Here is a 72,089-nt window from a genome sequence, read left to right on the forward strand (position 1 = left end):
CAAAAATAGCCTACAGTACTGTTTAGGATACTCTCCTTGCAAGGTGGCACTGTGCATTTGAAATCCTTGGATTCAGAAGACAAACTACCCTGAATCCTGCACATTAAAGAATGAGTGTTTTAACCCAAATGTACAAATCAACATATGGATTGCTGTGTGGAACCCAAAACAGTGAATATGGCAGGCAAGATTTTTGAATGCCTAAACCGTTCTGGCACAATGACTTATGTCCCTTGTTCCCATTACAGGTACCAGTTTCTCTGACATACATTGTATAATGATTTTTACATTTCTTACGATTTTACTTGAGTAATGATTTTTACATTTCCTAACTAATTTCATGTACAGTCAAGGGGCATTATATACTTGGAAGCACCTGGCATAGAGAAAGCTTCACTGATGTTACTCAATACACTTGAATGCCCAGGAGAAAGATCCCTGCCTACCTTCTCCCAACGTATATGTACATATGTGTATGCAGAAATTCATGCAGTTATTTTTAATATTTAAAAAAAAGAGTTAATTTATCCCTGAAATAAATTGGGAAAATGTTAAAAATTACTGATTTTTTTTTTTTTAAATCTCCTCTGGAGATATGCCAGATGCCTTTTCACCATAAGGTGAAATGTTGAACATTTAAATTCCTTGCCAAAGTCCATGGAGGTTACTAAAATATCAAACCCTAAATGGCTTAGGAAACCCGTGAAGCATTATCCAGCTCATATTATTAGAAAGATTTTGCTACGTAACCTTGGAATAATTAAAGCTTGCCAGTAGATCAGACTAGTAGTCATACAGCAAACCATACAGGTTGATATCAGTTAATTGAACCACAATTCAAGGAAAATTTAAATGGTTGACCTTTATCAGGTAGTCATAAAAAAAAAAGCAACTATACACCACCCACAAAACCTTTCTTTTTAAATCTCAGACACTATTCAGCCCATTATAATTATCCTAACTTATAAGCAGTAAAATGTTTAGTGGGACAAGTAAGGGAAGCAGAATGTATGAGAGAAATTATGCAGTTAATGGGAAATTGCTCAAGATGTAATTTACTAAATACTGTTGCAGATTCCTTGTGTCAGGTTGCAATAAAAGGAAGATCTTCCTAAATTAATTTATACTGGTTAATTAACCCCTAGATAATAACCAACTATACTTTTATGCAACCTTTTATGCAATATTTTAAGCTGGACACTTGACATTAGACACCTAAAATCTCATAGCACCGGCCGCTGTACAGATCCTTACTTAGCCTGAGCATGGACTTAAGTGACTGAAAGCAGGCAGCTACATCTGACTATTGATCTGTCACAATACTATTGTGTTGGTTCAACAATTCATATCTTTTGTCACTTCGTTCTGATCAGCCTTTGTATATCTGAGACATTTGCTAAAAATGTATTTCCCAAAAAAATGAAAATAGGTATGAAAAATGAAAACTGTGGATTGTTCTAAACACTAGCTCAGTGTACAGAGGAGTACAGTAGGTAGTTAGTCATTTGAGTGGCACATATTTACTTGAGAGTGCTGGACACTCTTCAATAATGCATACCACCTCAAGCTAGGAAAGTGTGACTACCTAAAGGCAGGCATGCAAATGTTGCTGTATAAGCCTTTTCTTTCATTCTCCAGTCCTTTATTTGCAGTGGAGAGGGGGCCAGAGGAGGAAGGAGGGAAAGAAATTATAAGAAAAGACTTGGTGCACTACATTTGCTGTCTGGGCTTGCTCCTGCTGCTTACCTTTAAAGAGGTCTTACATGGCTGTTACTCTAAGAATAAATACATAAAAATAAATTAAAAAAAAATATTTGAAAAGAATTTGCTTTGTGAAAAGCCTTCACAGATTTTCATAACTAACTACAGGAAAGCAAACGGAGAAAAAGTCACACTTGCACCCCAGATTCAAAGAGAATCCAAACCAAGCTGTACTTAATAGCTGAAAAGGTTAGCTTTCCTTTTTTGGGGAATCCTTTTTCCTGTTCATTATCATTCCAAAGTATGAAAAAGAAAAACTCTGATAAAAATATTTTTTTTAAAACCTGCCAGTAGTTGCCTGTATCTGTGCATTTTTAATACTAAAAGCCTACAAGATACAAACTGGAGCAACTCACTGAAGATAGCAGGGCTGCTGACTTGATTTACAGTTTTTTCACATTGTTCCTTTGCTATATGGCACTTCCAGGAAAGGCAGTACCATGCCAGGAAAGCTCAATCAGGCCCTGACATTACACCACCACTCTTGGAGGAACTGGGCACACCAAGCAATGACACTGTGCTGCAGCAAGTCGGCAGTTTTAGCAAATGGCCACTGACCAGTTTAACCTAGGACCAATACATTAGCTTTCACCTATGAATTCCAAAGCTCTTTAGAAAGAGTTATCATCTTTAACTTAAACTTGGATAAAAGACTTCTAATTATATGCAGCCTTCCCAATGCAGCGAAGTCAACGCCAGAAGAAGGATCAGAGCTGGGGTCCTCCAAATGCATTCTTGATGGGACTTAACCGGCAGGCTGAACAGTAGCTTTTAGTTAAAAAAATTATAAAACTGCATTTTGACACCTAGATATCTCACTGAAGGGAAGAATTTCATCCTATGAATTGGTGTTTCCCCAATACTTCATGGACATTTCAGATTAATGTATGAAAGTATTACATGAAGGGGAAGGCTGGCCCTTTATTTTAGTTGTTGGCAGTTCTCTTTAATTTATTGAGTCTACTTCTACTCTTTTGGGAGTAGAGAAAGACACACAAGTGATAGGTGGAGCCAGTTCATGCTTTGGGACTGTGACAGACAGAGAAATCTGTACAATTTCAGAAAAGCACCCAGTAGGCACGGTGTGAAAGCCACCCTGTTTTCTGCCACTGCACACCTCCTGTGGGCTGCAGGGGGAAGGCATCACGTTGCAAGCATCACTTTGTGCTTTTCAAGGCCAAGGATAGAGCCATCTTCTTGCACTAAGTGCAAAAAATGTTGCTGCTCTTGGGCAACTTTTAACTTCCTCATTGCTCTTCAAGGTACTGGCAGGAGTCAGACCAGCATATTCAGAAGGAAAGTCCATCTTTCTTTACTTTGTGCTTTCACAGACTGTTACAATTTACTAAGTGCTCCCCAGAGGTCAACTTGTGTAGCAACACTGCGCGTTATGCAGTAACTACCATTGCAGTAATTACTCTAGTACCGGAGACAATTACACCTGAAACACTTCCTTTGATTTTATAGTACAGAACACTGTCCTCCGCAATGCCTCCAACTTTACAGTATAAAGAACTAGAATGACTCACTGTCCTACTTCAGATTCAAGAGAAGGTAGACTTTCACCTTGCTGTTAAGAAAAAAAGAAAAGAAAAGAAAAAAACATAAAAAAAAAAAAAGCTTTCAGGCATCTTCTGTTCCAGCTGTAAAGCTGTGGCAGGCAAAGTAAATTGAGCATTCTTGGCAGGTAGCTTCTTCCTAATGTTTATGGGTCATGTTGTCAGACATGAACAACAGGGTCAGCCAGCTTCTTTTCTACAATAAGTGGCATACATTCTTACTTGTAGACATCTAAGTGATTTTGTGTTCTGGTCACCTTATCCCTGTTTTTGGCTTCCAAGTAAAATTTTAAATGAACTTTCAAATTCTATTTTAAATTATCTTCAATCAAATAGGTGTGTCATATATCTAGATGTAAAAGATATTTTGTTTTATTTCTTTCTCCTTTAGGTACTGTGCTGATCATTCAGGTTTTCTTAGCATTACTTTGTAAGAATACAGACCAGCCACCACTGACCATATTTACCTCTGGTGAGTATCGGTGAAAACAATTAAATACAAACGCCTTCTGTAGATGTCAGTTTCCAAACACTGAAGGAGCCTGTACAGAGATGTGAACTCAAAGTCCTAGTTTTTTGTCAGAATCTAAATCGTTTCTCCAGCTACTTAGAGAATGCTGATCTGAAACTACAGAATCAGACTAGTACCAGGCACCACTTGAATTCAGGGTGAAACTTTAATTGAGTCAAAATCTCTCTTTGCACCAAGAGGCAAAGTTTAAACAGATAAGTGTTTCTATCAAAACCTTACCAAAATGTTCCTGAGGTAAATAAATAAATAAATAAATTTTTTAAAAATCTAAGAGAGAAAGAAGGCAGAATTCCTTGACTTCAACATCAGAAGAAGAATTTTCCCGAAACTTTCCTCTGTTGGTAAAGCTTGATATCATGGATTTAAAGAGAAAAAAAAAAAAAAGAGCATTCTCAGAAAACATTATTTTCCATCAGAATTTCTTTTGATTTTTCATAGATTTCTATAGCCCTATTCCATCTTATGATTTTTCATCCCATTAAGTGATCGTATCAGTACAGATTAATGTTATTTTATTTCTCTTGAACTTTTATTTGTGGAAGAATGGAGGAAACTATGGAAACTTTATGAAGGTATTGGTTGCCTAAGCATAGGCACCTAGGGCCTAAGTGACACCATAGGATATCCTGACTAGTCTTTAGTTGCACTCTCAAACAGGTGTACAATCACTCTAAGTTCTGTTGGGCATCTGCCAACTGCATGTCAACACCTGGGATAGTCTAGGTCTAAAACCTAATAACAGCAGTAGACACCTTTAACACAGGCAGTTGAATTGCTCCTCTATTTCAGAGCAGTGTTAAAGGTCCAGCTAGCACCAGCAAAGCATGGCTTAGAGATGTTACTTTCATAACCTCTGTACGTAGAGTGCAATGACAGCAACAAGGATGAAGTTCAAATGCCTTCTGGTTCTCCTTTTAAAATACACCTCACATAGTGAGAAAAAAAAAAAAACCACTTCACTGCCATTCAAGCTATGTCCCAGAATTAGACAATTATCTTGGACAGGCATCTTTTAACTCTTACAAATGCTATAAAAATTAAACTGTTGTAATCTTCTGCAGTGGCAGCAAAAATCTGCTGTCCCTCATGAATAGGCTCATGCTGAAATCCTCAGTTTACAACATCTTCTGAACAGCCCAGAAAGTTGGCTTTAACTGGTATGCATTCAATTTTCAGAGTAATTGTGACATTTTATTTGTGTGACTACAGAGAAAAATATAAATATTTCAACAGAGGGATAGAGCCAGTTTCCATTTAGATCAATGGAAATTCTCACATTCTTCTTCTGAAATTATATCAAGATTTTAATAAATAAAATTTTATTTTGCTTAAATAAAATGTGGAAAGGCACTATTCCACAGAAGGTAAAAATAGACTTCTTTGAAATGCCTGTATCTGCAGGTTCCTTCCATTTCTAATAGATGCATTAGCATCACATTTCAATTTTGTACTTAATGTCAAAATATGATATTAAAAAACCCCAACTCTAGTTTCTCATTATGCTGAGCTGTACTTGCATAATTATTCTTCAGGCTTCACTTAATTATATGCCCCACCATGTGCTACTTTTCAACATCCTAAGTGGTACCACCTTACTGCTAGGAATATTGAACAATGAAAGGCAACACTCTTTTGTTTGGTTACACAGCATGCTGTGTCTGAATTTAGTCTCCTCTCTCAGATCCCCCCTCCTGGCTTCTGAATTATATCTTTTACAAGTGTTTCAAAGAAGGGCACTTACAGTCATGCTTGCTCTACAATGTCAGGATTGGTGTGTGGCTTTTCGTATTTCCTGTATCCCAGAATTTCCCCCATTAGTCAGAATGAAATTTAAAAAAAAAATAATAATAATGAAAGACAAAAATAAAAAGACTAGAAAAAGCAAAAGAAACTACAGCGATTCAGAAGTTTTATTTCAGGTCATTTTTTTTTCTTGCCCTATTGAGATCACAAGCTAGTAATTAAGATGAGGAAAGAAGCATTGGAAAAACTGCTTATCTATGAATAGTATTTCTTAGACACCTAACACTGTGTTACTCTAAAAGAACAGGGATACTTAAGAATAAGCAAAAAAAAAAATCAGGCAGTAACTAAAAAGATACTGTTGATTTTGCTCCAATTCAATTGGATCAGAGTTCTGATCAAGCCTTGTATATCCTGAAAGTTTTTTCTAGTCCAAAAACATGAGACGTCTTGACCTCAGAAGTGTCAAACATTGGCAGATTGACTAACCAAATCAGAAATGTTATTTTTATATAAGAATGTTTGGTTTTTTTTTTCCTGAGAATAAAAGAATTGTTTGATTCTGAGAATCACATTGGCAATGTCCAAGTGACTGAGACAGATGGGATTTTTGTATGGTCAACACTATTCTTTATCAAATAGAGAAGCTGTGAATCCTAGGATACTGGAGTTAAATAAAAGACTCCCATTGATTTAAATCAGCTTTGTGTCAAGCTGAAAATGATGATATTCTAGGAGAGTACACAAGACAGGAAGTTATTTTAATACTTTAGCCCTATAAAATTTCCCTTTTTTTTTATTTTATGGCTTATTTTGTATGACAATATTCCAAATTATATTCCTAAAACAAAACTTCACCAAAAAAAACCAAAACCAAACAAACAAAAACAAAAACAACAAAAAAAAACCCCAAACCAAAAAAGCCTGTGCTCAAATTAAATGTTACTGATAAATCATCCTGAAAACCACAGCAACCTATCAATCATTTCCAATCAACAAATCCTAACATTTAATCACAGGCATATTCACACTTCAACATGGATCCACTTCTGTCTTTAAGCTTCTAATTAATAATTGTGTTGTCAAAATGCAGAATCATGAATAGTCCTTAAAACTTTTCCTGTACAAAAGATGATTAATATTTGTACTTAGCCAATCAAAAGGTTATTTATTTGTTAAAGAATATGTTCCTTTAAAGTAGGTTCTAAAACCAAACTTGCAGAGGTTTTGCCGTTTTAAATCCCATTTTGAATACTGTAGAAATTGAATACTTGGTAAATAATTACTGAAAAAGACACTTCCCTCTCAGTTGTGGAGTGCTGTTCTGTGGATGTTACCTAGTATGATGGATTTATTGTACCCTGGTGGGTTCTATGGGGCAAATTTTGTCGTCCTTACTCACACATCATTCCAAGGATATGATTTCCTTCACAGAATGAGGATGCATGCAAAAGCAGTGGAACCTCTTCTTACTGATTCACTGGATGAGGAAGACTTAATAAAATGTAAAAAAGTATTGAGGAAAAAAATCAGATTGTTTCTAAGGTGAATATTTCAAAGCTTAGACAGTTTATTTTTAACAAAGCTCAGATGAAAACTATGCTCTGATGAGCTTCTGCCTGCCAGCTAGCTTTGTAACAAAAATTTTCCCAGTTTGCAATCATCTTTGAAGCTTCCAGTCGCCCTTGGCTTCTTGGTCCTGCTTTGTGAAGATCGCCTCATGGTTGTCGATCTTACTTGAAAGCTGCTATCTCAGAGGCAGGAGAATGCAGTAAAATAATGCCCAAAGATAAATGCTGACCATCTTGTTTTTTCTCTCCCAAGGAAAGAATTCCTTTCACAGGCTGAAACTGCTATGGTGGTTATTTCACTGAACTGCATAAAAGTTAGAGCAAAATAAATATCTGTAGTTAAAACTACGAAAGTGGATTTATTTACTGAACAAAAGTATGCAAATAGCTGAAACTATCCCAGTGTTTTTCAACATCTCCTCTATGAAGCTTCCCAATGTGTTGAAAGAGCATTACAGTAGGCATTTTGCATTGTCACTGGCTTACCTCAAAGGGATATGAAATACCCATTGTTGACAAAAACAGTCTGCTCTATTTTAAGATTCTTATATTTGCTCTCATCAGCAGCATAATGAAATATTATAGTTTTATGAAATCAGGGAGGTCTCCTTTTTCAAGCTAGGTGTACTTTACTGCATGTTTTTGTGAAGTATGCTTTTCTTTGGGGTTTTTTGTTTGTTTTGAATTTTTTTTTTTAAAGACATAAAGATATTTGGGGAATAGCTGAAAGGAAATGAATTCTGCAGGTGAAAAGTTTTTTTAAGTGCCTCAGGCTTTTCTGGATGTATAACCACAAAGAGTGTCCAGTGATCTTGTCCTAGTTGATCACAGACAGACAGTGATCAAATGGAACTTTTCACAGTTTGGCTTGTTGGTGAGTTGTGCCGACTCCCAGTTCCTCAGCTTGCTGGGAAAAGCTGAAAACAACTGTCCCTATCCTCAGCTGTTTCTCACTGTCTTCTACCATAAAGAACTGTCCACAAGAGGGCTAGAAATAGCATAGATTAAAACCACAAACAAAAAATCCATTTAAAACTTAATATAGACACCAATGTGTCATAACTGGATTTTTATATTGACTGGGATTTTTCTAAAATGCAACTGCTATGGTGGGTAGAAATTCATATGCATGTAAGACAGTTAAACTTGTACAACTTCTGCACATTCATAAGACTTAAACGACAAACAGATATTACAAGTTAACAAAAATGACCACAGAGCAGTGGTGTTTATAAAGACTTGTTTGAATAGTAGATTTTGTTTCAAAAACAAACGAAGAGATAACACCTACCATGCAACAACAGAAGAAGTATTTTCAAGTGCTAAATAAGGGACTTGACCTGCAAGAAAACAATTTTTCCCTAAGGCTACTCTGTACCTTCAGGATTTCTTGTAAAACTTCAAAATAAAAAAAAAGAAAAACTGCATACCACCTCTTCTTCTGTCTTTGCTATTTCAGTGTGCAGTTGCCCCCAGTATGCCTGTGCCAGTGAAGGCAAGGGAAAAAAAAGAGAAACTAAAGTGAAAAAGATACATTCTCTAGGAAGTATTCCTTTGTTACTCTGTTAAGAAAATTAAGTCTACTTTTTGGCACTATGAAAATATGTTTTTTTTCTTTCATCAAACTGACAGATCTTAAGGAATCAAGTAAATTTGGGGGGCTTCCTCCACAAATAAAAAAAGTATTAACGCCTTCATGGAGAGAATGTGATTGGCCTTAACATGGTTCAAAGAAAGGAATGAAGTCTTTTATGTGACCAACCTGATATAGCTGTCTCCAGCCCTCTCCACTTTTTTTTTTTTAACCTGGTGAGCATGTCCCTCACTGACTGCATACTGAATACCATGGACAAAAGAGTCTGGACACTGTCCTGTTCTCCAGTGTGCCTTCCAAGAAACCCCCTCAACTATTACTGTATTTGGGACCAACACCCTCAGAGATGCAAAGATGCTAAAAAAGGGGAAATCAAACTGAAATTTCAGTGAGGCTTGAATTTAGAAAAGCTGTAGTCAATATCCGTAGTTCAGACAGTATAAAATCCTACAAAAGAATTTCTGCTTTTTTATTGTTGTTTTGTTTTGCTATAAAGCTCTGACTATATGATCCTAAGGAACTCAAGTTTTTCAAAACTCACTTAATTGAGAAATATGAATTTATCATACTGTGAAGATATTTCTACACCATTCTGGGTATGAATCAACTTGGGTTAAAAAAAAAAAAAAGGACAAAAGATAGGAGAAGATTCATAAGAAAACTGATTCCACATCAAGGCTTTCTGCACAGAATGTTAAGCTTCACGTATTTTCTATAAAGCCAGGGCACAGAGTGTGCTTAAAACAGGAGTTTTTTGCCTTTTTTTTTTTTTTAGTTTTTCTGTAGTAAAAACAAAGAGAAAACCAGGAAAAAAAGCATTTGGACTGATGCCCAAAGTCCCATTTTAAGGTTCTGTGAGTTTTTCTCCCAGCTACCTAATGGGAGAGAGAGACAATGGTAGAGAGCAAGCTATTGAATGTTCACTGTACGTAAAAAGCTGTACTGAAAGAGCATTGTTAAAGTTGCAAAATCAAGTACTCAAGAGACAGCAAAGCAAGAATTAACCTTGCCTCCCTTCATGTTCAACATCATGTAGCCTTTAAATACACCATGACGTTTGTTTTTTTTTTTTTCTAGAGCCTCCCCCTACCTTATTCAGAGTGCTTGAAGAATGGAGTTCAAGTAATGAACAGGTCTTTGATATTTTGGTCATTTTTATTGTTCAGTATGTGTCCCTAGGCCTCACTCATGCACACCACTCAAACCCTGAGCTGAAGACAGAATTGTTCATTTCCTTACAGGCTTCCTTGTGGTGCTCATCATATAAAGCTCTGAGCTTCATGAAGGTGAACTTATCTTAACAAAACCTCTCTGAAATGACAGGATAATATATTCCACGTTACAGATAGGCAGCAGAGGCACACAGGTAACAGTCAATGCTGAGCTACACATGACCCAGGTCATGGGTTTTTTGGTAACTTTTTGTAATAATTTGCACCTTAAAGCACATAATCCATTTGTTTTTATTGCATCTGTGACTGCTCAGTGTTTCTTCATCTCAGCCCTCAGGATCTTGAGGTGGGCATTCACGAATGAGAAGCACACCCTTACTGATCATCTGTGAAATATCTGATGTTAGGGACTGCAGCATTGCTGAGGAACTCTGCAAGTCAGAGATGGACTCTGCTTCTCCAGACTAGAACTTAGCTATCCTGAGAAGAAAGCATCCTTTCTCTTCCAATACTTGTAAGAAATAAGGCAGAAGTATCTCGTACAACTGAATCCTTCTTATCTGAGCAGGAAGTCATTCTTAGGCTGGGACAATCTTGTCTACTGAATGAAGTATGAGCCCAGGTTAAAAATATGAAGAATTCACCTGAAGTAGAGCTTTCTCATAATTGCATACAAATGAAAGAAATTAATTAAAATAATGGACAGACTTCATTATGACATTTTCTAACTTTCAACTCCTTCGTTGGTGCTTCAACTCCTTCTCACATCTTTCTTTTCTCTTGCCTTTCTCCTGTTTCTCCAGATTCTAATTACAGGGGGTTTTGCACAGCTAGTCCCTTTGCACGTCTGTTCACTCTGTCAAGATTCTGTATATGCACTTAGTCAGCATTCAAGGCTGTGAGGAGTTCAGGCATGATGAACAAAAACAGGCTTCTAAGGGATGTGAGCTGTTACTGAATATATGCAACCCATATTTTTTCAGACCTTTGAACATGGCCAAATGTGCAGGAATTTTCACAAGAGTCACAAAAGTACAATGTCCAAACACAAATAAGAACTCTATAAAATATCATGTTCCTGACCCAAAGAGTAAGAGTGTGGAGGGTATTTCAAGTAAAAGATCTTAAAAGTAAAACAGTACCTATTTCTAACTTTTATTATAATCCTCTCCTTTTCCACTGTTAGTTTCATAGATAGTTGATATACACATGAATAAAAGTGGGGAAAAACCCCAAACCTAACAACAATCACCACATCAAACCCTGAAAAAAATAGCTAATACAGAAACATCACAGCCAATACAGAAACATCACAGCCCAAATGCTTGTTTTTACAAGATTACATGCTTACAAACTATGGGCGTGGAGTATATGGCTTGTGTTTATGCAGAACAGTAATAAGAACAAACAATCCCACTGAAGTAACAAAAAGCATTATTTGGCAAGTATTCTTGAGACTGATAAGTATCCCAAATACTGCTAGTTTTGCAGGGTCATACCTTTATGGTCTGTTGTGATTAAGGTTATGGTGTTAATTTTGTTGTGAAATAGCTATCAGTTGCATTACCATTTCTGGGAACCCATAAGATTTGTACACAGATATGGGAAATTACTGTCCCAGATGTACCTAAAATATGGATTTGTTTTACTTTTCTCTGTTCTTCAAAGATTACAAATTCTCTGAAAGTAGCCAAGAGTCTTACTGGTCTGGATATTGGTACTTCTGTGCATGTGTTATCTCCTTAAACTGAATAAACATGTAATTGTGTAAGAAGACCCACTAATATTCTCAGGTTTGAAAGTTAACCCTCCACAAGTTTTTGAAGAATTATTACCAAAATACTTACTATTGTGTTATGCTGCTACTATCTCTGCTAAACTTACAAGTTTAGAAACATTGAAAAGGGATTGATTGGTTGCTTGGTTGCATTTTTTTCCCATTACAAATCAAGCCTGTTCATGGACTTTCTATATATTTTAACTACTTCTAGCAAAGATACAACAATATCATTGCAAAGACGCAACAGTGATATGCTGGAAGAGGCTCATAGGAGCACTTGGGTTAACAAAGCCAAACAGCAGTCCTCAGTGAAGAAAACTAATCTCCTTTTTAACTTTTATAAATCAGAAGTTTCATCAGAAAAATTCAAAATTTCCCTTGAAATAGTAAACAAATCTTTGAAATAACAGTAAGGATTTTTAAAAAGCTGAAAATACCAAACAATCAAACAAAATAATAGCAAACAAAATATTAACAAGTAACTTTTTCTTTTTTTTTTTTTTCATTTCTAATCGAGGTTTTTTTTTGATAGAAACACTCATTCATGGTCTCATGTAGAGAAATAAGTCATCAGCTGACCAGATTCCTGCAGGGCAAGGTAGCCCATACCAGTGCATGACTTTGTGGGACCAAAGCACTCCAACCTTATTGCTGACAGGCAGCATAATAGCTTTCATTTCTAACCTTTACTGAGCTTGGAAACACAAAATCCATAGCCACTTTTTGCCTTAATAGTTAAAACAGATGCATAGACCTGGGGTCTGTAAGCTGGGCAGAGTGGTGAACGTGTTTGGCTGTTTATGGTTTTGAAGGAGGACCTGATCTGGAACATGTACTGAAGTGGTAATAAGATAGAAGATGAAGTATACAATTCAGCTCCAAGGCAGCATACATGGATCTTCCATTTTTACATTTCTTTGATGTGTTTGAAAAGTTTTTCCCCTGTGCATGGACAGTCTGGCTATGACCTGGAAGAGTGTCCAGTGATGACTCATCTCTTAGAAGCATTGAAAGGGGGAAAAAAGGGCAGTAAAAAGCTCACATAAACCATATCTTTCATGCCATAAAGCACAACAGATACTTCTCACACAAGTTAGGCTACATGAAAACTCTTTCTACAGCACCCAAGGTAGAGATTTCACACAAGGTAACTAGACACATTCACTGCCCAGATTCTTACAGCATGGTTGATTGTGGACAAGACATATCCATCAGGGTGAAATTTAATATGATAGCATGAGGTGTATTGTATCTTTTTTTCTGCTTGCATTATTTGACAGAATCATATGGCTTGTTGCAGCACATGAATAAATTAAAAATAATAAACATGTAACCAAATTTTAGGATTCTTTCACTTAAATACATTTTCTAACAAATACATCCTCTGTTTTGATATTTTAATAACCATATGTATTATTTTGTACCTCCCTTTGAGAGTAATTTAAGATTTCATTAGTTCCGTTGACTAGGTATTTCAGAGAATAACTCTTGTTTCTAAATTACAAATGTACAAAATTAAATTTACCTATGTTTTGAACTGCTATAGGCACAAAAAAAAAAAAAGAGAGAAAAAAAAGTGATCTATTTTTGTTTTCTGCCTTCCTTCTAAACCAGGTGATGCTGCTTGGATTCTTTTTCCTCCTGTCTAATTTACATTTAACTTGTCTGCTGATAATATGTCCCTAATTTGTAATTGCAACTGATTACTGATGATATACATGGGTTTGAAGTGAATCCTGTAATCAGCCTTCATTTTCAGGAGTGATTTAGGATTTTGGCTGCCCATCTGAAAAGGATCTGATTTATTTTACAGAAATTATCGAAACATTCACTATCTGAACATGTAAAGACCCCTATAGTGAGTGTCTAATCTCTGAATCATTCATAGTCCTTGGCTGCTTCAGATAGTTTAGGTCCACCACCTTTAAAGACTTGTGCTTTTTCTGGGTTTTTTTTTTTTTGCAGGTTTTCTTTGATTTTGAATATATCCATTATGACCTCCTTTGAAGTAATTAAAGTTCCATGGTAATAGAAAATCTTTCAGGCAACACAGTTGTTTTCCTATTGAGGGGATCATTTTAATAATTTAAATTATATTTGATTTATTGTAGTCATTTTTTTTTACTCAGAATTTTTGCTATGCTTAAGATATAATATCAGTGGAATAGACCATTACCATGGGGAAATGCCTCCTTTAGTTTAATAAATAATGATGGGAACTCATGTAATTATAACACCGAAAAATGCTAAAATGTAGACAAAAGGATTGTTCTCCAGTCAGATAACATTAGTTCTGTGAAAGAGATATCTGCAGCTATGTCAGATGTCTTGTATGCATGTAATAATTTGGGTGGTGCAGCAAGTAAGGTGAAAGTTGCATCTTGTACCACTGTGGAACTGCTGCACTGCCATTGCTGGGAATGACAGAACCTGTCCAGTTCTTCATCCAACAGAAAAACATATTGTGCATGTGAACAAAATTCTCTTTAATGTGGTTTACATCTTTTTTTAGTCTGTTATTAGTGGTTAAGTTCAGCTATTTGGTAGTCTGAAAGATTATCAGGCGTTCCTTTCAGGTTCTCTTTAGTCTTTGTCTCAGCCCTGTGAAGGTATTTGGTGTTTGCTTAGTGCAACAAGCACTTTCTAGATGGCTTCTTACTAAAAGCAGCACCATCATTTTAGTCAGAGAACTTCCCTCAGTGCAGATGTTTTTCAGGGTGTTTGAACACCTAATACAGCCAAGGTTACTCTCTTGTCTAAACGTTAATGTACACAGGCAGAAAACAGAGAAGAGAAAAGGAAACATTCACTGCAGGAGAAAGCATTCTTTAATATGCTGTAAACATCTTCTCTAGATATATATATATATATATTACTGTGAGTAATCTGTAGGATATCAAAATCCATTTTTATCTAGCTAAATATTTCTTTCCATAGAAATCTATATAAGTATGTGTATCCTAAGCACACTCTAAGAATCATCTTATTTATCTGCCTTTGAAGACAAAATAAACAACATTTTAATGTAAGATGCTAGAAGCATAGTTATTTGGAGCAGGCAATAGCGAGTGCAATAGGATTACTGAGTAACTATTTTCCTCTCAGAGCCTGTAAGAGGGAGAGAAAAAGAAGAAAACAGAAACAGCTTAACTCACCCAAAATCAAACTACTGCATTGCCCTCTTAGCCACTGAGTGTTTTGGGATGTAAACCAAAGATTACATCAGTACAATAAAGGCTCCCTGCCCTCCCTATAATCACAAGCTGTACACTATAAAAAAAAAAAAAAAGAAAAAAAAAGAGAAAAAAAAAAGCACAGCTTTACGCCAGCATCAGACCCAGTAGAAGTCAGAACAGGTAGGGAGGTGTAGAGAGCAGGGAGAGAGAGGGAAGGGTTAAAAGCATTATCGCAGCCATTAGAGGGAAAAGTTGAAGCAATACAAGCACGGTAGACTTCTCTCTCCGCCCCCCCCCCCTTTCTTTCCCCCACTCTCCCAAGCTGGATCAGTGTGTAGGGAGGGCAGTCATCACGCCATCCTGAACAGCAAGAGCTGACGTTGGACGAAGCTACCAGGTAGCTGAAAAAAGGCACAGAAGGCAGCTGATACACACTTTTCCACTTCTTTTTTTTTTTTTTTTTTTTTTTTAAGTCTTAATCTGGACTTCAAGCAACACAGTGCCTGAGACAGCTCATCTGAACCACACTGTATTGCAATACTCGCTCTTCCCAAAGAAAAAGACTCCACTGAGTAGCAGAATGCTGCCAGTGTCGCAGCTAGGGCTACAATACAGAGCCTTTTTGTAACATTTTAAAATCTCTTTCTGTTCATATATTTAGAGATACATACATACACTCATATATTAATTCTTCCTTTTTTGAGGGCACTTTTGGCTTTTGTTACCCTGATGTGACTTCTTCTTCGTCTTGGAATGATGGGGATCTTTCTAGCTTATGTTGGATTCATTTTCTTTTCAGTTATGTATATTCAACAAGGACTTTCTACCCAAGGTAAGATCACTTATTGTCAAATACGTGTGTGTGTTTTTCTGTGCTAAAACAGACTAAGAATAGGATTGGGGGGCTGGGGGGTGGCAGGGGGGAGAAGAGAATAAAAATAAGGAAAACAACCATAATGGATACGAGATGAGGACATCAAGCATCAAGTTTATATTTAGCTTAAAAACTGTCTGTAAATAGGAACAGAAGTGAGAAGTTCCCCAAAGTGGGAATAAAACAGGCTTCCTTTACTTGATTGCAAAGAGGGAAATAACAGGCACCTTGCACAAGAGTAAAGGGGTGTTGGTAAATGGCCATACATGTGTTCGGATGGTGCATGTTTGTACATATGCATGTACACATTCAATAAACACCTACCCGTGCACGCATAATTATCGTATTCACATCAAGCACCAGATGGCTAAATCTACTGTCTCCCTTAAAATATTTCAGTATCCTTTCGTGCTGCGTCCCCTTTCCTCTCCCATCATCCTGCAATCCTCGGAGTCAGACCTTCATTTCGATTCTGTGACTATGTGTATTTCTGCCCTCTCCCTCCCCCTCCAAAAAAAAAAAAAAAAGAAAAAAGGGGAGAAAAAGACAAAATCGACTTATTTTAAGACCTCCTCCTCCTACCCCCGTCGCCTTCCTCCCTCCTCGCCGAAAGGCGCGCCTTGCATTTCAAGCAGCCCCGGCGCTGCGGGAACCGGTCGCTTGGGACCGAGAGGCTGCGGCGACGCTGTCAGCACCACGGACAGCTCCCGCGGGGCCGCCCCGCGCTGACCCCCGCCCCCCGCCCACCGCCCCCTTCCCTCCGCCCGCCGCCCCCCGCTGGCTCTGCCGGGCTGCGCTTGGCGGTGCGGTGGGGGCGAACGCTGGTGGTTTCCCCCCCGCCCCGCGTCCCCGCACCGCTCACACGCTCTGGCCGGGAGGGGAGGGAGCAACAACAACAAAAAAAAAACCCCCAAAAAAACCAAAACAAACTTACAATCCCCGAATACACAAAATGCGCAGTCCTTCGCTGGGTTTAACTCGGCGACTGGCAATCGCTGACTGGTTGGGGGCGGGGGAGGCAGAAAAAGGGACACCGTGAAACAGAAAGCAAGTAGCTTTGCTAAGTATCTGTTGCCAAGCACAAATGCAAGGGGAAAAAAAGAGGTAACACTGACTGAGTGCATTGCCAAATTATCCCACCAATTTCAGGTTAGCTAGGAAGCCTGGATAAAGAGAAAGAGGGGAGGAGACAATGAGCAATATTTCCTTTGCATCATAACACGCTCTAGTCAGTCCGTAACAATGCATAACAGACAGCAACATTGCAAGGTGTTTCCAAATTTTCCCTTTCTTGAAACACAGGTTTTATTCATTACACTGTTTGTCTGTAGTCCCCCTCACTTGACTGTCATGTTTCACTATGTTGCACAATTTTAAAGTGAGTTATAGGAGAGGATGAGAAGGAAGTCAAGACTGAGACTTAAAGAAATACTGGTGCCCTGGACTGTGTCCATCAGGATTAGTTTTTAAACCTAGCAGTGGTACGCTGAAATGGGCAGATCCTGTTTGTTAAAGGACTGAGATACAAAGGTGAAGGTTAGTTCTAGAAAGTGTCTACCAGGACTGAGACACAGAAGATTTATTGCTTCTTGATCTGATCATGCAAGCAGATGTTCTCATAAAGACTTACTAACTCAGGGAAAGCCTCTGAAATGGGCATTTTGATGGGTGGCGGTAACCCCACCTCAGAAGAACCCCTATTCCAATAGCCGCTCCAGTCGACTGTGGAAAATTTAACAATTCACACGTCTCCAGCTCAGCCCTACAAAATACAATAAATCACTCTGGTTTTTTGTTTGTTTGGTTTTTTTTTCTCTTCCAAATTGATCTTGCACAAAATCCCTCAGTGAGTCTGATGAAATACTGCATTCAGCCCAAGAGTATTTGGACCTAATTACATGAAACTTTGCTAGCCCATGGGAGCAAGCAAGGGGGGGATCTCTCGCATTTCCTGTGATGAGAGCTTAGAATGTAAAGGTGGATTTGTGCGTAAGGGAGGAAAGGCACACCTGGGTGTGAGAAAAACCAGGGGAAATAATCTGTGGGGAAACTGTAAAATCAGAAGAGAGGAGGAATGAGAAAAGAAAGAAGAGAAATTAATTAAAAAGGAAAAAAAAAAGAGAAAGACAGAAGAGAAAAGGCAACAGAAAAGGTAACAGGAGACCCCAACATGTTATCCATTTGTTTTGCAGCAAAATTCACTGAGTTTCCCCGAAATGTCACGGCCACTGAAGGGCAGAACGTGGAGATGTCTTGCGCTTTCCAAAGTGGCTCCACTTCGGTGTACCTTGAAATCCAGTGGTGGTTTCTGCGGGCAGCTGAGGACCAAGAGGCTGCAGCTGAAGTGACAGGCACTCAGGTACTGATCCTTGGCCATGGGGTCCCCAAACCACCTGGGAATGCCACAGGAGAAGTGGAGAGGAAGGAAGCGAAGGAGAGAAGACGTTGGGGAGAAGAAGGGAACAGAGGGAGGTTTTGGATCTCCCCAGGGGCTTAATTTTGATTATGAAATAACAGCACAGAAACCTGCAGAGAAAAATGCCCACCTCAAGGGATGGTGGCCTTGGTGCCTGTCACTCTCAGCATGCAGCTAGGGATGTTCACAAAACCACAGGGATTTCTGATGTCTAATTTTTTCTTTCTTTTCTTTTTTTTTTTTCTCTCGCTCATTTTCGCTTTGGAATGCAGCTGTTCAGAGACTGCTCCTTGTGGGAATTTTTTACTTCCCAAATGGCAAGATCTACACGTGCCCTCCAATTTACAGCTGGTACAGCCAAGCTGGCAGACCTAACTCTGCATGCAGCTGCCACAGGAGGGCACACATTTGGGAGAGCGGAGGAGACCAGGGGGAACCAATGTCCCAAAGAAGCAAAAAAAAAAAAAAAATCTCATACAGCAGCGCAATTTCAGCCTTTGAAATTGCGGGACAGCGGGGGCCGTGTCCGCTCACAGTGCCACCCAGGGACGCTCCTCGCCTCCTCCGCTGCCGGTCCCGGCGTTCAGCCGCTCCGAAAAGAGGCCCACGCGAGTCGAGGTGGTGGCGGGGGGCGGGGCTGGCGGGCGGCGGGTCCGTAGGGCAATGTCCCTCTGCCGCGCTGGGGGGGTGCCGGCTCCCCGTGCCCGCTCTCCCCGGCGCGGCCCGCAGGTGGCAGGCGCGGGGCGCGGCTCCACGGGCTCCGCGGAGGGGAGCGGAGCGGGGGCGGGGGGCGGGGGCCGGCGACCCGCGGCGTGGCTCGGCGGCCCACGGCGTGGCTGCTTTCCCTGCAGGTGGAGTTCTTGCCCGAGCGGGACCTGGACAGCGACGGGACCAAGATCAGCGTAAGTGGCTCCGCAGGGCGCAGGCCGCCCACCCCGGCCCGGCCGCTCCCCCCACCCCCTGGCCGGAGCCCACCCACCCCGGGCCCTGCCTGCGGCCGTCTGGCAGCGGGCACCGCGGGGTGCGGCGAGGCCGTGCCCCTCGCCCGGCATCCCCTCCCCGGCCGCACCGCAAGCTGAAGCGGCTGCACTGTTAAAAGGTCTCCCGCAGCTCCCTCCTCGCCGGCCCTAGGACATCCCTCTCCCGGGGACACCCAGGGCATGAAGGCATCGGCAAGCCCAGCCCAGGCGGTAGATCTTCGGTGGACTCTGTTTCCTTCCTGTGAAGCAGGCAGCCCTGTGCCCATCCTTGTACCTCTTGTTTACCCTGGGCGACTGCTGACCCTACCTCAGTGCTACAAAGCTGATTTTAAAGCTGAAATTCAGCCGTGAAGCTGCACTTGCCTTCAGTGGGTTGTGCAACTATTTAAATTAGTGCTTTTCCCCGCTCATGTTCACTGGCAGAAAAAAAAAAGCTCAGAAAGTCTTTGGACAAGACTTACTCCCTGTTGGGAGTAATCTCTGCGCTTGGCCAGTGAGACTCTTTCTTAGGACAGTGGGTTCTGACTCAGAGTCTGCCATTTGGAGACTAAACCAGAATGTAGTCTCAACAAAATTATGAGCAACATTGCTTCAGCCCTTGTCCTGGGAAAGGATGCCTTCCTCAGCAGGCTCATATCCTGACTCAGGCACAGGCACAGCCACAGCCCCTGACCTCAGAAGAGTACACACCCTCCTTCCTCAGCAACCCAATAAATGTATGGTGATGGGGTCATGGTGTGGTGCTCACTGCAGCGGAAAGGCTGAGATACTTAGCAGATACTACAGCGTAAATATCCCTTACGAGCCCAAAGGAGTATTTCCCTTGCTCAAACACAATCCGTTCGGAAGCGCCTTTTAACTGCAGCCAAGGCTGTCAGTACCAGCAAAGATAGAAGTGAATAATTTGTGTTAAAATCTTTACTCTGGAGCTCTTTGATGCTTACAAATAACTAACCAAGTAATTACATCAGGCCAAAGTGCAGCAAGGTATAGCTGAAGGGTATTTATAAATGAGAATTCAGGTACGTTATATTCAAAACAATACATGTTCCAGCCATACTTACATTTCCTATGATGCTTCTCATCATATGCTATAAACGATTTGTGTCATGGACCATATCTTCAGTTACATTTCTAGACTATCTTACAAAGGACACCCACATGTGGTCTTTGAATATTATTCCACTAGACAAAGTGCTAGCAGCCAATTTATTCCTTATCAATACTGGCTCATTCAAAATCCCCATAGTAATCCATAAGATCTGTGACACAGTATAAGCTGTAAAGCTTGTCTCATCTTTGAAGTTTAAAATCTCTTTCTCTCATTATGTATGACAATAATTCATGATGGGATATCATTCAGTGTTTTTAGAAGCTTGCATAAAATATTTTATATTTGCAATTTTTAAAAAGTCAACATTAGGTTGACAGTATAAACACAATTTTTACAAATGTAGCCTTCCTTTTTTTTGTTTCTTGAAGGCACATGCAGTATCCATTAGCACTATTGGAAAGTATAGTAATGAAGAAGAGAGCAAACTTTTAACTGCATTTAGTAAATTATTTAAAGAAATGGTAAAGTATACTAATTGTGCTGTAATGCACCACTTCTGTTGGTTTTAAATAATAATCAGGCATAAATTGAAAGCATGAATACATGCTGACTGCAATAATTTATAAATTTCAAATGCAAAACCCAAATAAATTACATTTTTCATCAGTGCCATGCAACACTGTTAACCTTGCAGGTATTGCATGGGGGCAAATGAAGGCAGAATGTGATCTACAGATGCTCTTTCTATTCATATGAAACTTCTTTAATCATTTTGCTGAATGTGAGCTGTTCAGGAGAGATATATTATTCTTGAATATGGTTTAAATAACTATCCAGTACTTTCTGTGTAATTAATATTGCATATGATATGCTTGAAAGTATGCAATCTGTACTTTCAACTCAGTTTGCCAAGTATAAATTCAGAGCTGAATACAACACAACAGGCTGTAAAGTCCATCCAGTACCTTAAAATGATAATGTATTCACAAGTATTGCTCTTCAATTTATCAAGCAGGCAGAACAGGTGCTTTGCCAACACTGGTGACTACAGCATGCCAAGCTATCAGGAGCATGTTTTGTATAATCACAAATAACCTGTGCTTAGTTTCAATCTAACAGTTTTCCATTTTTGTGATCTACCATATATTCTAGTTGAAGGAGTGCTCACTACAGGGGGCTTGGAGTAGATGACCTTTAAAGATCCCTTCCAACACTAACTATTCTGTGATTATCTGATTCATCACCCTGATGTTTCCTCATTGCCTATCACTGATATGACACAAAGCAATAGTGGAAGTAAACCAAGTTCAGGAGTTCTTCAAAGCTGAAGTTTTCTGTCTCACTGAATCCCTTTTAACTAGCTTCCTGTGGAGCAACAGATATTAATTCAAATAGAGAGTAATAGCCAATTAATTAAATATAAATTCTCTAAAGTGATGGACATACAGAAAGGAATCTGTGTTACCTTTCCTAATGAATCTTAGTATCTATCACACATTTCTGGATGTGTAATTTACTCATGTGCATTTTAGCTATGTGAGACAAAATTATGTTATGTTACCTTCAGATATTAAAAGCAATTAAAAATAAATCAGGAGTCTTATTTTAGCTGACAACTTTTAAAATTATCTTGAATAGATGCTGCTTGAATATGTCCTGCAGAAGTGATAGTGATATATGAATTCTAATAAATACACACATATAAATGAGACAAAAGGAATTACCTGACACAAGATGTCTTCTTATGGTTAATAAATAAAAATACCAAAGGTTTGAACACACCTGAAAGACGCAAACAGAATGTCAAATACACAGTTTAAATGCAGTGAAGACTACAAGCTAATCTAATAAATTGTTATCAAAGAAGTTTAAATATTGGCAAACATCTCCAACAAAACAGTTAATGCACTAGTTCAAAACCTGAATTATTCGATAAAGCCAACTAACTGGAAAGGTTTAATCAATGAAGTGCACAGATATTAGGTTTATGTAAGAAAGCTCATTAAGAATGTTCATGATCTTAAGCAATTCATTGGAATGAGCACAGCAGTTTGGGTTGTTTGTCTGAGGCCTATTAGCATTTCAGAGCAAATCATCTTAACAGTTTTGGAAAGAAGATGTCAGACATCCTCACAGATACAAGTAATCATACTCATCCTTGATGCAACTTCCCTGCAGTAAGCACAATCGCACCACTGATTAATTTGGCACTTGACTTCTCTGGACAGGCTTTACTTTTTTAGAGTCTTCCCAGAGAAAGAATAATACCTGACAACATGTTTGGTTTTTTCCTGGCAAATTTGCAGACAGTGAAAGTACAAGGGAATGACATCTCGCACAAGCTGCAGATTTCAAAAGTGAGAAAAAAGGATGAAGGCTTGTATGAGTGCAGGGTGACCGACGCCAACTATGGAGACCTTCAGGAATACAAGGCCCAGGCATTTCTCAAAGTCAACGCTAACAGCCACTCTCGGCGAATGCAAGCCTTTGAGGCATCTCCAATGTGGCTGCAAGACATGAAACCTCGCAAAAACATCTCAGCAGTTGTTCCAAGTAGCATCCATAACTCTGCCAATCAGCGTGTGCGTGCCACCTCCAGCCCTGAAGCAGCAGCTAAAATCCCCAAACAAAGTCCACAATCAGGTATGGTAAAGCATTTTGAGCTTTTGTTTGATTGCTTACCAGCATGTAAAAGGAGGCTAACCCAACAAGGTAACCAGCAATTGTGACTAGGAAGAGTGTAATTCTCATTTATTCCTTCTGCTATCTCCTTAGTTCCTAAAAGTTGAAGAATAAGTTTCTGGGCAGAAGAAGGAAAAAGCCTTACATTCCTATATGTGGATTTTATCTCTACTGGTTTTATCCACCTAAGGTTAACTCTCTAACTGAAGCTTAGCTTTCCCTGTAGTGTGTGTGGAGAGAGAGGGGCGTGTCAGTAAATGACTCATCTCATTTTAAGATGGCTGTGCATGATAAATTAAATAAAACCCCCATCCAGAAGTGTTTCTTCCTAAATTAATTTGCACCAGTCATCTAACTTTTATATCTCTAACATTTGGTGAAATTAGTCTACTTTTGGTGTCAATCCTATTTTCATAAGGAATGTTACTTCTAAATCTAAGCAGACCTTTGATACACCAGATCATTTCTCCATTGTGTAGGTTTTTGAAAGACCATGGGTTTATCAGAGAGTGTGGGTTTGTCAGAGAATGTAGGTTTGTCATCTTCAGCTGCTTGACCATTAGCTTTGAATCAAGTGAAATGACAATGTCTTAATTTTCTGTCATGCAGAAATTAACATACAACACATTTTGTTTGGGAGATTTTGTACACCACTCTATGAATAACCTATAAGCAATATAAGTCTGCATTTTCTACACTGATACAGTAAAATTCACAGTTATGCAAAGGTACATGAATATACGGAAGGTGCAGCTGTTGACCATTGTATAATGGCAATAGAGAGATGGACAGGATAAAAAATTGAGACATGTTGTAGATGATCAAAAAGCCTCTGGAAAACAAATTGTCCACATTTAAGGCTTTCTGGGTTACTTCTGTTTACACTGAGGGCCCAATATAAGGCAGGAGATCACAATCTAGCTTAAAATATATAATGGAAGTTAACCCAGTTTGTTCTGATGCATCATTTTTCTGATAGCAAATGCCATGTCATCAAAATGAAAACTGAGAATACAACAAATTTCATAGCACACCTGTTGTGAAATCACTTTCATCTTACAGGCATACTATTAGAAAAATATTTTGATAAGAAAAAATACATTTCATTACAGATTGAAACAATATAATTATTCATATGAAAAATTTTATTACTATTAGAAAATATGATGCACATACTACCACCATTTTACCTCTGTATACTTTTTAAAAATGTATTTAAAAGTTACATTCAATTCTCTTTCCCTGAAATGGAGCCATTTTCATTTTTTAGCTCTTCCAAAAAATGTTTAGTTGTTAGAAGAAAAGAAATATTTCAATTGATTTAAAATCATCACTCTACCATGGCTTTCCTTTCAAAGAAATATATATACTGCTTACTTTCTATGGGACTCATACATTTCAAAGTAGCAGACTTGTTCATAAAGTGAAAACTCTGGTTTCTGTTTAGTTCTAAGTGAAATTAATTAAAATAGTGACAAGTTTGCAAAATATGTAGCTACAGACTACACTGCTTTGTCGCCAAAGTGTGCACACAATGGCTAATCCTCTAAATCTCTTTGAATGTATAACTGAATCTATAATATTGTTTATATCTTTAGTCCAAGAAATGTCTTGTCTGATTATTGGACATCTGTTATTTGAGAGCTAGTAGGTTATTGCATGGAAAGGTCCCTGTGAAAAAAAAATTAGGAAAACTTAATCTCTAATTTTTCCTTGAGCAAAGATTACTGCAGATCAAGTACAGACAATCCCAATCATAAATAATTTAAAAAATTAAACAGATTAAAATAGACTTTAGTTCATTAATTCATTTGTTTTATGATGAAGCACAGATTAATGCTGTATTCATCAGAGGTGAAACTCATCTACTGAAGAAACAAAGAGTGTACCAAGAATCCATATTAGGCTTATTCTCAATTTAACAGTCACTTGCTATGCAGTAATTACTGGTAATATTTTTGATGAACATCAGTTTAACTCTTGGGAACCAAGATTTATTTTCCTTTACTTGAGAAAATTTGGACCTGATTTTCCAACTATGATGTGATTTGGATTGTGACTCCATTTTACACTCAATCTACACCAATAGAAATATCCACAGGAGAACAAGGCAGTGGGAGTTTTTACTTTTATCTAAGTTTGAGGAGCAACTTCAGCTGATGAAGGAGAGACATCAGTTGTGAGACCCCAGAGAAGCAGAAAGGTGATGTTATAGACAGTAATAGTCTTGCTTTTTATAATATGGAATCAACACAATCTCCTTATACCATCAAATGGGAAACTCTTCCCTTCTTCAACATCATGCTAACTATATATGCATACATAAGACTGCTGTGTGATTACATTACATGTAAGCAATGTATCCATCCAATCTAGAACACACAAATATGGTTGAATACAAATTTTTCATTACTAACCACATGTTTGCATTTGAAAGACATAGAGGGTGATTGTCATGTGTTTGTTCATGTTGAGTAATACATTGACTTCAGCAATACTGTTTAATGAGAGAAATACTATTAACCATAGATAATTATATCACATATTCTTCAATATTAGAGAGACAGTGCATAGTTATTGGCAAGCAATAAATTTTACTGTCATGCTCGCAGACTATTGCAAAATACATTTAAAGCAGAGGGAAACATGACACTGGGAAGTTATTGGGAAATCTGTATTCAGCTATTTCTGAAGAATGTAGCTACTAATGTAAGAAATATTAACTCTGATTATATGAATATTTTGTCCCCAAATTAATTTTTTGTAGTAGATAGCGCTCTACTTAACTTCTATCCTGAAGCACACTGAAGAATTTTGTTTATTTCTTAACAATAGATATTTAAATGGTAGCTCTAGAAAAGCAGTTTACAGTCACTGCCATTTTAAAATATCAATATTTCACAACTGAACAGATATTTCTGCCATTCTTCTCTTTTACTCAAAAGTAAGAATATCTGTGATAACTATGAGAAAGCTATATAGCCAGGGCTGACAAATTAAAGTTATATGAGGTCCATTCAGCATTTTGTGCTGCTCTGAAAAATGCCACGTGAGTGTAAAAAAGATACTTGTTATTGTTAGCATAATGGAGATTCAATAGAGGAAGAAAGAGTTAAAGAGAACATCTCCCACAGACAGTCTTCAGATAATACACTGAGAAGCACTAAGCATCTATCTGAAAGTCAAAAAAGTCAGGAAAGGAAAAATCAGAGCTAACACAGCTTGACCCTTTCATTTCATATTCATGGACTGCAGCAAATGAAGCCATCACAGCTTAACAGGAATCTGAGTAATTTGACAGGCTAATCTGCACACATCCAGAAAATGTCCTATGTAGGTGGAGTGACAGGCATTATTTTTTCTACATAACTCATAACATATCTTAGTCTAAAGGTAAAAGTACGGAGTTATCACGGAGCCTTATAACTCTAAGCAATGTTACCATTAACTGAGGTCTAAGAGCTGCAATGAATTCAGGTAAAATGAAGCTAAATAATCTACTGCATCAAATCTCACTGTATATAAATCTAGACAAAATCTGCTACCTGTGTTCAAGTCACTCAACACTTATAGCAACACAAAGGTCTGCAGAATTTGATGTGCTGAGAATATGTGTATCCCCCATACTCTTCCTGTTCTGCCAATGGTCTGTTAAAGCACTCAACACCAGTAGTTGCTTTTCAGGCTCAAAGAACTCAAGAGGGAATAGCTACAAATGAAGAAGTGATGTTAGGTCCGTTTTCTGACTGCTTACATACAGACTCTGCATGTTTCTAGCAAGTTTTTTTTTCTTTCCTGAAGTAACAAATTCAGCTGTTGACATAACTACATGCCAGAACTGTTCATGTGATGATGGTAGAGTTGCAGTGAGTGACTTGAAAAGGAGCATAAAGGAGAAGGTGGTCCTTACCGAAGACAGAACAACCTGGATTCTTGGCATCATAAATCACACTGAGAAGCTGATCAACAGATGTGAATGCAAAATAAGAGGATGAAAACATATTTCTTCAGTCTGTTGATACTGATAAACTGATGGCATTCCTTCCAGCCTCCATTTTTATCTACAGAATCCAGGAATCTTTTATTATCAATCTCTTGTAAGCACAATTTTTATGACTGATTTGGAATCTTCTGGGATATAAACTGACTTCTGTGTTGTTTTTTCTTCTTTTACATTACATCTCCTCTTAAAGTGAAGGGACAAAAAGTCTGCTTTAGCTTCCACCAAGGCGACAGCCAACTTTACTACTTTCTTCACTAAGAGAAAGACTGGCTTTTGCGGCTGCTGTTGTAGAGACTTTGAGTACCCACAAGACTGGGAGGCACCAACTGTTACTGTGATTGTTGCACAGCAAAAAGTCAAGTCTTTGTTTCCTTAGGACTCAATTAAAGCAAAAGCCAAATGAGAGTTTTGTTCTTCTTGTTCTGAAAATTATTCAGCCATTCTCAGAAATTCTTGCTAAAAGATGATGCAAGGATTCTCCTGGTTTTACACCTGTATACACTACAATCTCTGTTTTTACTTGAATCTTACACTTAGTTCTCTCTTCCTGAAACGACGTCATTCCACTTTTTTTTCATATAACTTCATTGACAGAGCAAGGTCTTAACAGCAGCTAACCTCCTTTTTTTTTAGGCCAGGATTTCCAATGCAGAATGAACTCACTGCTCCCTTATGTTTCTTTCAGAAACCCTACATCTTAATTTCTTATATGTGCATACTTTCTGATAGAACCAAATGTATATCACTATTTTAACTCCTGTTCCTAGTGCTTAGTCCAAATGAACCCAGTTTGAACAAACTGTTTTCTGTGTATCTGCAGTTCTAACTCCTGTCCCAAGCAAAATGGTACCTTCGTTTTGTAACCGTCTCTCACTGCCATTGCCAGTTCCTGGTACTACATCACTTTCATATTTCTGTTAATTTCTATTCCTTTTTCAAAAATATAGGTTCAGAAACTAAGGAGAGAAAGCACTCACCAACCAACATGTGTTGATTTTTATTGTTCTTCAAGTTTTAGCAGTTGTTCAATCCCACATGCCCATGCCAGACTGAGTACTGGGTATGCTTGGTTTCAAACATATCCTCTCTGAAATCAGAGATATTATTTTCATCCTTAGTTATGCCCACAGTTTAGCACTAATACTGAATCATAGAAGAAAGTCATGGTCTTCTTAGAATGCTTGAGATAATAATGGATTCTGTCCTTAAATATAAGATATCTCCACTGTAACTCATATTCCTGTCAAAATGATGATGTTAAATAACCTTAGCTAATCACAAACAGAGGTAAGAGGAAATTTGAGAAAACAGGTAGGGGCAGATTAGAAGCAGTCTGCTACAGGACCAGGGGCTCCATGGCAGATTTCCGTCTCTATTAATCAAACACAGCCTGTATTACTCTTGAAAAGTTGCTTTTTCAAATACCGTACAGGTTATATGCATGAAAACATGGAAAATTTTTTTTTGATGCTGCACTGCATGTTTGCCTTCTAAGAAGCCAATCCAGAAACAGTGAGGACAGGCACAGCAGGAATTAAATGCACAGAGTTTAAGAAACTCATTTTGCCCTTTCTCCATCTACATTGTAGTTTATCTACACACATATATACTAAGACCTTTCCTATTATTTTAGTAACCTTACTAGTATATTTCACTGTGCGGTTGCCATCAGCATGTGTGCACTTAATCACATCTCTTCTTTTTTTTTTTAACCTATTTTCAAATGAACCTTTCAGACTCACCTCACCTTTAGAATAATTCTGATCTATAAAGGGGGACCCCACAGAGTTCACTGAGTAGCAGAATCACAGTCATTCTGTTCTACATGCCTGATAAAATTTTCTTCAGTAATTAACCACTGGAAAGATTGCAGATGGACCACACAGTTAGTAAAGAAAGAGAAGAGAAGAAAGGAAAAAAAAGAAAGGAAAAAAAAAAAAAGACTGGGGTTAAAAAAAAAACCTGCTTATAAGTAGTTTGTCAGCTCACTCAAATTACTTTTCATTACTACATAATCAGGTGGCTTGCACTAGGTCATCAGAGATTGCAGCATATGTGACAAGGCCTGATCTTGAAATAACTGATGAGATTTACTTGCTTCAGAACACAACCCATGTGTTACTTGACACATATACAGAAAAGCAGAGGGCATTTGCACTGGTTTCAGATGAGAAGCAGGATGTTTCTCATCTATGGTGCCCTACTTCATTATGAAAATCCTTTGCATGACTTAAAAAAAATGGGTAGAATTATCTGCTGGTTGGAAGGATACAACTCTGCTGAAGCCAAAAGAATGACATTAATTTACAATAGCAAAAAATTTGGCTCAAGTATGAGGATGAGATTAATTCTCTTGTACTCATAAAGTGAAAGTGAATTATAAGATGAATCAAGCTTTGTGTAGCTTGCACCATCTAAAGAAGTTTACGACAGTGAAGCTGTCTGGTAGCAGAATGAAGGGAAGGAAACTGCTGTTTTCAGATTATTCAGATTCAGGAGGAGGGGGCATCTTGGTGGTGAGTTTTGTTGCTTCAGATTTTTTGTGTGTTTTTTCTTATACTTTGATAAACTTTTTTTCTAGTATTTATCTTTGAAACCTTAGGCCAGACTAGCTAGAAAGCTTGACACTCTTAGTGTTTTCTTACTCTCCAGACAGGAGTTATCCATTTGATTAAATAATTCATAAGCTTCAAAGATATTCCAGACGCATAATCTTCTTTGCAGCTACAGTAATAATCAATTAATTCTGCTTTGCTGACGACAAAGCTGGATGTCATTTGAAGAGCATCTGATGATCTTTCTGCTGGCCTTGTGAAGAGAAGACTCTGCCCAAACCCTTCATTTTACTGTATCATAATGAAGTTGCCGTCATACTTTTCGGCAGTGCAGCTTGCTATCATGTCTGTGTGTGGATGTTCCAGTCTGATCCACCTCACTGAAGTTGGTTTCCCCATCTACTGACAAATGCTACTGTCTTGGAACAAAGCTGCCTAATGTGCTGAGAAGAATAAAAATGTGGAAGTTAACGGCCACAGTCAGGATTCCCAGGGCTTCATACATACAATCTGTGTGTTCATCAACAGCAATAAAAATACAAATAGCAAATCTGGATGCTACTTCTGCTGCCAGTCCTGTTTCTACTGTTGTTATTCCCTAGCTACTGCTGTTGCCTGTGACACTGACTGAGGCTTTTGGCCACCAAATCACAGCCATAAGGCTATAATGACTGTAAAAGTGACTTCTACATGACTACAGAAGATGGTGTATCCATCTCCAGTTCATTCTGTGCAATTGAAAAAAAAAAGAGTTAAAAGGGCAAGATGTTTTGTCAGGGAGCAATAATAAATCAATTATGAAGCTCAGAACTAGCAGTAGGTCTCACAGAGCTAGACATTCATATGGTGCAGAGACCTTTAGTAGAATAATACTGTTTGAGAACAGGACTACATAGCATTGTGTCTGTGTGAAATTCTGCCAAAAGAACAGGTCGATTACCTGTTTTGTATTGTTGAAGTATTCACATGCATACAATATGTACTGATCAGTGGCCACGTTATACTTGAATAGTCTTTTAATAACAATGAATGACATTTCCTGATTATGATTGATCCCACATCTAAGAACTGTAATGAGAAAGGTAAAAAAAATCTGAAATAAAAGTAGAAAAATTCAACAATGCAGAATGCAAAGGAGATAGAATTAATACAGGATTTGTCAAAAATACTTCAAGCATCATTCTCACAATCCACCTTTTTTTAACTAGTGCACTGTGGTTGTAGGGGCGATAATGTTGTATTTTTTAATTGGTATCAAAACAATAGCAAGGGTGAAGGCTTTGACTCGTGAACTCTGATTTAGCTCTTACAGTTTAAAATGTCTCTGTCTTGCCCTGATCAGAAGTTATTGCCCTAAACCTGGACGGAAGAAGGAAATAGGTGCCTGCTCCTCAGCTCTGCCAGTTCACAGTGTAGAGCACTAAATTAAGCCTCTGAGACAGCTGATATATGAAAACATCAGGTTGTTAAATTGAGATAGATGAAGAGATGGCGTGGGGTTTCCTTGTATCACTCCTACTATTGGGGGTTTAGTTTCTGTAAGGGGGAGTAGAGAGATGGAGGCACTATCATCTTAAACTGCTTCAGCTAAAACCGTTAAGAGCTCGTGAGTCATAGCCCTTAGACAGAGATATGTTCTGTTGGTCAGAGTTATTGTTTTAATCTCCATAACAACTGCATTATCCACCAGGCAAACAAAGGATCTGAAGAATGGTCCCTGCCTCAAAACACTTACCATCTAGGAATGGTAATAATGCAAAGAAAACAGACTCATCCAGTTGGATGGGTACAGACAAATGGGAGCTTAGCTGAGTTCCATGAAAATAGCTCTTATATAAATGATATAAATAGAAGGAGATTAGGTTGACTGTATGTCAAACATAAGCCTAAGCAGTGTCAGATGTGAAAAGCAAGAAAAGGGATTGAATATCTCATGCTGAAATATTTACAAAGAATGATAATTTTCCTTCTGTCTGTGTTATAATAACCCTCTTTGTATATGTTTTTCTTGGTATGACAGCACTGTTGAAGATGATAGAGTAATGTTCAGTATCATCCCACTTAAGATTTTTTTTTCTGAGAGATGAAAGTATGAAGAGGATGCAAAAAGCACAGAAGGAGAAATATGAGTTCAATTATATTTTTCTCCAAATGAAATTCTTGTTGCAACTTTATGGTATCTTTCAGAAATTGCTCTATTAACAGTTTAATTACAATGTGGCATTGCCCAGAGAGGTGGTAGATGCCTCATCCGTGGAAACATTCAAGGCCAGGTTGAACAGGGCTCTGAGCAACCTGATCTAGTGGGAGACATCTCTATTCCTCACAGGACGATTGGACTAGATGACCTTTAAAGGTCCCTTCCAACCCTAACCATTCTATGAGTCTATATATCAAATATATACACATTTATATATATTTTAAAAATGCTGAACAATTTGTGCTGGAGCCATGTTTAGTTACAACAGCAGAAGTCGGTTACTAACAAAGAAGTCAATTCAATGAGAAGTTTTGTTAGCAGCCTAAGCTCCCACCTTCATTCAGGATGGTACATAGCTATATGCAAGTAAGTAGATGAGGACGGGTTACCATAGGACAGTCACAAAACCAGCATTTGCTTTGAAATCAGCCATTTTGTACAAATAAATAGAAATTAATTGTTTTATATGTTTTTCTTAGACATTAAAAAAAGTCTAAGACACTTTATATCCACGATTTTCCGGGATAGGATGAGAGAGAAAGGTGCCCAGTGCTGATAAGAGCAGTTGTAAAGCATGCTGCCAGTGGTTCTCAGACAATACCAATTAACCCATTCAGGGCCTGCATTTGCTTGAGCTTGCCCCCATACCCGTCAGTTTTTAACTGTTGCCATGGGCACTGGATATTGGACTGCTTCTCACACTAGTTTTATTTAAATAGGTACCACTGGTGTTTCACAGACTGCAAACATCTCTCTTAGCAATCCTTTTCCCAAAAAGTACTCTCACAGAAATAGAAACGGCTGAAGTCAATGCATTGCTTACACGTGCAAATAGATATTCAATGTAAGGGAAAAAAAAAAAAAAAACCCAAACACAAACCCACAAAAAAAAAAAAAAAGCTTTAAAACTTTGCAGGCTCAAACACCAGCCATAGGGAGGAAGAGAATTAAGATATCTGCTACACATGGCTGACGCCTGAACATTTGTGATTGAGACCCTCAGGTAGGCAGAATGTCATTCTCCTAAGAAAAGCAGTCAGTCAGGGAAGTTTGAGTATCAAGACAAATGGCTTCCACAATAAAATAAATATATAGTGATGGAAGTAGTGACAATTGTACAGCCACTAAACAATTCAGAGACATCAAGAACTCACTATATCCTTGGCTGAACACATGAAAATTGAGGTAGCTGAGCACACAAAGAAGTTTTAAGATGCTAGAAGGAGGAATTTGCTTCTGGGTATGTCTAAAGCTGAAAGCTATCTGCCTTAGGTTCCAAAATCATTTTGAGTCTGACATGCTCTAGCCCACATATCACTGCAGAGACAAGTAATCTATGCTTCATTTCACCGAATGGATATCTAACTTACTGCTACTTTACTACTCTAAACTTGTTTATGAGAATATCACATGAAAATGCTAGGGAAATGAAAATTTCAGAAGCTGTATTTTTGATGGGATAGTCTGTCCAGATAGCTAGACTCACTTTCAGACCAAAATAGCCAAAATTACTTTCCAAGAAGGGTAAGCATTTGAACAAAGCTTAGGATCACTGCTATAGAAATGAATGACACTCATGAAGCTAATGCAAAACTGCATCAGGATTTCCTAATCATGCTAGTATGTAAAATATTGTTTAGTCCTGAACTACTTATTAACACAATTTAAACAAAGCCACACATGTAAACAGAAAGAAAGGTACTGGTGAGAATGGAGGTTGTGAATTACAGGATAAAGGATGTAGGAGAGAGCAAAAATTACACTAGAGGTAGACTAAGCCAACTAGACTATCCAGTTCATCTTCCTGAAAAACTATGTTCAAACACAACACTGATTTTTGGCTATTTTAATCAGAACAATATGAAAATCTATAAATGTTAATACACTTCCCATTTCAGCTACATGTTTAGGGATCTTACCTCTGCCTCCTGCCTGTTCAAGGTAAAAGGATGACAGGGTCACATCATTTTGAAGATCTAATGTTCATCTTTGAGAATGACATTAGAGATCATTTTAGCTTCTTCATAGTGTGTGATGGCGCAATTAGGAAGCCTGGTTCTAATCAAGGAGTTAAAGAATGAGAGATGAACAAGAGCACTCTTTGAAGAATTAAAAAGAAAACCATGACTCTCAGATATGTTGCAGAGGAAGAACAAGATTTAAATGTTTCCCTAGGTATGGGTTGATGTAAGGGATGATGGCCTGAATGTAAAATCTTATATTTGTTCACATCAGTGTACCTGTAATTCTACTTCTGCCCATCTTGGCATTGTGAAATTGCAGAAGTCATTCAAAATCCCACTCTTCTTTCTTTCTCCATTCATACTTCTGTCTATTGTCCTTTTGTAGATTTACCGTGGCTTGTTCTGGATGACTGCCTGAAGTCAAGTATCATTTTACCTCATGCTACCTATATTTGAAGTACGCTCAGGTTTTTCCTCTCCCAAGTATTTCCATCTCAAGTTTGCATTAGAACGTGTTTTTAGGTATAGCTGGCAGCAAGCCAAAGGCTGTGACCTCTCTTAGCCCAGAAAGAGCTCCAGGAGTTATTGTGGCTCTAACCTCTGTCAGAATGCTCTCCTCTACTCAGGGTTGGAAAGCTGTCACTTTCTTTTGCCCCATGACAGGACTGAACACCTCTGTTCACCTAGGTGCCTTACCTAGTGAAAACTAGGGGACAGCTGTCCATCTAGGATCTCATTCCTCTTCCTCACCTGCTCTTCTGGGAATCACTGGCAGAAAAGGAGGACATAGTAGATGAATAGAGCTATAGCTGGACATAAAATCTAAGTAGACTTTAAGGAAATTCAATGTATAGCCTATTCTAAATTTCCTTCAATTTAGAAGCAGTAGTTTTCTTCCAAAATGCAAAAAAAAAAAAAAATTAATTCAGAAATTCAGAACTTTTCTTCTGGTGTGTAAGATGAATTCATTTCACTGTGTGGTATGTTTGCCTAAGACAGTCATGAGCAGTTCATGCTATTTTAGGCTGACTTCTATAGAGCCAATGCAGAGAGACGGACCGGAAGCCTAAGCAAAAGTATCTACATTAGGAGACTTGAATATACTTACTGCTAGTCTTTTGTCATTTAGTTCCTCAAAATCAAACACAGATGATTGAGTCTTAAGACACACATGAGAAGTAACTCTCCTGAGAAGGGAAAGGGGGATTTTATGTTTGTGGAATGGAAATTTTCTTCTTAAGTGTGGGTATATATTCCAGCAGTATAGGAGAGCTATAGATAACTGTGATTTCTGCAGTTCAGAGGAATAAAAATTATAGCAATTGGTAGGCCAAAAGGAAGGAAGATAGGAAGAATCTATTTAAAACCTGTGTGAGACATATTCAAATAAAACTTCAAATAAAATCAACCATACTTGGTTTCATCTATCTTTATGGATGTAAAACTGCAAACGTCTTCCAATAAGTCTTATCGTTCATTAATATCCCCAGTAAAATTAAGGCAGGTATTTCATGAGCTTTTACTTACTTTACATGGAAATAATGCAAAATTATGATTTCATGTGGTTTCAACAGGGCTGACAAGAAGACTATTTCAAATCTAACACTATAAAGCAAAGCCGAGACACTTAAAGATTGAAAATATCAGCATAAATTCCTGAAAAATGAAGCTCCCAAGGTGTCAACACCTCTGTGACTTCAGAAACCAGTAGTATAACAAAACTAAGACATATTCAGTACAAGCGGAATATATATCACTCGCATATATGCAGGGATGTTTTGACATCACGTAATACGTACAGAGAATCTAGAATGGACTTTTGCACAGCTGGTTGTATTTCTCCCGTACTGGTCAGCACAGAACTGGGTTTCTACTTAGGTTTTAGTCTTCCCTTGTGATTAGTGGCTTACTAATTAAAGGAAACTCAAGGATACCCTCATTAAACTTATATGTTTAGTAAAATATTAAAGCTGTGCTGTTGAATTCACAGATTCGTTCTGTTACTTATGTGAGGATACACTACTCATTGTAAACATAACTGTAAGAATCCAATTTTCAGGTGCTCTGATGGGTATCGAGGCTCAGAGTGCAGGAGGCTATTACCTCCCTGAGATCTCCCAAACCTTAGCAAGCCAAATGTGCTAAACTTCAGCTCTTTCAGATGCCAACTACTTGAGATCCAAGGTGGTTAACCATGTAAGGTACTCTTACGAATAGGGGATTCTAAAACTAGGGCCTGAGGCAGCTGCTTAGTTTATAGATCAGTGTTTTGTCCAGTTGTGAAAAATAAACACACAAAACTATGAAACCAGCACTTGCTTTTCTCTGCTTGTCGCCCAAAATCCCATGTATTTTTACACAAATTTTGTTTTACCAATATCTTAGTGAAAGCAAGGGATTATATTCATTCAGGCATGCAACATGTAACTATTTTTTTTGATCAGTTAAGGTTTACTAACAATCTATAACTTCTACTGACTTTATTAGATGCTCTACGATCTCATTAACAGAACAAAATCCATATTTAGCTATTTGATCCATATGCTACAAGCCATGAAATATGGTGTAACATTTGTGACAGAGATTATTATTTTAAACACTAAGATCACAATTATTTATCACTATTTATTTCCTTTGTTTTCATAGCATTTAATTAAACTACATACTTGAATAAATCACAATTTCAAAGCGTTTTATGAACTACTCTGTCATGCTGTTGCATAGAAATTTATCTCATGATCACGTGCCTTTGGCAATATAGCAGTTGTTTACAGGAGAAAGCTAAGTATTTAATCAACGTTTGCTCTTTTGGGTGTATGTCAATGGCAGGAAAAAAAACCAAAACATCTCACAGAAAGAATTTAACTGAATTTCAGTGGCGGATAGGTCAAAACCTGAGCATCCCTGACTCACATATTAAGCAGAGTTCCCTGACCCACACCTTAAGTAGATTTTAACTAATAATGTAGAAATAATATGCTTATGTATTACTGTTTTTCTAGATTGTTGTCTTTGAGGGTAATGTAATTATAGTCCAGCTTTACTCAGTGTTCTTGACCTGCAATAAAATTTATTTTAGCTCTCATTATGTTAATTAGAAGCTAGTGTTAGAAATGGTGAGGAAATAAGTAATCATTTTAGCAAATCCAAAGTTAGATTGACAGATTTTTACTTATGTTATCATCCTCACAGTTCCAGTGATACAGTTTAAGTCCTGGTTAGGACTTTATACCTAAATAACGTCTGCATGAAAACTCTGAATTTGGAAACTTTCTGTTTTCAAGACATTTGGATTTGGGTTCTGATCTGTATTTTGTCTCCGACTTAAGTCTAAAAATAGTGAAACTAAATCTCTGATTTAAACACCATATGACTTTTGGACTCACAGTCAAAATGGAAATTTCTGACTATGTCTGATCACTTATCGGTATCCTTATCCTTATGTTTTACCAAGATGGAAACCAAAATAATAGAATATAAGCAAATATGGCAGATTAGAAACAGGGAAAAATCTAAAAAGGCTACTTTTGGCTTTGCTCTGTTAGTATTCTACATTTGGAGGTTTCACCCTTCCAAAATCTAAATAAATGCTTGGGTTCATGGGAGAAGAAATCTAGTTCTTTTACACATCTCCAAGAAAACAAAACAAAAAAAAAACCAAACCTGAGGATATTTAAACTCCAGTTGTATTTCATAAAGAATCACTGAAAAGTCAAGAGTGCACCTAATAGTCATATATGTCACTGTATATTGTAAGTCCATTTTATTGGGATAATATATTACTGAAAATGTATCCGTTTAGGCTAGAAAGCATTTTAGAAACTATTAAGTCAGTAAATGCAGACCTGATATGACATTAGGATATACTTACTAATCAGTTCCCGAAATGATGCAAAGGACACTGTTTATAACAGTGATTTCCAACAATCCTAACAGCCTCTTACTTCATCTGGAAGCTGAAACTGTTTTAGTTGTATCTCCCCTGAATTTTTCTCATGTGTTCAGTATTACTTTACCTTGTACTTACTGGATGTACTCTAACCCAAATCCCTTGCAAGATAAACAAAGTTGCTGTTTACAGAAGAACATGCATGTAGAACATATGATATGAATTGGAGGGAAGTCATGGTTTATACAGAGACTGGATATTATGAATAAAAATATTATAATGTGTATGCAATATATGATCCCTAATTTGGGGATCTAGAAATTGTGATATTGAAAAAAAAGCAAACCAAACCAAACCAAACCAAAAATTAAAGAATGCTTTGCCTGCAAATATTTTGATGCTGCTTTTCCCACTGTGAAATAGTTTAAGTCAAACCTATTTTGTGTCATACTGTTTCCCTTCTACACATTACAGCTTTCAAATTCTCAAATTATAATGCCAGTAATTGTTTTAAAAGCTCTTTTAAAAAATATCCGTGTGACTCTTGAGTATTTATGCTTATTTGAAATGTACATATTTTGTGCAGAGGAAATGTATCTCCAAAGACCTCCTCAGACTTGTCTTGAGCAGTGTATTGCTCTAGTTCAATCAAAAAAAATATTTAAATGGAACAAAATGAGTGAAAATAATTCAATACATCATGAAATGATCTAACACTGACAAAGGTTCTAAGTTCTACTAACCCAGTTAGGGAAAGAAAAGCCTTTATAAAAATCTGTCAAATAACAAATTTTACACCTTCTATAAAAGAGAGAAGAAAGACATGTTGCAATAAAATCAAAGCCAGAAATTGAACTCAGCCCTTGGGCGTAAGCTTGTAAATGCTACCTATATGAGAACAACCCACAGGAGGAAGTTACAGCAAATTTACTTGTGTATTTGCTTGTTCCTAGTACAGAACAAGTGTTTTGAGAAAGCCAGCAAACTACTGTAGTGTAGTACAGGTAGGCTAGGATTATCAGATGGACAAGAGAAAAGTAGGCTTCCCACTCATGTCTATGTTCAGTAGGAAGTAAGCTCAGGGTTCCCTTGGACTTTTTTGAAAATCTCAGTAATGTCTTTGAGACACATTTCCATTTAAAAGTTATTATTCCTTCAGAAATTCAGTTCACACATAGATAATTGAAATATCACTGTTAGTTAGAAGCTCTTGCATATCTGACAGAAGACTAAGTCTTTTATGGTAACAAGAATGTATGCAACATCTCACACCGTGTTTTTACAAAAGGAAGTAATGTTGAGAGACCTGAGATTTATTGTAATCTCTGTTTTTTAAAGGAAAAAAAATACTTCTAGATACACTTATTAACGTAGTTAGCGGATACAGAGAAATGTTTTACTGATAAACATCTGAAAACTTTCAAAATGAGTACTTGCCTTGAGTTCTTTTTGTTTTCATTGTGTATATTCTTAACGAGAAGATAAACATGCTTTTTGGGACTGTAACAGACTCCAGCACTCAGTTTAATATTAAATTATTTTTTAAAATAGCTTATACATGATTAATATATTTTTAAAAAATAATCAGTTATTAAAAGTCCAGCATTATTATGGACGGCTTATAACATCATTATTACTATGTTATAGAATTGATGCCTGTAGCCATCAATAACATTCATCCTTTTCAAGTATACAACACAGCTATAAAAACTATTAATCATGAATTACGCTGTTATGATTGGAACTTTTATTTATAGTGTAACAAAATTAAATGTATAGTTTTTACCTCACACAATATGTTTCAAATTCTGAATGTAATTCTTTAGATATAGTGTGTCACCAAGTGCTGAGACTTGGTATACTGGACGTCTAAATACTCGTGTCCTTGGTGTGCGAATATTTCAGTTTAATTAGACTAGTTCTGAATGTTTCTATTCTGATAACGTACTTAAGATAGAAAGTCATGTTTTTAGAAGTAATGATATGTAGCATTGTTTTCACAGCTTTTTAAAAAGAAAAAAAAATCTGGGAAAAGATAATGTCTCAAAAATAAATGCTCCAAACCTTTTAGCATTCTGTTTCCTGCTTGTAAATAGCACAGTCATTTGCCAGTATTTCCTCTGCTTTACAAGAAAAAACTCTGTAGCCACTAGATAACATTTTTGTTAGTAGTCAATGATGTGATGCTGGAAATTATTTTGTAAAGAACACTCTGAGGAGGAAGGTTCTTGGGTTTGTTCTTATTGGTATATGGTTTTATTGGATGACATTGTTTAAAAAGACAGACGAGAAACAAAAGCAAAGGAAAACAAAACAAAACAAAACCTCCCTGGGACTGAAATACTTTGTATGTGTTGTTATTTGCAGTGCATGCCAAGACATTCATGGGCACCAGAGCCAACCTGGCGAGCTAATTAAATATATAAATGTATGTGTTTAAAACAGCCTTATAAGGAGCATTGGAAATCTTCAAGATGAGCGAATATCTTATAACTTCTTCCGCAGGTGCGAGGATAGCTACAAGCCATGGACTTTCTGTCCTGCTTCTTGTTTGTGGCTTTGTGAAGGGTGCTTTGCTTTAATCTAAAAGTGCTGACTTTTTCCAATATCACTTTCTCTTCTTAAAGCAAAGAGCAAATCGCCTGTAAAATCCACGGAGCGGACAGCAAAGTTGACCCTAACCTCCAACCACCACTCTGCACCCAATGTACTCTAAATCTCTACACAAGGAGCACCTTCTTCAGGAAGTACAAACAAAAATACTAAATAAATAAAATAAATAAATAAATATTATAAAAAGAAGAGGATACCACATGTTTTCTTGATATATCTTATTTTCTTTGGCGTATCACTATCTTTTATTTGAAGAGAACTGATGTGATGTAATCAAACATTTTGTAACAGCAAGACCTAGTTTTCTTTTCTTTCAGCAAGGAGAAGCCTTGTCCTTGACTTCTCAGGGGTTGGCCTGCGAGTCATCAGTATTACAGAATTAACCATGGATGGCATTTGATTTCCTGTGCTTAAAGAACCATTTCAGCCTGGAAGCAAACAGAGGCCAAATAATGAAACAAGATATAGTGATTTAACATCGACCCAAATAAAACAGCCCACAAACTTTATCAAAGAGGTTTGTTTTTTTTTTTTTCTTTTTCTTTTTCATGAGGAGTAGGGAGGAGAAAAGAAATTCTACAAAGCAGCTAAACAGACTAGAGGATGTTGTTTCTGGAAAACAAATGAGGATAATTTTGGCTTCAGTTGGTTTTTTTTTTTATTATTATTATTACTTTTCTTTTTCACCTGTGGGTTTTTTCCCTGTCTTTTTTCGTTTCTTTCTTGTTCAATGGTGGCAATTACTGACTTAGGCCAACCCCTCATGACTGCGTGGAGGTTTATATATACACATTTTTCTTTTTCGTGTGCATTCTATATTTCAGTGTGTTTTCTCTAATTTTGCAACTCCTGTATATGCAAAACTAACTTAAATTCTGTAAATTGCTTACAGTCTGTGTGATATAACTTCAGAGTAGACATACTTTGGTCCTCATGCAAGTCAATTTTTAATATTATCTATATGTCATGCCACCAATAGACATCTTTATTTCCTTTTTTTTGACAAAATAACACTTTTTAGTTTGTAATTCAGTACTGTGTGGATTTTGTAATACATGCTTTCACTTCCACTGGTTTGACCCCTTTCAGCCCTGTGTTTACTCTGTAAATGCACATTAAAATTTGTTATAGTCTCTAGACAATGAATTATTTTAGTTTTGTGTATGTTGTGTTGCAATTCAGTTGCTGAAAGGTTTTTTTAATTTGTGGTGTTCATAGAGGATGAAAATATTTGATCACTAGAGACTGTACAATGCAGGTTTGCAGTCAAATACTGCATATAAAGGAAGGTTATAAAGGGAAAACAGACAAATAAAACAGAACGTGGCTTAAATGCTATTATTTTGGTAAAGAGTTTTAGGAAAGTGAATTTATTACACTGATAAATTGTATTTGCATCACAGCTCCTTCTACATGGCCAAAGAAGTGTCTTTCTTTGCTTTTTCTGGAAGTGGATTGTCATTACTCATTGATATTCTTAATTAAAATACTTTATGTCTGTGAACTGAGCGTGAGAATTTTGCTGTTGAATGAAGTAATATGCATTACATGAATTACATTCATTAATGCAGGAAGAAAAAATTGCTACCATTTGCAGCTGCAATCAGAAAGGTTTTTTTCTTGTTCCTCTCCTTCCACTGATGCTGAACAATCTGCACCCTTTCATTTATCAGCCGACAATCATGTACACCACATACTTATTATGATCTATTTACAGCAGCATTAAGTAGCTGCAGTGTGGTCAGCTGTGTGATTTTTTCTGCGTTTTCTAAGTAATGTAGAAGGAAGTAAAAAAGTATGTTTAATACACCAATCCATGACCTACAGGCCTAACATTTTATTTCAAAATGCCCGTAAGTCTGAAGTCTTCCCCCATTTATTCCAAAGGAGAAAGAACAAATAGTAGCATAGAATCAAAGGGTAACACACTAGAACTTTGGACCAGGATAACATATCCTTGCAGAGGGGTTGGACTAGATGACCTTTAAAGAACCCTTCCAATTCAAACCATTCTGTAATTCTATGATTCTATAAATCTTATTTTTCTTAACCATACATTCTGGGAATAGTCATTCTTTCTTTGATTTTAGAAAAGTCTTAGCAGTAATAAAGAGAGTAGAAGTTTGGTCTAATACAGACAAACCAGGAATAACTGTCAGGAGAAAAAAAGGAAAAAGTTCCTTTATTTCAACATAAAATTAATAACCCACTAGGAATATTGTGTATTGAAAAGGTTTTGCTTCATATTAATAAAAATTTATCAGCCTACTGGCAAAGAAAAATAGAAACAGACCCCATTAAAGTGTTCTGAATCAAAACCAATATGGTGGCTCAAAGAGGAAGTAAATTTAAAAAGAGCCAGAGCTTTTTGAAGTATCATTTACTGAGCACACCTGTGGAACCAAACTTTCAGAGCTCTAGAGAAAAGGCTACATTTTCCCTGTGAAATAGGTATCCATGACTGGCTGCTGTGAGAATCTCCTGTGTGGAGTTCAGAAACCTCAATTTCCAATGATCATAACTGGAACCAAATGTGTAACATCACATGTGTTTCATATATTTGCTCTACACAAATATAGTATATGAATATTATGTGTGTGCACATAGTCATATAGACAATCTGCAATGGCATACAGTATTTTTCAGAAGCAGTTTAGTCTCACATTGTTATAGCTAGCCTCTGATTACTATGTTACACTGATATTGTCTTTTGCTTTATGCTGTTAGCTGCTTAGATATAAACCACCACGCACTAGGAAGTAAGATTAAAGAACCAGCTCAAACTGAAAGTAGAATTCTAGACCACTCAGACTAGTGTGATACATCTCAGAAGACATTACCAAGGAAAGTACTGTACTGTGATTTGCTATTGTTCTTCAACAGCGTCAGCAAAACAATGGACAAAACAAATCTTAGGACTTTTGAAAAGCCTTTAAATCTTGCATGAGATGCTAAGGAGATACAGTAGTTGTCCTCCTTCCCCCCTTCCTAAGATCATAAACCCAAATTCTTCATATAAGGCTGGTCCAGCCCTTCTGGTTGCAGATCTAAAGCCTAGCTTTATTGTTTCTGCCAAGCTGTGTGGATGCAGCAGCTCCTAACAGAAGCAAGAATTGCATTTCTAAATTCTATGCTGTGTCTTAACAGTCATTCTTCAAATCAAGAATCTGCCTGAAATTCTCAGAAACTTTCAAAATGAAAATTAAGCTGCAGTAGCTTTTCTTTTTCCTAAGAATTTAGTTATGAATAATATTTGGTATAGGAAATGAACTACTGCCATTTTCTGCCCTGGCCCAGTTCTAGTTTGGATTTAACACTAACAGAGAAAAAGCTGGCTTAAATATATCCTTAATGAGTTAGGTAACTAAAATGACAAGTTACATCTAGCAGTGGCAAAATGTCTCAAAACCCAATGTCCTTAACTTTTCTACAAAAGCAGTCTAGTTTTGAAGTGTTCGTTTACATGACTTGTGCTTCTCACTTGGTGTCCCCAGGCCTCACTGCATATGTGACTTTCTTGAGCTTGTTCCAGCAGTTTTTGTTTCTAATAGAAGAGTAAACATGGGTGAGTATGAAACAGTTTTGTATTTCAAGGTATATGCCATCTAAGTACAGCTTATACACTTTGAGATGTTATGTCTCGTGAAGCTAAAAAAAGCATACTCCAACTCCATTAAATATCAACGATGGTTTTTGTATTACAGGAAAAAAAAGATCCGTAGCACTTTTTTACTACTATCAAGGATTAGTACTACTGCAGAGCCTGTCCCATAAATTCTCCTCCTTTTCAGTGGTAACCCCTATTCTTTTAATCTCTGGAACTTTATGCATGCAAGTTGCTGCATAACAAGTTTGAACTTTCCTTTCTTAACTGCCTTTTGTAGATTTTTCACATAAATTTATGGAGCAGGAGGGGTGCTCAGACCATAGATTTAAAAAAGCTTGGAAGACTAATTTAAGATTGAGAGAGTGTTCCTCAGAAGTCCTGTTAAGAAAGGTACTAGAATATTTGAATTGTAAACACTGAATCTATCATGAATTATTGTTATTTCTTTTTCATTCTCAATATTGAATATTTATATTACAGCACTACCTGAAGGCAAAGATCAGAAGGAGGTATAAACATATGAGACATCACACCAAAAGCAATGGGACTGCTTAGAGGTTCATACCTATGCATGTAAGAGTGCTGCTGTGATTTAGGATCAGAATACACCCTAAAACCAGTTTTTCTCACATTTGTTCTTTGAAATATTTTTGCTTTGTTCAAATAAAATGAGGAAACAGTGGCCACTTCAAAAATCTGAATGCTTGCCTGATATTTTTCAGTGCTAAATATTTAACTTCTAATGATCTCTACAGTGATGTCATTACTTAATTCACCATTAAAAAAAAAAAAAAAGACTGCGCTGCTGCCAATCTTCAACTCCTTCCTCAAAAAAAAAAAGGAAGATAAAACAATTTAAACCTTTGTTATTTGCAGAACAGGAGAACATTTGTCCATGACATTACTATTGGTAAATGTCAAATGTTGTTTACAGAGCTAAAAACGTTAAGAACCAAGAATGAGATCAACATACTTTGCAATATAAATTTTTAAAGGTTAATCTTCCATGATTAGCTTAGCTAAACAATGCTAAGGACAAAGTAAATTGCTTAATGCAAGTCACCATAAATGGCTTCAGTCTTTTGTTCTGTGCTTCCTAAGTATTGATGTATTTGATTTCGCAGTCATAAAGTTTGCACATACATTCACATAGTTGAAAGATTATACATAGTTTTCCTAGTGCTCTTCGTCTAAACAATACAGGAAGACAATAGAAGAAGAAAAGAAGAAAGTTACATTCATCTGCAAGAATGAATCACAATCAGTTGGCAGTTACTTGGAAAGAAAGAAAAGTGTGCTTTCTTGAGAGTCAAGTGCAATTGCAATCTTATTTCTTTTTGTGCTATTCTTTTTCTTTTGCAAATGCTTCAATCTAAAAAACCAAGACAATACTGTATTTCTTACTACTTCTTACAAGATGAAAGAGGACAAAATAAAGTTGTATTTATTATGAAAGAAGCTGGGGGAAAAAAAAGAATCTTTTCATTTAACAACAATCCAAAAGTTTGCATTGTCCTATCACCTCAAAATATCTCTGCTTGTAGATTTACAGGGAGGAGCGACAGAGAAATTGATTTGTGTTTCAGCTTGACTTCCCAGCTCTAAGAGTGTTCTCAGTTAATTGTCATCCTACAGCTAAGGACAGGACTCTTCTGTAAGTTTTGCAAATACTGTAATTTTCCTTGTATCTGCCAGTGACAGATTGGTTTGAGTTTTGAAATGATAAATACTTGAACTCAGAATATTTTTCCATACAGTTATAAATGTTATGAGGAATGGCAACTATTAAAGCCGTAAACAAGTCTGGAAAAATATCACAAACTAATAATCTCTCAAAAGATTCAAAATATGACAAACACCTTAATAAAAAAAAAAAAGGCTTTTGGTGGGATTTTATTTTAAAGTGTTATTGTAGCCCACTCTTATCCATATGGCTATAAATACTCTGGATTTGATTTCCAAGTATATTGTGCTGACAGTACAGAGGGCCTTGAGATGAGAGCAAATGAAATTTTCACTTATTGAAATGCTTCTTTACATTGATGTTACAGCACAGAAAGAGGTCTTGTGTGTGTATGTGACTATTTACAGTGACAGCTCATAAGGAAGCCAAAATGTACATAATAGACCATTAATTCCTTTCCTCTTTTTATATACCATGAACTTGAAGAACAAGAGAGAAGATTGGATTTGTCAATTAACTGCTTAAAATAAACTATTTCATTTAAATCTTTGAGGAAGCAAAGTCTCAAATATTTCTTATTACAAAGACTTGTATAACTATGACCTTTTAAATTATATGGGGTTTAGATTTTTAAGCAAAGTTATATATATTATATATGAATTTTTTGTACATAAAATTAAGAAGGAAGGAGATTATGACTTCTTATTTTACTTCTGATAGAAGATTATGTTAATTGCAGATGATTGCCTTCAATATCAAATGATTTAACAGACCTTTCAAATCATTGACAACTATACTTTTAAAAAAATAGGTGTCAAATTTTCTTATCACCTGTACTACACTCAGGTTTCAAAAATGTTGCTTATTCACAGAACAAGCTTATTATAACAGAAAAGGAGGAGTTCACACTTTGTTAAAAATAAACATCAACATATTTACTAAACCATTTCAATGTCATTTTCTCTAGTGAATCAGGCACGAGATGTATTACTTTTGTCCACAGGTGACATTGCTTCAATGGGGCTAAGCATTGACAAAAAAGACATGGAAATGTGGATCCTGGTTGTTTCATCTACTAATTGGATTCCTGTGTAAAAGATAGAAAATAGAAGGTGTGATTCGTTCTGTTTCCCTACAACAGCCAACAATCTTTACAGTGACTACCAAAACAAATCACTGCTGTAAAAAATAACATGGATAGTTCAATTCTGCAATAAGGTGAAACACTCAATGAAATTAAATGGAATTTCTCTAGCAAAATGCAAAGGTTCTTCTTCCAAAACTATGACTCTTTCAACTGCTCTGAAAGAAGGTCTTGTAACAATGGCGACCCTGAAGACGTTGTCAGATGCCTTCCCTCCATGATCACTGCCCTACACTTGATTATCAATGATGAGGGCACTCAAGAGATGAGTATATATTACACAACAATCATTTTCTATACTTAAAACTGTATTTTTATTTTTTTTTTATTTTATAGCAGAAAAATCTTACTGCATCACTTAGCTAATTTTCCTTTAAAAAGTAAGGCAATGTTTACATAATTTTAGAAGTATTATAGGTTGTTGTTTTTTTAAAAAAAATAGTTCTTAGCACTTAAGATAACAGAAAAGGCTTAAAAAGTGACCCAATAACATCCTAAAGCAGTGTATGTGTCAAAAACTATTTGTGTTAATGGAAAAAAAAAGCAAACAAAAACTTCCAGACCTGAAGTTCATTCTAATCAGGTATGCAAGATGCTGGGGAAAGAAGGTGGCCAGGAGAAAGCTGTTGGAGTAATTCTCCTGATGGTGATTTGATCTTTGACTTTAACCTTTTCAGTATACTTCTTGAAACCAGCATGAGACTTAATTCTGAAAGGACTTATTATGCACGTGCTGCAGCAGAAATAATGTATGCAACAATTCTCACAATCCTGTGCAAAGCAGAAAACCTACTGAGTTTACACAGCAGCACTGTGTACACGGGCAGAATATCTGGCATTGTCTGGATTCTAGAAATGCTGAATGCCTGATATGTAGTGGAGATCTCATCACACATCACAGAAGGAGCTGCTAGACATATGCTGCTCCCATCTCTGGATGGGATTTGTTTAACTGGAAAAGTTGTTCCTTTTCTGAGGCTCCTAATCGATAGGACAAATAAAATACAGAATATTGAAAAATAAAGAACATTGAACAAAATTCTTCAGAAGTTGTGATTGACACTTATAATATAGAAGTTCAATAAAACTGCTCTCCTCAGCAATAACCTCCACAGATGGACTTGGAGAATACTATTCCAGTGAAGTTTACAGCCCAGTTTTCTTGCTTTCACTTTTGAAAGGTATGTCAACATTTAAATAAAATATAAGCAAATAAAGAGAAGCAAAAGCATCATATTGTGCCAAAATCCTCTCCTAAAACAATATGAAACATAAATTATAAAATATATCTAATACTAAACCAAACTATTTTATTGGACACGTTAAAGAGTCACTGAACTTTGAAAGTGACTTTTAAAGTCATCATGAACTTTAAGGAGACATCTGGGAATTTATAATCTATTATTCACTTCTTTCAAAAATTAACAAACTTACAGCTGCTTGCAATTTGGTAAATTAAATGTTATTTAGTATTGTTAACCTCAAAGTTAAACAATATTGGTATCTAAGACACTTGTCATGAAGATACGCTCAGAACTCACAGAACTATAGAGACAGACCTGCTAATGGTAATATACTTCTTTTTCTTAGCAGATGGATGAAGCAGATGGATGACTTGTGTTTTCTTCACACTTTCCCTACTAATCAGTAGTTGCCAGCAGTAATGTCAATGTCTACTCTGGAAATATATACATGTAGTGATTTTTTTTTTTTTTTTTTTTTCAGTTAGCCTGTTTTCCTTCTTCGTCAGACTAAGCTTTTGGTAGTCCTCAGAAATATACAGCACATAGAAAAACACAGGCAGTTGTACAGAAGTATGTGAGTCTTCAAGTATTTTCACTGAAGATGTTGTAATGAAATTGATTGTTAGTATTATTTTGCTCTGGTTGTAAGTACAAGCAAATAATTGTCACAGGCCAAAAAAAAACCATAGAAGCATCAACTCAGTCAAAGACATTGGGCCATACTGCTAACTACACAGTACCCTACCTAGGAAAGAATGTATCTGGTATCGACTTTTAAACTGATGTCTATCGTCACTACCAGCACGTATTTCAGCAGAAATAAGCAGTCTAGCCTTAATCCTAATGCAGTTACAATAGTCTTGCCACTGATTCACTTGAGCAAGAGAGAATGGGCCATGTATGAAAACAGAGGAGTACAGAAATTAATACATAAAGATTAAACACAGGTAGATTGGCAGATAAGTTATTACCACTACCAGCTCATGTCTTTCTTGCAGGAACTACCATGGAAGCATATTTTCACTTTTTAGTATCACAGGCTGCTAATCCTTTTTCTCCCATCCCCTTCATTTTCTGTTTTCTTCTCATGCATCTATTGTAAAGAATGTATAAATATGATGTGTTTAATTATTAATCATGTATCATTCAAGCCTGGCAAGCAGCTTCGGAAATAATAATGCAGAGAAGACTTAGAATTAAATCCCACTTCAGGAGTTTTACCTAAAAATAGCTGTTTCCTGTATCAGCCACATCCTGTTGACTTTCATCACCGAAGTACCAGACTGGAATTCTAAGTAGTCACAAACTGTGAGACATACTCACTTTTAAAAAAAAAAAAAGATTGAATGAGTGAAGCTATCCCAACCTAAACTCAGGTGCTTTCCTCTGCTGTACTGGTACAAAGAACGTACGGTCTGTTGAAACTATATGTAAAGTCATGCAGTAACAGGATTTGTTTGTCTAGATTACAGAGGACTGACATTAAGAAGGAAACAAAGCAAAGTTTTAAATCATAGTCTACTTTTGTGTGGCCATCTTCGAGAGGTCTGATTAGAATTCACTAAAATACTCTTTCTGCATTGTAGAAAATAAAATTATTTAAACTGTCACCAACATAGCACCTACTAAAACTAAGAACAAAGAAGCTCCATTTACTTTTTTTTAAAAAAAAACAGGTCAATTCTGAGAGAGAGAAGAAAGGAGAAGTGGGAGAACTTGAATTGCTGCTCCTAATAGCAGGGGCAAAGTAGGACAGTATACTCCTAGGGTATACTTTGTTCCTAATCTCTGTTCCATAAAGAGCATCTTCTTATTACATAAGCAGACATTGCTTCCCTTGCTCTCAAATCGGGTGTAAATAACAAGATTTTGATAGTTTAGGGGCTGCAGCAGTGGCCTCTGGTGAAAGAGGTCAGGGACTTCCCTATGCTGGACACAAGTCATTTCCAGCAAACTCTGCACCAGATCCACTATTGGTCATAGCCGAACCCATCAGCTACGTGTGTGATGCCTCTGGGAAATTATATTTAAGAAAGGTCAGACAACGATAGGGAGAAAAAGGAGGAGGGAAGACAAGGGTAAGAAATAAAAAAGGGAACACCAAGGTCAGAGGAAGAGGAGGTACATCCCTGAAGGGATTGCAGCCCATGCAGAGTCCACATCAGAGCAGAAGAAAAAAGTGAAAAGTAAAGAGCAGCAGAGGAAAACCACTGTGTACTGATCTAACTCCTCCTCAACAACAACCTTGCATGGTGCATTGCCTCACTGAAGGAACTGAGTGTAACCTACAGCAATAACAAGGAGGAAGGAAAGGAATTTGGAGCGAAGTTGAGCATGGAAAAAAGGGAAGGAAAGTCTTTTCCCTAAGTGTGTAAAAGATTGGTTTGTTGTTATTTTCTTTCAAATACCCAAATCAGTAATTACATATTTATTTTGATTGTCAGGGAATTAATTTACCCCAGATTGAATCTGGTTTTCTCACAATGTTTCCCAGGCCAAGTGCAAGGTCCTGCACCTGGGTCATGGCAATCCCAGGCACAAATACAGGCTGGGCGGGGAATGGATTGAGAGCAGCCCTGAGGAGAAGGACTTGGGAATGCTGGTGGATGAGAAGCTTAACATGAGCCGGCAATGCACTCTTGCGACCCAGAAGGCCAACTGCATCCTGGGTTGCATCAAGAGGAGCATGGCCAGCAGGTCGAGGGGGGTGATTCTCCCCCTCTACTCTGTCCTGGTGAGACCCCACCAGGAGTACTGTGTCCAGTTCTGGAGCCCCCAACACAAGAAGGACATGGACCAGCTGGAGAAGGTCCAGAGGAGGGCCACAAAGATGATAAAAGGGCTGGAGCACCTCTCTTATGAGGACAGGCTGAGAGAGTTGGGGCTGTTCAGCCTGGAGAAGAGGAGGCTCCGGGGAGACCTGATAGCGGTCTTCCAGTACCTCAAGGGGGCCTACAAGAAAGATGGGGATAGGCTGTTTAGTAGGGCCTGTTGTGATAGGACAAGGAGTAATGGTTTTAAAGTAGAGGGGGGTAGATTTAGATTAGAAATTAGGAAAAAAATTTTTACGATGCGAGTTATAGAACACTGGAACAGGTTGCCCAGAAAGGTGGTGGAGGCCCCATCTCTGGAAACGTTCAAGGCCAGGTTGGATGAGGCTCTGAGCAACCTGACCTAGTCAGGGATGTCCCTGCTCCTTGCAGGGGGGTTGGACTAGATGACCGTTGAAGGTCCCTTCCAACCCTAACCATTCTATGATTCTATGATTCTATGACTACTGATAAGGGTGATGGTTCTTTTCAGTGTCCTTCTCTGCTTTGCTTTCCTTCAGGATCATTTTTTGTTGAGTCCTCTGAATGTTTATTTATTAATGCCTTTGTTTTTCATTGCAGTTCTTTATGTCTCTCATAGGAAGGAAGGAAAGGAAAAGGGAAAAAGAAACTTTGATGTGTCTCTTGAATAGAAAAGACTTTGTATGGTCTAAATAAGTAGTCCAGGAATTCTTAAGAATTTTTTAATAACCTGCAATATTTCCTTCTATTCCTACTGGTTTCATAAAGGATATTTGTTTATTTATGTATAGCATTTCTGATGAATTACCCAAAACCTCTATAGTGACCATATCGCCTTCTGTTTGTCTCTTCCGACAAAGCCTTCCACCGTTGTTATTCCTACCATGCTCAGCTGCTAAGAGATTCTGTCTTATATGCATTGGGTTTTACAATTTTGCTGAAATCATGTTCTATTCTGCTTTTTCTCTTCTACCTGTAAACTGAAATTTCACAATACTTTTCCAATCAGATATCAACTTTAATTTGTGAACAGTTTATCTTGGAATCAAATTGTCTTTTTAGATTTGTGTCCTGCATTATTTAGAATCAATTTTAGATAGATAACAGAGAGGAGAAACTTGCCAGTCTCTACAAAGATAGCAAGAAGTAGAGGAATATTTTACAGATTTTCTGACCCCTGGAAAATTCTACAGGTACAGTTTTAAAAATAAAGTTTAAAATGTTTTATCTCTATTTTAAGATAAAAGTTTTATCTCTATAATTTTGTCTCCCAACAGCGACTTCTGCTGCACATGACTTGTTTAGAGGATACATTCTTAGTCAACACTTAATCTCTTCCTAATCATAAATATCAAGCTGACTATTCTGACAAGATTTTGGCCCAGAATGGATTCTAGAAAAATTTTCATGTGCATGCAGGGTGAACTCAGACTTTGCTGAGCAATAGAAGTCCAGTTCAACTGTTCACGTAGACGTAATCTTCTGTTTTTATGCACAGAGAAGCAATACTAATTCCTTAATTTTTAATATTGCTTTGTATAACTGTGCAAATCTACCAGTCTCTTGACTTAATTTCTCACATGGAACATTTTCCTTTATACAATATGTTTCCTGTGCCCTGATGAAGTAACACAAAGCCTTCCACTGAATAAGATAATGAACTCTCTTTGGTTGCTTTCCAGGGTAGTAAATTTGACGTCAGTATCCAATTTGGCTATCTTGCAGTTTATTATTGGCCATATATTACTTCTTTATTTATCTTTCTTTATCAATACTGTTTCCTATTAATAATAACAATGATTTACATTCATATAGTCCTTTCTCTTATGCAGTCCTAATGTACTTTATACATTGGAATCACTTTATCCTGGACTGTCATCTCAGCTGAAACATAAGTACCTAGTAACATTCTGCAACACCTTCACAGTGGTTTTAAATAGATCAACACATAAAGGTGAAAATGCAATAATAAGTTTTCAAATATACACAATCTAAGTAGCTAAAATAAAATAATGGTCAGTACACTACCTTACTTTTACAGAAAGCACCAAGGAAAATTTATTAATCAATAATAGGCAGAAGTTTTCATTTTATTTGACATTTTACTTTTATGGTTTACCATTTATTAAACAGATCGTTGTTTAAGAGCAAACATTTATCACTCATTTATAAGATATAATACTTATTTCCAGCTTTAAGGTTAGAAAATTATTATGGCATTAAGATACTGCCTTATGCTAACTTTGAAAATACTGACTCATTCTTGCAACAATGGTACAGTATGATTGCTGGAACAAACATAGCTTTCAACATTTAACAGTAGAGTGACAGGCATGGCTTGTTTCTACCAGCATCTCCCTAATTCTAAGATCAGAATGAGTGGATATTTGTTCAATATTAAATTAATACCTATAGCTCTGGGTCCTACCATGCCTACCTGTGTACCTATATAAAGCTACATCATCTTCACTGGCAGCACGTGACTGTATATATTATGGAAACTCAGAATTGCTTACTAGCTTGCTTACTTCTAATTGGTGAAGAATCAAAATCAGTTGTAAAACCAAGATACTATTCATAAAAACCAATGAAGTTCACCACCTGAAAAAGCAGCTGTAACAATTTGCTCTTCTATCTTAAAAATACACATAAGTTTTACATAAAATAATATTAAAATATTGGAGTATTTCTTAAAATTACTCAGTATGTCAAACTCAAAAGAGAGAAAATCTTACTTCTAACACCATCATCCATGAAAATTGCAGTCAACAGAATTTATTTATACTTTCTACTTTGTACAATAATATGACTTAACAGCACGTATCCATTGACTGCTCTAAATTTATCTTTAAATTTATCTTTTTTATCTTTTCTCTATCTATCTACATGTACAGCTAGACTAGAAATGGTTCAATAAACAGAATGCACACAATATGGTGAAGGCTTTTCTAAGTCATTATGTAGCTGCATAACTTTGATAGCTCAAAGTCCTTTTTCTACAGAGTGTTCTTTTTCTTTTAGCATTAATTTACTGAATGTGACTGAAGAGTCTCTTTCATTAGAGGCTTTTAGAAGCAGATTAGACAAACAGTTTTCAGAAAGTTTCTGATACAATTTATCCTGTATTGGAGCAGAGGAATGAACTTGATGATTCTCAAGTCCCTTCATTCTACATGCTAGGCTTTTACAAAAGTTGACAACAAAGTCAAATGTTAGAGACGACTTTGACAACTTTAGGTATGAACCAAAGCCATATCATATCAATGACAGCTTTTTAAATCTATTGCAAACTATATAGGATTAAGCCATATGACAATGATTATTCTAATCCATATTTCTGTAGTCTTTTATATCTTTTATCATTATAGCATAAGTTGTCAAAGGGAGGATGATAATAGATATTGCAAATATGTTTAAAATATATATTTGGACACATATATACATTACAGAGTATCAGACAGCAATATGTAATCTAAGTTGTCAAATGTGTTTTGAAAGCTGTGTTTATAGCCCAGAGAGCTGCTCAGTGATTTGTTGAAGGGCAGACATCTGGATCATTATAGTATCTGTATAAACGAAAAATAGACAGTTGATTTCACAGCCATTTTTGACCTCTCTGAATAATTTCAGTCTGACTATGCAAAAACTCTTCCCCAAGCAGACAACAGCATTGTACCCATGACAATTATTGTAGGCAGTCAATGTATGGCTGCTGAATAAGTGATTCAGTCCTTACAGAATTGGTATTTAGATCTGGCATCTGTTTTTCTTGGCTCCTTTCTCTGCTGAATCTGCCAGCTTCTAAATCTACCTCCCTTTCTTTCTCTTACATGCACAGACATTTTTCCTCTGCCTCTCAATTTTCTGCAGCAAGCAACACATTGACCTGTCTGGCTTCTTGTGATCATATTTTTTTTCAGATGCAGTGTGCAACTCATTCTATAATTCCAACAATAATGTTTCAAGTGTCAGTATATTGTTTAATTTTGATTCCCCCCACCATTACTCCATACACAAAGGCTTATGACAAAAAAAAAAAAAAACAGAAATATCTGAATTCACTGAAAAAGGTAGAATACTTGGGGTAGTGACCGGAGTTTTTCACCCAAGTGCATATTCCTTAAACATATGGTTAAAAAAGTGTTAAGACACCATAGAAGACATTCAAAATCTACAGCTTCAAAACCAGAAAGGCTGCAGAAGCATCAAAAGACCTGTTGACGATAGGTTTCTAACAGGATTTTCACAGCCATTTCATCACGTCCTTCTCTTTAATTTAAAGAAAGTAAGGGCCATTTAATCTATATGTGTCCTGAGAACCTAAACAGCTATTAAAACTCAGATCCACCAGTTGGCTAAACATCTACAGACAATACTAAATCTATCCATGGTACAGAACAACATGAGGTAATGCAACTCAGTAAGTGTAACACTGCTTAAAACTGTCCACAATATAGCAACCTCCTCTGTAACCTACCCAGCTTCAGGTGCAGTGCTTCAAAATGTAAACATATTGATAGTGGCCAAGGTCAGAGACAAAATGCAGAACAAACAAGTCCACAGCTCTCACCCTGAAGGGCATTTCTAATGTTAATCCAGGACACTAGTTAAGTAGCCTGACAAAAAAAAAACCTCACTCAAATAATCAGTTTAGGTCACTAAATTGAATAGAATCATAGAATCATAAAACAGTTTGGGTTGGAAGAGACATTTAAAGGACATCTAGTCCAATCCCCCTCCAAGAGGCAAGGATGTCTTCAACTACAGCAAGTTGCTCAGAGCCCTGTCCCAACATGGCCTTGAATGTTTCCAGTGATGAGGCATCTACCACCTCTCTAGGCAACCTGTTCCATTCTTCCACTACCCTCATTACATAAATTTTTTAATTTATATCCAATTTGAATCTACCTCCCTTTATTTTAAAACTATTACCCCTCATCATATCACAACAGGCTATGCTAAAGAGTTTCTCCCTGTTTTTCTTATAAGCTCCCTTTAATTACTGGAAGGACACTATATGGTCTCCCCAGAGCCTCCTCCTCTCCAGGCTGAACAGCCCCAACTCTCTGAGTCTTTCCTCATAGGAGAGGTGCTCCAGCCCTCATATCATCTTTGTGGCCCTCCTCTGGACCTGCTCCAACAGGTCCATGTCCTTCTTACATTGGAGGCTCCAGACCTGGACGCAGTACTCCACGTGGGGTCTCACAAGAGCAGAAACAGAGGGCGAGAATCATCTCCTTTGACCTGCTGGCCATGCTTCTTTTGATGTAGCCCAGGATGTGGTTGGCTTTCTGGGCTGCAAGCACATTGCCTGCTCATGTTGAGCTTCTTATCCACCAGTACGCCCAAGTCCTTCTCCTCAGGGCTGCTCTCAACACATTCTCCACCCAGCCTATATTTCTGCCTAGGATTGCTCGACACATGTGCAGGACCTTGCACGTGGCCTGGTTGAACTTCAAGGGGTTCTTATGCACCCACCTCTCCAGCCTGTCAAGGTTTCTCTGGATGGCATCCCTTCCCTCTAGCGTGTCAACTACACCACACTGCTTGGTGTCATTGGTGAACTTGCTGAAGGTACACTCTATCCCACTGTCCATGTTGCCAAGAAAGATGTTAAACAGGGCCGGTTCCAATACTGACACCTGAGGAATACCACTCATCACTGGTCTCCACTTGGACATCGAGCCATTGACCACAACTCTTTGAGTGTGACCATCCAACCAATTCCTTATCCACCAAGTGGTCTGTCTATCGAATCCATGTCTCTTCAGTTTAGAGACAAGGATGTTGTGTGGGACAGTGTCAAATGCTCTGCACAATTCCAGGTAGATGACATCAGTTGGTCACCCTTATCCACTAATGCTGTAATTCCATCATAGAAGGCCACCAAATTGGTCAGGCATGATTTGCCCTTAGTGAAGTGTGGGAACAGAGAGTGCAGCACAGCTGTCTGATATTGAAGAATTTGAGCTATGTCCTTGAACAGCAATTAGAACAAGATAAGTAAATACCAAAGGCAAAAATAGTAAAGACAAGTAAAAATCTATAACAAATCCAAATGAAGTTTAAGGCGCGTGAACAGTATACTGCTGCCAATTGAATTAGATGATTAAGCGCGTGCATTCTGCATGTAACTGAGAAAAGATACAAGACTTAGGCTGACAGACAATAAAGGTCTCCGGTACACCATCCACGGAGTCCGTGTCCTTATTGCAACAGTGAAGCTGTGGTGGCTGTCAGCAATCACCTCCTTATTTTCCATGTGCCTTAGCTTGGTTTCCAGGAGAGTCTGCTCCACTACCTTGCCAGGCACAGAGGTGAGACTGGCTGGCCTATAGTTCCCTGGGTCTTCCTTGTTTCTGCTTGATTCCAGCCACCATGTGGAACAACTCTAATCGTACTGCAGCTGTAATCACTGTTCACTTTAGTATTACCAAGGAAAATATTTGCATGCAATGTAAACAGCAAGAGAAGAGAGTTCAAAATGAAGTCCTTGCAAATTAAAAACACAACAACAATTGGTAATTGTGACCATTCTGACGAAAATTTTCTACACAGATGTACAGGCAGGTGGCTCACAGACATGAGAAGATGAGTTGAAGCCATGTTTTTGGGAGGGATTTTGGAGATATTTGAGTTACTGCTTCCCATAATAATGAGAGGACAGACCAGAATTTCTAGAGGTATCTGTTTTGCAAGGATCTTGTGTAATGATTATTCCAATGCTATTAAACTCTTGTCACCATGTGACAACAAAAAGGTGCTTTGAGAAAAACAAAATCTTAAGATTAAGGGAGGCAACTCCAATGACCTATTTTATTACTACTTATCTAGCATTGATTCAAGAAAGGTCACAGACCTCTTCAAAACTTGTGTAAGTTTCTGTGGAACCTTTCAATAATGTCAGGGCAAAAATTAAAGGAAGTCTTGAGCTTTTTGACTCTTTTAGAGACCTCAGAAAATTATTATCTTCTCATTTCAGTGTATGCCTGCCTCCTGGACTCTTATCCACAGAAAAAAAAAGTCAACAAATTCATAATCGTCAGCAGTATAAAGAGTATATTTTCCTATTTTTAACTATAGTATTGATACAACTTCACCTAATCAATCACTTATACCTTTGACTTTCATAAATCCCTTCCAGTTTATAGCATATTCTGAATGCTGAAATACAAAGCATGTTGAGCCAACTACATAATCTTCTACTAGGCTACTCAGTTAAACACCACTACTTTTCCATGTGCAAATAAAGGATTTTTTAAATTGTTTCAACACTTTCTAACCCTGCGTTTCTTTCTCTTATTTAAATAAGTTGATCTTCATTAGCTTTCAAAATTAATGATATTTGAAATGCTATGCCATTCACTTTCAGCTCTGAAAGTAAAGTAGCAGGTTTGACTTTGGGAATTTCATCAAAATCCAATAATCCAACTCTTAATTCTGTGTTTGCTCTGCTACTCAGCACGTGAAGGAAGAGAGCCTCTGCAGACATCTACTTTACACAACCACAGGTAGTAAAGATAGACTTTCCCCTCCATTCCTTCCTCAAGTAAAATGAACTTTTATTCTCAGCCCAGCAACTTTTCTCTGTGTGTGACCAGTATCCCCTGCTCCTGACCCCCGTGATATTCTACCAAGCATTCCCAAAATAACCTATCTGTCCCTGTACTGTTGGATGACATCATATATCTGTATGTTGCACTGCATCTTTGAACACAGTGGGACATAAATTCCAAAATTTCATAGAACATTTTATAATCATTAGGACATACTTTTAGAGAAAAGTGGAAAAATAGAGAAGGTTGGTAAGAGAGGAGAATCAAGCAGGCACATACGTCATTTGGCTCAATAAACTTAAGAGTTTTCTTCCATCTGCCAAGATGGCAGTTAAAGACAATAAAGTTAATCCCTGACAACATATATCAGCAAAATTTTCCAGAGTTTTTACATTCCCTTTAATAAAAACATTTTTTAAAGGCATGCCATTATTTCTTACTCTCCAAATTAGTTATTCATTGACCTTTACTGACTATGAGCAACCCTAGTAACATTTCAATTGCTATCAGAATATTTATTTTATTTGCTAGGACTACCTTATCCTATTTTTGCTACTGGGTATCACATTACAGAAAATGAAATAGGTAAAAATAATAGGAAGATAATTCTCTTTGAGAAACCAAATCATATTGATTAGACTGTTCCCAAAAGAAATAGCTTTGAATTCAGGGGAGAAGTGCTATTCTCTTCAAATCTTTCTTTTCTGTCTTACACGTATTCCCACCAATACTGCAATTCTATAAACTATGAACTGTAATTACATTAGCCTTTCATAGACAGTATACTGATGAGAAAGAGAGAAGGATCATCGCTCTCTTGCTGTTTCCACATTGTGATTTCTTTGTTATGATCTCTGTAACTTGATCACTAGTGTTGTTTATTAAACAAGATTAATTAATGATAAGACCAGGCTGTTTTACGTTGGCTAACATTCATAGATCAATACAGTTCTTCTGATCTTTATGGAAGTGACATATTAAATATATAATTATATTTAAAGAACTTAAGTTTACACAAATAGGCAAAGTTTTCTCTGCCAAGTCTCCATTTTTAATTGAAATTAGTTAAACAGTGTTAATTCAAAGCCAAGTTGATTTCTTATAACTTGTCGGCAACTTCTATATGGCAGCAATGGGTAGAATTATTTTCACATGTAAAAATATACTATATCTTACTCTATAATATGTCTATAACAATTTACTTTTTTTTTCCCCTATGGTTTAATCAAGACTAGTTTGCCAAACTATTATTATGGTCTGTGAGTTCCAAGCCTAGTCCTCAGCTACAAGCAGAAGTAACTCTGAATTCAATTGAACAATAGCAAATTTCAACCTCAGGGTCTCATTCTCTCTTGATCATTTAGAGTTTAGAGTGAGACTGTCACCTTCAAGACCCAGACTGATTTCAAGCTCTGATTTATTTCTATTATCTCTGTCTTTTTTTTGTGCGATTGCAAAACTGTATCACCTAGGTGCTTGGTTGACAACATCACTGTAAGCAAAGTTTCTTCTAATTTGATTTTATGATTTGGATTTTGCAGACACTTTAGATATTGATAATATAGACTGCATATGCTGGCATTAACTCAGCCAGTTTATGAGCCTACCTACGACTGTGCATTACAAAGCAGTGACCATGGGAAAGTTCTGCTGAATGGCAGGCATTTATAATCTTCTACATCTCCTACCAAATTCTTCTTTTTAAGGATGAAATACTCATCTTCTCTGCTATGGTCAAAATACAGTTATTTGATTTTTTATTTTACTAAAATTATAGTATTCACTACACATCCTAACCCTTAAGAGTGCTTTATATCTTGCATGTTCTGCCATCAGATCTTCTCCAACGATCCCTTCCTACATCTGTTTTTTTTTCTCTCACTTACATAATGCTCAAAGATAAAAATGTTTTGCCCCCTTAGATTTGTATATTTTAGGTTTAACTTTATTAGTTAAATTGGTATTTTTCTGCTAAATCTGAATGATTACAATCAAGCACAGCAAGAATTATATTCATTTTTTCCCTAGTGTTCTTGAAGTTCAACAAGTCCTACTGCAGCAATTAGCTGGTACAGTCCTCTTTCTGCTTTTTGATAATTAGCTAGCATTTCAGGATTTTTACCCAACAAACAGGCTATTAAGACAGAAAGTCCACTGTGTACTCAAAAGATCTTCCTGCTCATCTCCTTCTGAAACTGTGAAGAGCTCTTCTGTGCTGTTTTATGAAGAAGGAAGTACCATGAACCATAGGTAAAATACAATAATTATTTATTGGAAGCAACTGCTTATAGATACTATTGTAGTAGGATGCCACTAGTTCTTTTTTTTCCCTCTACTTTCTGTAGAAATGGAGTCCAAGTGGGCTATAAAAATAGTGTGGTATTTCCTTAAGTGAAGCATAAATAGAAAAAGCAGTAGATGAACTCTGGAATTTATTATTTTAACAAGTAATAATCAAGTCAGGATTGATAGATACACTTAATTTAAAAGAGTATGCATTCTATTGCAATAGAAGAAGCGAAATACTCAGCCGATTGCTATACTTTGCTATGGTGAGCATCTTCTACAGAAATGCTTAACCAGACCACACTTCCATAAGAACAACACCTTCCATAAGCTATGGTACCTATCAATATCATGTTGGAGGAGGACTTAGAAGAGGCAACTGGACTCCCTTTTGAGGACCTACAACTACAGAGAACATGGGAGTAAGAAATAAAGAAATTTAACTTAGTTGCATGTATTGACTCTCTCACATGAGTCTCTGGGGAAGATTTTAATTTCTTATGGGTAGTGGATGGTGAAAAACTAAAAATAAAATTTCTTGAAGGAGATAATTTGACTATTTGATATTAGCATGGAATTTACATATGAAAATAAAGTTCTAGAAAATATTCAAACTTTGCAAGTGGAAAAAGACATCAATTTGCATCCATTCTGTAAAAAAATAAGATCTATTTTATTTTAACACACCTATTCTACCCATTCTAGCTGTTGTAGTTCAGCCCCGATCCGGACCAGACTACGCAGTCTCTCTCTCACTCCCCCCACCCTCCAAGAGAATAGGGGGAGATAACATAAGGAAAAACGGCTCAAGGTTTGAGATAAGGACAGGGAGAAAATCCTTAAAGTTACTGTTATGGGCAAAACAGACTTGACTTGGGGAAAACTATTCATTTATTACTAAAAACAGCAGGATAATGAGACACAGAACAAGATAACCTCCCTCCACCCCTCCCTCTTCCCAAGCTTAACATTATCTCTACTACCTTCCCCACCCCGAGCAGCACAGGGAGGGGAAAAGGGAATGGGGTTTCGGTCAGTTCATCACATGTTGTTTTACGCCGCTGCTTCATGGTTGGGGGAAAAACTCCTCACATTCCTCCCCTGCTCCATCGTGGGGTCCCACCCATACGCCACAGTCCTTCATGAAACTGCTCCAGCGTGGGTCATCTCTTCCATGGAGTGCAGTCCCTCCAGAACAGCTGTCCCAGTGGGCCCTCCATGGACCACAGCCGCCTTCAGGCACTCACCTCCCCCGATGTGGGGTCCTTCACGGGCTCCAAGTGGATCTCTGCTCCTCCGTGGCCTCCATGGGCTGCAGGGGTCAACCTGCTCCACCATGGTCATCACCACAGGCTGCAGGGGACTCTTGGCCAGGAGCCACATTACTCCTCCCCCTCCTTCTTCACTGACCTTAGTGTCTGCAGCCGTTCCTCTCACAAGAAAAGTTCTTCACAATAGGCTGGCAGACGCCTCTCAGAATCTCTTCACATCATCCCTCTCATCTCCTCTCCACTTCTTGCAGCCAGGCCGGGCCAAGTCGGGCCCAGTTGGCTGCCTGGCGAAAGGCCAGAGGGTGAGGCCTGCAAGGCCCATGAGGCCTGTGCCTCCCCCCCGCGCCTCTGCCCCTGCTCAGCTTCTTCACATTTTCTCTTTTCCGTTTTTTTTTTTTTGTTTGTTTTCCCCTTCTTAAATACGTTATCATAGAGGCATTATCACGGGACATTCTGCTACCAATCGGTTCGGCCTTGGCCAGCAGCAGGTCCGCCCTAGGCCCAGTCAAGTCCACTGAACAAAGGGGAGCAACTTCTAGCAGTTTCCTACAGAAGCTACCACCTTAGGCCCCCTCTCATTAAACAAAACCACAAGACTAGCAGAACAGTGAAAACTATAAAGGGCATAATATTGAAGTTTTGTTGGACAACTAAGACGTAGTGAATTTCAGCATTAAAAGTCAACTGAAGATAACACAGGAGCTAGTTATTAATGAAGACTGAATGACATTTCTGTCATAATTTAGTCTAATTTTAATCTCTAAATCTTCCTTAAATTAATTATTGTTTAAATTAATATTTATATTTTTAAGGAAAAAAAAAAAGGAAGATCTAATCTTGATAACAAAACAGGTAGTGACCATAGCTTCTGCTAAATTGCCCTAGTGTTTAGGGAAACCATAATCCACAGTCTGAAACCTCATACATCTTATTTACAGGATACATATGTCAAATTTTACTTTTCTAGGCATTGTGTCTCCTTGCCCATCATCTCAGTTTTGAGGATCTGACTGGGAAGAAGAAATTGAGGAAGCCTCTAAGGTCCAAGACATTAAGAATTAATAAGTATATAAAATAAACATCTCCAAATTATATTAGCAAAACTAACTATTCAAAATAGAAAACAAATAGATACCATCTTATCACTCTGAGAGAAATGCTAAGTAAGTGATAGCTTCATTCTATATCAGTTGAAATGTGAACAGTTTTATATGCAACTTCACTTAAAAGCATACTGCACAGAGCAATTTAAAAGTGTGAAAGACATGAATTACTGGCACAATCCATAAGAAAAAAGTTTCACAAGGTTCAGGTCGCTCACTCTCCAGTATGTGCTCCACCTATGCAGAGTTTTACAAGGTGCTAGCTGGTCTTTTGAGTACAAATTCTTTAGAATTCCACTGAGAGAATTTCTTGGTTAACAAAAAAAAAAAAACCAAAACATTTCAAAAGAGATATTATTTGGGGAACTTCAAAATCAATTATACTGATAGGTGGGTTCATTTGTCTGGAAAAGGGCTGTTTCAGTACTGTGAGAAGGAATAAGGAACAATAGTGAAGTCGGCTGTGAGCCACTTGGCACAGTGGTTCAGCGTACACAGCGATGGAAGGACAGAAAGCTTTTAAAAAAGTAAGTGGACAAAATCAATCTCATGTGGGACAGTCAAAGACCTAACTGCCATTTTCATCTGAAGATCCCTTCATTAAAAGAACTGATTCTCCCCAGTAAGTAGCAGTATTTGCTAATAAGTGTGATATTGGTTATGTTCAAGTATTTATGGAGTAATACTGAAGCGGCAGATTTCCTTACTGAGAGTGTCCTGAACAAGTAAGTATTAAATTAACCACACTTTACAGACTGGGACAGAAACTCTTGCATATATAAGGATTCAGAATTAAGTTACAATCAAACTACAGTTTCCACTCAGTACAAACGATAATGGGATTTAGAGAGCAGATATTCCTCATCTGACAATCTGCTCCACGGCCACTCTAATGCTAATGGTTCTGGGTCCTTAATGAGGCCAATGCTAGCACAGGATTCATCTGGAGTGATGAAGGTCAGCTGCATCACTCTCAACATGCCTCCTACCAGCACAGAAGCCTGAGGGGAAAAACTAACGGCTCATCAGTGGCACAGATGTGCCTGCAGAAAAATGTTCCTCTGGTTATTTATGGTTGAATAAAGTCATTTACAGAATCTCAGTGGAGCCAAAGGGCCATAACCAGACTTGAGAATCTATTTTCATTTTTTAATCCTCATGGGAATTACTAAATATTGTAACTGCACTGCATTCATGAAATGTTCCCCTCAAAGAAAAAAATGGTTTAATCCAAAATTTGAAAGAAGTTTCTGGAGAGGAATTTCTGCAGAATATTTCCCACTAGAAAATCAGGGTGAAATGCACAATTGGCACATGTCCAGTATAATCTATCCATTTAGCTGGGGCAAAAGAAAGCAGGAACTATCAGGAAGAATGGGATAAAAGGGACCCAATACCTTCAACAGTCACCAGAAGTATCTCTGGCAAACATACTGTTTAATGTTAATGCTACTCAAGCAAAATATTTGGATGTATACTAAGGTATTTTTTGAACAATTTCTGCTCAAAAAAAAAGAAAAGGAGAGTTCTGTATTTTAATTTTTTAGCAGATAGAGGCCAAAATAATAAAAAGAATCTCAGCACTTCCTGTGTGACACAAATTCTCTTTACTTGTCATATCTAGCACTGACTGGCAAGCATTTGTGTTAGATGAGTGAGAACAGAACTTAATCAGAAGAAAGGACTATGTGAACCTTGAGAAGGACAAAGCAAAGATATTTGAGAGGATGCACGACAGAGAGACAAATGCAATATAGAAAGAAAAGGAGTCAGCATATCAAAGAAGTGTAGGTTTGGGAAGCAACTGCAAAAAGATGGTTAAAGCTTAACTTCAGTCTGCCTGCTACTGATCTCAATTACTTTTTCTATATTAACCTGCTAAAATATAATTTATTAAGGATCCTAGTTTTAGCTAAATTATAGTGCTAGTACATATTTTAACAATATTCTTTGAGAAATATATTATTTAATTTTTATCAAGCTTTCTCTTTTCTACTACTTAAACAGTACTAAGTGATCTTCCCCGAGATCATTGCATAGATTTATACCACTTGTCTACACACAAGTGTATCAACATGGACTTATTCCCATTATCTTCATATTATCTATCAAACACAAAACAGAAGCTCTGTTTCAGTTTACTGCATCTGTAAAACATTTGTCTGTGAAGAATTACACACAAATTTAATCATCCCTGTGATGAAGTGAATCACAATTTCCTCCAGCCAACACCCCATAATACCTATACTAATAAATAGCCTTCTTTCTTTATGTATCAGTTTTTTCTCAGAAAAGTCAAAATAGGTCCTGACATCTGTGCCATTTTATATAAGCAAAGGATTTTTATCTCATTTCTCAAATTCTGTAATCTAAAATACTGTCAAAATCCTTCATTACATTATTTTACTTGTAAATCCATTGTGCCTAATAAAATAATGTAAACTCATAAGTAAGTCTTTTTTTGGTTTTCCACTATATAGTCAATCTACCTAGTCAGAAAGTACTAAACAGATCTATGGTCATGGCATTGAATAAAGCAAAAAAAAAAAAAAAGAAATAAAAGTTTTCATAAACAGGATAGATGTTACATGTGTGTGCATAAAACACAGAACTAAGTACCAGTATTTAGTGTTTTATATGTAGTATAGCTGTCCATGACAAACCTTTTCATTCTCTGCATAATCTCAAACAATCCTGCCGGCTGTTGTGATTATTCTAAACACTGGTTAGATTATCTTGTTGCTAAAATCACAGGTAACGTTTAAAAAAAATATATTTTTTTTAGATTTTTGAACCTTTGTGTGCAGTTCTGAAACTTACAATTGTATTTAAACCTGTTAATGATTTACTTATGCATTAAAAATTAAAATAGGGAAGTTTTAAAATTGTTGATGATGACAAAGAAAAGCTAAAAAGATTTCAAAACTAGATCTGCTCCATCAATGCGAATAGTAAGAAACTTCCATATGATTATAACACTACCCTTAAATGAAGGTACTTTTCAGTAGAATGTATATTAATGTTAGAAAATAAACTGTTCTTTTTATATCAGATGAAAAATTAGCTTTGTTTTACTTCATTTCCTAGTGGAAAGCATTGTGTTAAATGACAGCATTTATAAGCCAGGAAAAGGGCAAAAGAAGAAAGTTGTGCATGTTAAAGTATAAAAGAGATTTTTGTAAGCATTCTGTTTGCAGTTTATATAATATCATATGCTCTACTAATTCAATAAAATGAAGGTTCTGTGGCCTACTTTTAAATAAAGTTTTGAAAATCATAATACAAAGCGTAAAATATTCATTAATATATTAATTTAGACTTCCAAGCATCTTGCACAATGTTAAAATTGTGCAGCAAATGACATTTCAACATATAGGCAGGATAGACTCTTCAAATTCATAGAATGAAAATGCACTTGCTTAGAGTAGAATACATGGTTATACAGAATGATTAAGAGCCAAAATACAAAATGTCCTGTTCACCTACACTTATTTTAGTTCTACCCCAAAATACTTTAACAAATGAAGTAATGCGACTGCTAATGAGCAGCTGTGAGTTGCACAAACTATCCCCGGACTTACTAAACTGGACATAAAGTTTTGCAGACACTGCTTGTAAATAAAGATGTAGGGAAGTACAATTTTACTTTAATAATATGGCTTTCTGTGAGCACACCAAAAACATACTGTAGTAACAGAATAACCTTCAATGAAATCAATAAATATTAAGAATTTAAATAGCTGCTAGAACTGGGGACATAGAATTTACTACAAGGTAATCAACAGCTTCAATTTGGCGAGGCCTGAGTGCTTTGCTGAATAAGGACTTCAACATGTGCATAAAGTTTAGCTGTAAAATATTTTACCAATTATGGTAAATAATAGTGAAGAATTAAGTGGAAACCAAAAATGCTTATGATCTTTCAAATGTATTTTTTGCATGAAGTTAATAAAACTTGTTTCACATACATTTTTATGGAACAGACTTTCTGAATTGTATGCCTTTTTTTGCAATCCTTTCAGCTATTAAATAGGCAACAACACAGTTTTAACATTTCTCTCCATGCTTTGGTTCATGTCTTGTAAGGTGCTCTAAGAAAAATTTCAAGTGTTCAAGAGATCAATTATAACTGAAATGAGTCAAATATTAGTTCCTGAAGAGGTTTGGTGAAATCCAGTGCCTAGTCCACCATGCCTTTCATCCTTATTTAAAATGAATATGGATTTTGACTCATATTCACAGATGCTTGCCTGGGAAATTTTAGCATGGTTTGGCCATTAACTCAAAACCAAGTTATGCTCAGAAGCATTTGCAATTTTAACTGGGTACTGACTGAGAAGTACATTTGTAGAAAGATAAAAAGACTAGCATCTGCCACCGCGGATGGAAGTGCTGGAGCCTCCATTACCCCAGATGAAGTTTAGTTTTGTGTCAACAGGGAGAGAGGACAATTAGTTACCTTAGGTCAAAGACAGAATGTTAAATTCCATACTTACTTATGCCTTCTGCACATCAACCTGAATAAGATAAATTTTTCAGTGACCTTATCTATTGCTGTCTCTTGTCACTGTGAAGATCAATTTAACTTTATGATATCCAAACCATGTTTTAAACCTTTTGCTGCCACAGCACATCTCAGCATGATTCTTTCATTGAGTACTCTTAAGTCCCCAGTGGGCACTTAAGTCTCTCAGGGTAACTGTAATAAAATACAGTCTGACTGGCTGCAACCAACTGCCTGTCCTGAGCTCCAGGCAAAAAAAAAAAAAAAAAAAAAAAAAAAGGCAAAAAAAAAAAAGAAAGAAAAAGAAACTGCCTCACTCTTCTATTCTCCAAAGCAAGATTGTAGGGGGCTTAACATTCAGATTAAGAAAGAGAAAAAAGAAGGGAGGGGAAGAATAAATGTGAATAATGTGACTCTCTGAGGAGTGCTAATAAAACTGGGAAAAAAACTAATAAGCTAGCCCAAAGCATTCAGTGCAAAACTGAACTCATTACATGCAGTGTGAAGACTGTGATTTTAACTCAGTCATAAAAGCAGAATTAAGGAGAAATCTAGGCCTTCAGACAAGAAGTTCTGATTTAAATGCAAGATAAGCTTATACCATCCAAAGTCTCAGTTTTTGATATATGTTTGCCTTCAGCTCACTTGGCAGATCTGGCAAACAGAATTAGTTATGTAAGCCATCTACCCAACGTCTTCTCAAAGTCAAATAGAGTAAGTAGTTACAGCATTTCTTCAGCATATACTTTAAAAAAAAAATACTGTTTATTATTTTTATTGAGTGCAGGTGGTTGCTAGTATACAATAGCAAACTGAATGTGTTTTCTAAAACAGTATTAAAGTTCAGATATTGTTCTGTACTTAATAGTATTATCATCCACCTTGATTTGAGCTTTAAAAGTCAGACTTCAAAAGGAAGCTTGAGGAGAGATGATGGACCCTTTAGCTGTTTAAAGAAAACCACTTAAGAGTCCTCGCTGTTTCTGCTTTGAAATTTGTTAGAGGGTGGCATAACAGTAATAAATTATTCAGTATAGTGTGCAAAATTAAATGCCATTTACAAATATTTTAAACATCAACTTTCAAACTTCATTTTAAGAAGATATAGTCACAGAAAAAACAGGGTAACAAGATATTTCATCATATGAACATTTAATGTTTTAAAATTATTAGTCTCAAAGGAAAGTAGTAGCTCTAAATAAGACAATATGCTGTTTTAACTGATTTGATTTTAAACCTCAAAACCTGTATGTTCCCATGCTGCGTCCATGGAAATTTTGCAAAACCAAATTTATTTCCCTCAGTTGATGAGGCTACTCTAGCATTTAACAATATGTTTCTATGTGTTTTGAGAAAACACGTAAATCATCTGTCTACGGCAAGGTGACAGGAAGATAAAAGGAAATATTTGCTGGTTAAGTGTATATAAACATATATATAGATATTTAAGCTTTACTTTTTTAACTTCAAACTCCAGTTCAGAGAGTTAAACCAATTCAAGGACCTAGATGGAAGGTTTGTTACAAATATTACTGCTCTGTGCTTCAACAGGTTAACATCACTCTGCTGCAATCCAGGTGAGCTTGTGAGATTGAAGTATTTTTCTCTTTCTCTCAATAAGAAAACTCATGTCCTTATTTGCAGTGTTTTAAAGTATGTATTATAGTCTTTCTGTATCTAAGTACAGCACATGTTTTGAGAAAAACCTGAAAGTATAAATTGTGGGCTATTTCTATTTTGAAAGTTAAAAGTCAAGCTCTTCTGTTAGGGGCTGAGAACAATCTCACTTAACAGCAATTATTCTAGATAAGCCCTGTTGTTACAGAGATGAGTGACCGAGAGTGCTAAAATCGATTTGCAGTTGCTCTGCATCTTATGGGTGGAAAGCATGGGCAAACAAATGCTAGACTTCTGACTTGGCCATTGTTTACATCTCAAGTGGAGGATTTTTATTTCTTGTGGTATGAAGAATCAGGAAGAACTGTCCTTAAAGCTGAATTACACCCCAAACAGTGAAATTTCCATACTGATTATTGAATGCGTATTGCAATACTGATTATTGAGTAATTAGAAAATTATAATGCATCCTTTCAGCTTTAAATCATTATAGTTTTGTGTGAATCATTGCCAAATATAAGAAACACACACATTTTTCATATATATATGGTGACTGGAGAATATTAAAATTTAGATATTTGGTGCATAAACTGCAAAATATTTTCTTGTTAATTAAAGGACTTCCAAGAGGTGCCTGCTTTTTTATCATTCAAAGACTGACTAAAACTTGTCTAAAAGTATTTGTGCATGCTTGTAAACACAGATAGGTCAATTACATGCTTTAAGAGAAATACTTTATAGCTTTTGCCTTCTTTATTTTCTAAGATGTTTTATATACGTATTAATTACTGTGTCATGTGTAATGTATAAAATATTTCACAGAAGACTGTTTTACATGCAAAATCTATCAATAAATGACAATTTTATAAAATCAAGAGCCATTCTGATCAGAAGGCAAGTAAGTATATGAATGCCACTGCTAAGGAAACAAATTCTGCTTGGTACAGAATCTATTTCATCCCAGCAAAACAAGTTCAGGAAATGTCTATACTTTAGGAAAAAAAAAAATCCAGACTTTAAAAAAGTGTAAAAGATGTCTGTCACTTCAGGACATAAAAAGAGCATCCTAAGAATCCTTTGTTGGAATTCAGAAGCTGCATTCTCCCCCTCCAACACCCCTATAGAGAAGGCAATATAGCCCTCATAGCTCACTAAATACAGTATTGCTGTATTCATGGACTCTGTACTGATGTTGCAATGCCTTAGAATTTAGTTTTGGCAAGATTACTTTGAACTTTTCTTGACCTGCCTGGAGCTTTGTTTTGGCTTGTTTAGCTATAACAGCAATTTTTTTTTTTCCCAGTGACTAGGTGGCTATGCCTAGATTGTTTTATTTTTGCGTATCTTTGTATTGTATAACCATAATCCTGTACACACAGCCATAACAAGTAGTTATTCTGGGTAGAATGAAATATTCATTGCTCTAACATAATGGTGTAATGTAGAGAAATAAAGGCCTGATATGACAGTGGAAGCTTTAAAAGCAGCAACTCGAGGTGCAATGTAGAGGGAGCATAGGCATGGGATGGTACGAAAAGTGACACAGGGTGGCATTAGAGAGCCCACAACCATGAACAACTCGACTACGTTTAATTAAGGGAAGGCAGACTAAAGCTAGCAAAACCAGCTAAGGGTAACAAGGAGAACAAGAAGAAAGAAAATAAAGTATCCATTACATGCAAAACACTTCCTATATAGAAAATTCAGCTTTACCATGAACTTACAGTTCCTCAAAGAAAGAGCAAAATGGGTTAGCAAGCACATAAAAATGACCATAAGCAGATCCTCCAGGGAGGAGGAGGCAATGATCATTAACATCACATTGCTCCCAGCAATGGTCTCGGAATCCTGACAGCTTGCATGCCCAGCTGAAGCTGTCAGCTCTAAGAACCCAAGGAGCAGTGGAAGGGTGAACATAACAGCAAAGAAAGGGACAGCTACTAAGAAGTTTATGTTTAATGACTTTATTACTATTATTGATTTGTTTTCTATAATACAGGGGGTTTTGTTCATTTGCTTTTTCTTTTTTTTTCTGTAACAAAATTAAAGCAATGAATATTCTTTGATTAGTCAGTTAAGTTTTCAGTTACACAAACAAGAAATGATTGGCTTTACATATATAAGATTTGTTTTCTTTTTGCCATTAAGAAGACACTGAGCATAACAGACACTTCAGTTTAGACCCTTGAAAAATTCTATTTAAAGATTCTTAGTGTCTTAACCCTAGGAAGTGACCTTCCAGTTCAGTCAAATGCACGTGACCTGAAGTTCATTTGGAACAGTTTCCCTTAGAATTTTTCAGAATGTTTTTCTTTCTACATACCCTTCCTCTCCTTTTGTGTGTACGAACCTTTGCATTTAAAAAGAATTCAGAGGACTCTATAGATTTGAGAATGTATCTGAAGAGAAAATATTTTTATGCTCTGCTGTCTACTTTTTGAGATATTTAATCCTAACAGAATATTATTTGAATAAGGCTTTTCATTTCAGTTTTATTTAAATAATATAAAATGGAAGAATGGTTTAATATAATTCAGTTGCTTCTAGAAGAACCGAATAAGGTTCTGATAAGGCTTCCTTTCACTTTATGGTATGTGGAGCATCTGCTCACAATTGAGAATATACCCTTTAAACCATAAAGTAAGCAATGTATCAACACAAACTGCACACTTAACCAACAGTGTGCTCCTATGATGATCCCTCCTCAAGTGAAAACAAACATCCATAGCTAATCTTTTGCAGATGTCCTCTCCAAGAAATGTAAAATAATGAGAGTACATACTCTATGCACTGCCAAAGCATATGGGCTGCTAACTGAGAAAGTCACATGTAAGTAAAAACATTAGAAAAGACTACAAAGTATATGTTTTCCCATGTGGAAATATTTCTGCAAAACAAGCAGACTATAAGTAGGGTAGATGGCAGTTATTCTAACACTAGGTAACAAATTTCAAAGCTGAAGGCATTCATCGAGCTACTCATTTTCACTTTTTTTTTTGTGCATATATTGCAGTTACTTCAAGAAGATCTGGAAATCTGAAAGACTATAGGTTTTGATTAAGACACGTGTTATTTCCTCACTGACTATGCTAATTCAGCAAAATGGTAAAACTGAGTTGAATCATCATGCAAATCTGTAGGAAGCTATAAAATACTAGCTGTA

The 72,089-nt window shown here is 36.9% G+C and overlaps 1 protein-coding gene across 4 annotated transcripts; it reads left to right on the plus strand.

Moving 5' to 3' along the window:
• The first annotated feature begins 15,259 nt into the window (after positions 1-15,259).
• Positions 15,260-41,622, plus strand: VSTM2A (V-set and transmembrane domain containing 2A). 4 transcript variants are annotated; one of them, XM_086742032.1, is made up of 5 exons: positions 15,260-15,720; positions 17,955-18,121; positions 19,030-19,080; positions 22,519-22,855; positions 40,011-41,622. In XM_086742032.1, exons 1-5 carry the CDS (start codon positions 15,642-15,644, stop codon positions 40,085-40,087), a joined length of 711 nt encoding a protein of 236 aa, XP_086598158.1. In that variant the 5' UTR covers positions 15,260-15,641; the 3' UTR covers positions 40,088-41,622. The 4 variants fall into 4 exon arrangements, with proteins under 4 accessions (XP_086598158.1, XP_086598157.1, XP_086598159.1 ...); XM_086742031.1 differs by having other exon boundaries at positions 40,133-41,622; XM_086742033.1 differs by lacking the exon at positions 40,011-41,622 and adding an exon at positions 39,873-40,006.
• The last annotated feature ends 30,467 nt before the right edge of the window (positions 41,623-72,089 follow it).

The sequence above is a fragment of the Chlamydotis macqueenii genome, chromosome 2 (genome assembly GCF_036417535.1).
Source record: "Chlamydotis macqueenii isolate bChlMac1 chromosome 2, bChlMac1.mat, whole genome shotgun sequence".
Taxonomy (NCBI): domain Eukaryota; kingdom Metazoa; phylum Chordata; class Aves; order Otidiformes; family Otididae; genus Chlamydotis; species Chlamydotis macqueenii.

Coding starts and splice junctions, on each gene's coding strand:
- VSTM2A (XM_086742031.1), top strand. CDS start 15,642: ATGATGGGGATCTTTCTAGCTTATGTTGGATTCATTTTCTTTTCAGTT. Junction 18,122..19,029: donor CTGAAGTGACAGGCACTCAG/GTACTGATCCTT, acceptor CTTTCCCTGCAG/GTGGAGTTCTTGCCCGAGCG. Junction 22,856..40,132: donor CAAACAAAGTCCACAATCAG/GTATGGTAAAGC, acceptor CTCTTCTTAAAG/CAAAGAGCAAATCGCCTGTA.